This window comes from Diadema antillarum, unplaced genomic scaffold, assembly GCF_040938485.1.
Source record: "Diadema antillarum isolate AM-2024a unplaced genomic scaffold, OU_Dant_1.0 seq00000552_RagTag, whole genome shotgun sequence".
Classification (NCBI taxonomy): Eukaryota; Metazoa; Echinodermata; class Echinoidea; order Diadematoida; family Diadematidae; genus Diadema; species Diadema antillarum.
Window position 1 is genome coordinate 1062891 of NW_027271496.1, and position 71397 is coordinate 1134287.

The 71397-nt window shown below is 40.3% G+C and overlaps 3 protein-coding genes across 3 annotated transcripts in view; 2 read left to right on the forward strand and 1 right to left on the reverse strand.

The window, feature by feature from the left end:
- Positions 1-12542, forward strand: part of LOC139734945 (thiopurine S-methyltransferase-like) — a 13654-nt gene extending 1112 nt beyond the window's left edge. Inside the window, exons 2-6 of the mRNA XM_071645722.1 lie at positions 2543-2635; positions 3467-3599; positions 9636-9763; positions 10630-10760; positions 12427-12542. Coding sequence (XP_071501823.1) covers positions 2543-2635; positions 3467-3599; positions 9636-9763; positions 10630-10760; positions 12427-12542 — 601 coding nt within the window. The remainder of the gene's footprint in view (positions 1-2542; positions 2636-3466; positions 3600-9635; positions 9764-10629; positions 10761-12426) is intronic.
- Positions 12543-22652: 10110 nt separating this feature from the next.
- On the reverse strand, positions 22653-47358 carry LOC139734931 (protein phosphatase 1 regulatory subunit 42-like). Its single transcript, XM_071645710.1, has 8 exons — positions 47230-47358; positions 43554-44036; positions 39461-39627; positions 34418-34556; positions 33722-33956; positions 32361-32504; positions 25205-25460; positions 22653-23282 (listed from the first exon to the last, which is right to left on the reverse strand). The coding sequence occupies exons 2-8, from the start codon at positions 43683-43685 to the stop codon at positions 23144-23146; spliced, it is 1212 nt and encodes a 403-aa protein (XP_071501811.1). The 5' UTR covers positions 43686-44036; positions 47230-47358; the 3' UTR covers positions 22653-23143.
- Positions 47359-56020: 8662 nt separating this feature from the next.
- On the forward strand, positions 56021-59994 carry LOC139734947 (uncharacterized; the record flags this gene model as incomplete). Its single annotated transcript, XM_071645723.1, has 3 exons — positions 56021-56213; positions 58837-59096; positions 59388-59994. Coding segments are annotated over exons 1-3 (1060 nt in total), but the record flags the coding sequence as incomplete, so codon positions are not given.
- Positions 59995-71397: the final 11403 nt, after the last annotated feature.

A 71397-nucleotide genomic window follows, 5' to 3' on the forward strand; every position in this document is an offset into this window, starting at 1 on the left:
CGTGAGTTCGGGCCAATGTGTCTTATTCTAACGAATTAGCCAATAACCACATCGTTCAAGAATGAGAAAAGCGTAGAGTCATCCATGGTCATGGCTGGTACATACAAACTTATATACAGTTGAAACAACTTTGGAAGAAAGGTTTTATGACATGTTTCGTATATATACTTTCATCAAAGAAGAACAAAATTATGTTTTAACGTCGGTATTGTTTTCGTACGTTATCCTGTCGTTTTTGCATGATAGATAAAGAACACATCAAAAGGCCTTATCCCATTTCAGGACAGTAAAAAAAAAAAAAAACAAACATAAACTATTCTGCTTTCAAGCACTTCAAATACATATCTTTCATGGAATTAGTCTGTCCAAAATTAAAGCTAAAAGATGTCTTTATCACATATCTAGAAGAATGAGGATTGTATTTCCCGTCATAATTATGGTTGATATTGTACCAAGTAGAAAGAGGAATACAGAATATTTTCATGAAATGAGATTAAGTCTTTTAATTATATTTTTCTTCCACTTCGTTGTCATTTTTATTACACCACGGCAATTGTTCTTTGATTCTTTTTCTTTACATTAACTATCTTTATTCAAATCATTTTGGACTTAATAATAACTATGGCCTCTTATTTCGTGTTTACATGAATGGGGTAAAATGAAACATTGACTGAAGATTCATTACAATTTGATATAAAACAGGAAAGTTGTGACAGATATGAATGATCATGATGATAGAGGAATAGGACTGCAATATTATCCCCTATCTAGTCTGCATATATGGCCCTGATTGAACAGTGTCTTAAAATCAATTCAAGTCTAAAAAAAAGTTTTTAACGTTCACTTTCTTTAACTTTAATGTGTTTAATATGTCATTAAAGCTAACATGGAGTTGCCATTTGCTGTTACAAGCAGAAATATTTTGTTTGATTATTTAGACGAATGGCAGGAATATCCTACTTCTTATTTAAAAAAAAGGGGGGATGTGTGTCAGGATCCAATGGAGTCACGTGACAACATACATGGTCGACGCAGTAGCTGTCTATTGCTATCCTTCTAGTTCCATAGAAACCTTGAGTGCATGAAGGCTTAAACTGACTTTGGACGTTCCCGGGCTTGATTTGATATGACGCTGTCAATCAGCATACCACTAAAAGCATGCAATGTGATTAGTAATAATTGATATGATTGCATAATGTAGGTGGACAGTTGCCTTTTGTGTTGTTCTGTATTGTGTTGATTTTTCTTTTCTGAACCTCTCCAACTTTATACATAGATGCGTATAAAACGTGGTATATACGAATATAATCTTTTGCTTGTTCGTATATCTGATTTTACTTTGCATTGGATTAGTGCTGAAATGTGATAAGTTACAATGTAAATCACGTATTCAAAATATGAACATTGTGCGTATGTTATTGATTATGTTGAGATGGAGAAAAATTAAATATATTTTAACTTGGACTCGAAGTTTGAACATCGTTCAAACTGATAAGTGGGCAAAATTTCATTGCGTAAAGCCCCAGTCACATATAAACACGGATCCTTCAGGATCTACACAGCAATCCCCGGATCATGCCGGTGATGATCCGGGGAGTTCCGGGATAGTTTTGTCCCGGATGGAACATCAACGAGTGTTGATGACTGTACACACTGTATCAACACGGCAGCTACACGGATAAGGCAAGAACAACACGGCATTTACACGGCGCTTACACGGACCATGCCGGACCCACCCGGCAACTACACGGTCCATGCCGGAAGAGCACGGCGTCAATACGGACCATCAGGTCGTCTACACGGAACAACACGGCAGCTACACGGACCAACACATCAGCTACACGTTTCACGCCGACAGACGATAAATCTACCACAAAAAAAAGCAAGCAGATTTTGGATTTTCATCAATTTTCCTCTCGTTCTCGTCACGTAGGGACCGTGTAGATTCGTGTTCATCCCTGTAATACCGTGTTTGAATGTGATGGTCCGTGTAGTTGTATGTGGCTGCCGTGTAGGTCCGTGCAGCTGCTTTGATGATCCGTGACTGCCCTTGGACTGCCAAGGATACTTACAGCGCCTACTAGACGATCGTTCCAGGCATCCACACGGACATTCACGGCAACTTCACGGCAGCCACACGACCCATCCCGGATTGCTCTGCCACACAGCAGTCCCCGGATGATGCGGATGTTTTTGACCTCCAAAAGTTGCCGTGTTGGCCTCCCGGATGTCCCGGGACCTACACTCACCCACCCACACGGACCTCCAATGATGCCCAAGGTGTCAACGCGGATCTCTCCCCGATCACCCCGGATCAGATCCGGGGTAATCCGGCATGTTTATGTGACTCGGGCTTAACTTTCAAGTGTCCTGTTCTACTTCGACTGTTGGCTTTATCTGATTAGCAGAGTCGACGTGCCGCAAATAACATTGCTGCATTCGTGCAGTGACTTGCGTGTATTTCAAGCACTCTACATAATGTATTTTTCATGGCTGCTGTGCTAACATGTGTTTTATCTTTGTTTTCATTTATGGTCGGTAGAATGCTGGTGAAACACATACACAGACTAGTGGAAGGCAGATCTAAGCCATCTTTCTTCGTGCCCTGCTGTGGAAAGACGTTAGACCTGAAATGGTAATCTAGACGAGTTTATTATATCTCTATTACTCCTACTTTGATAATATAAATATGATAATTCCTAATTGTATCATTATCATCATTATTATTATTAACATCATTATCATTTCCATCATCATCATAATTATCATGCATTATCATTGTTGTTATCATTGTTATTATTATCATCATTGTTATTAGTGATATTAGTAGGCCTGCAGGTTGTAGTATCATTATGATTGTTTGACCAATGTCACGTATCTGCCAACAGAAGCTTTTATTGAGCCACTTAATTATGCAAAGCAAGCGCCAGGTACAAAATTATGTCAATTTCTCCTTAATGATAATTTGAGTCTAGAAGGGATTATTATCAAACAGAAATGACAACAATTGTTAGGATCTGGGCCCATTCTAATCAATGACGGGGACGAATGTATCGAACTAAGCCTTTATAGACATGTAAATAAGGGCTGCTTTCATGCTATGCGCAGAATTATGATGTCATGATTATGTGCAATGATAATGGTGATGCATATATCTTTCATTTTGATATTTCATATTTTGATATAACCTAGTATAGGAGCTATAACCATTATCATAATAATTAATTACTATGAGTATCATCATCACTATTACCGCCAATATCTTTCTGATTTTCGTGACTGTAGCAGTAGGACCCTATTGATTAGAAGCAGGTCTGTGATAATTGAGGGAGGTTGATAAAAACTGCTTAGTTGCACTGTCATCATATTTATCTAATTATTATTTATATAGTTGTTATCACAGTGATTAGTCCAACTGTGGCTGTTTCTATAACTATTAATTATCGTCACTGCTGTTCTGATCCAGGTTGGCTGATAAAGGTTATAGCGTCACGGGAGTGGAGATCGCAGAGACGGCGTGCAGGCAGTTCTTCGAAGAGCACGACTTGCAGTTCACGGTCGAGGACGTCGACGATCACGTCGGTGGAAGTCTGTTCAAGGTGAAGTAATGTTCACTGGACATAACTACTCGCTAAGATTATGCAGTATACATGTACATTGTATTTTTTCACTTGATCACGGCGTTATACAAATATTCTGGCAAAGAAATAGAATTAAATGAATATGTTACAGACACAACAACGTCCCAAATTATACAAATTTTACGAGACATGAATTCATACTGTGCCCAAGACAAGACGTGTAGTAGGTGACCAGTCAGAGCAAAACGCCATTAATGCGAGAGTATAAGGCCATAATCCCAGCGTAGGCGTGCGTATTTACGTAAAAAATGATGTTATTGTGCTTTATACATAGCACTAAGCGCCCTAATTGCACCTCATGGGACTATATTTAAAGTCATTCTGCTTTGTAAATACTCAGTATTCAAGCTCCTTGAGCTATCTACAGAGTGGATTTGGGGGAATATAAGTTACGTGTATTGATATTGTCATTTTTTACTGTAGGCCTATGACATTTCGTTCCTGTTTGTACGTCTTTTTAAGTCTCACATTGCTAAACATTTTAGTCTTGTTCATGATTTTCTATGACGTGTACTGTACATCAAGTCTACCATGAATAAAAAAAAAAATCATAATCCTGAAACTAATAAGGCTACCCGAAATAGAAACTTAATACATATACTAACGTGGGATTCATGACTCCATTGTTGTTGGGTGTGTTTGTTTTGTTTTGTTTTGTTTTTTTGTTCTGGATATCAGCCATTTTTTTTTTTTTTTTTTTTTTTTTTTTTTGGTCGTGATTGACTGGTGGTGTGATTATCTCATCAATAATGATGCCACGCGTACCCTTGAACTGTCGAGTATCGTCAGGTTATTCATGTCTAAAAATTACAATGTGCACATTAATTCATTACTGGAATTGGGGTGTAGACAACCTCGTCTTGATGGTGCAGACAACACGCACAGAATGACTAACGGACTCCTAACCGCATTCTGCCACTAACCAACACACAACGTGGTGCTAGAAGGACGCAGTGACAGTTAATAGGGCATTAAAGACTTCTCGTGGCTCGCTGTGCGGCTTGTCATACTCGTACATTATGTTTTCATATCGTTTATCACGAATATAAGGATATATATATATATATATATATATATATATATATATATATACAGATAATATATGTTTGTGGATTTTTCAGATGATAAGAATCATTTTACATCGTAGGTTGCTTGTCAAACTGTTGCCAAAAACTACAACTACCACTAGTAGTGATATTAATTATATCAATAAAATATGCTATGGATTGTGCTATGCAATTATAATTTTGTATTATAATCATTGATATCATGAACACTGTTAATAATAGGCCTCATTATAAGTATGATTAGTTCTAAATGTTGTTTTGGCTGTAGTTGATATCTAGGTAATCATTTTATACATCTGTAAGGATTTAATAGGCCTACATCTGTAAGGAGTAGTAGTAGTGGTGTTGTGGGGTTGGTGCGTCGAGCAATATGCGATGAATGCTATAGATATCATGGAAGAACGCGATAGTCCTGCTGTCGGTATAGGTATAGCAATAATCAGTCAAAATTACTCGCACAAACGAACCGTGTCCATATCTCTCGTGAGCTTCGATGATTATTAAGAACTGCTGTACATCGGTTGTCTCCTGATGCAATAGCAGATGCATTATCTTATTATGATATATTATGTGAACGTTGATGCGTCATTCTGGCAGTACCGGAGCTTACGATCGGACTCTTTTTCGCTACCATTCGGTCAATATTCGGTCAGTTATTGAATGGTACTTTTACTGAGCCATCGAACCATAGCTGTGGTCAATAGTCGTTCAGTATTTTTGGTCTCTAGTCGATATACAATTTTGGTCAGTGGTCAGTCAGCGGTCGGCCAGCAGATTTCACTTCCGTCAGTCATTTCTGGACTCGAGATCCTAAGTGCTTGTTAATTGATGAGATGTGGTTCCCGTGGTCTAGTGGAGCAAGCTTCTAACGATTAGACCAAAAGGCCATGGGTCTAATCCTACAGAATGCGTGCATCGTTGGACACGATGTTTTATTCACAGTGTCCCTCTTGGCCCAGGCCGGGATTCTTGAATAGAGTGGTGGGGTTCTCAAGAAGAACAGAGCTCAGGTGACGAGACCTACCCTGGATAGATTTTGTTATGATGATGACGACGACGATGACGATGACGATGATGATGATGATGATAATGATTGTTATTTTTATTGTTATTATTGTTGTCATTATTAATATTATTGTTATCATCATCACTATACCACCACCACCACCACCACCTTCATCATCATCGTCATCGTCATCATCATCATCATCATAACAATTGTCAGTGTCACTATAAGTATCGGTAGCAGTTGTAAAGGTATTAGTAGTGGTAGCAAACAGAAAAAGGTCTTCTGTAATGATAGTTGTCCAAAATGACCCAGTTATGGAGGAAAATGATGTAAGAGGGCCGTCCAAAAATATTGAAAGGTATGATGGGGAATTTAATGTTCACCGACAATAGTTTACTGCCCATTGCTATATATGATGTTGTTATTATATTCTTCGATAGTAGTGTTTATACTGAATTGAACTTAAAAATCAAGACAATAGTACATTTCAGAGGAGCATTTAAAGAAATACGCGAGTCAAAGTGGGAAAACTGTCCGCATGTCCCGTTATTGTCATCTATTCGCGCTAATAAAACGCCGTTATTTTTCCCCATTCAATTTCCTTCCGTACATGATCACTTGCTTAATAGTCCGCGCTGAGTCATCAGCGCCTCAAAAATAAGATTAACCAGCAGGAAAAATTAATTACGTCTATAGCTCCTGCCGATATTGTGCCCGAAATATGATACTTGTGCCCGATTGACACCGAGCCACTGTGGAGGGGCATGGGCCTTATTGTTTCATCTCGTTCTCGTTGAGGAGGGTTAGAGGGAAAATTGCGCTGCCTAACTTCTTTTTTAGATGAAAATCCTACAAAATGAAATTCTCCCGTCATGAATGCTAAAAAAAGTGGTAATACATCATCGTCATTCTGCCGTTGACACATGCGAAATCGGCTTTGCAGCATTGTAAGAAATTAAATGAACTTGATCAAGAGTATCACTTTATATCTGTATTAAAGTAGCGTCCTCTCTTTCACATAATCGCAAAAAAAAGGAGAAATATTCAAAAGCGCCAATACTTACAAGACAAATCACTATTGAGTGACCCTTTTAAAGGGGAATTAATTACATGTATTCTCTCACCAACTTATTGATGGACTCGCATTACGACGAAACATTAATTCATATTGCAGATTTTTAACCCCCCCCCCCCCGTTTTGTCTATCGGCCTGTTTTCAATTTTTGCTTCTTTCAGGCAATGACGAAATAGTTAGTTGATTTGTCTGTGTTTATTGAAGCAAAATGTATCTGTTTGTGGGTAGACGTTATCCCTTGATAATATCGACCGATTCGGTTTTATAAGAGAGTGTTCCAAGAGCATTTTAAAGGGCGCCAAGTCGATGAAGTACGTTGTCTTATCCGAGGTAGTACCGACATCATGTAAAGCAAAGTCTCTTGTAGTTATCCCAATGCTAAATTATCTATGCCCTTAGATAAAGCGAAATGAGTGTCGTATATTACTCAAGAAATGTGAAGAGATATTATGATTTTGATAAGCAGATCAAAGCTCTTTCATTTTCTCGGATAAAGTAGGTAGCACACGAAAGGTTTTCCAAACACTCTGACATCTAAAAAGTTATCTCTCTGTATTATTATAATGGTAATCATTTCAATCAGTGCGAGCTTAATTACAATGATGAAAATTATTATGACCATGATGATGACAGTGATAGTAATGTTGGTAATAGTAATGATAATAGTAACAATAACAACAATAATAATGACAATAATAGTTTATATTCTTTGTAGTGCCTTTTCCACTGTATATAATGCGCTATGAGAATAATGTCATCCCTGGTCGTCATAAGATGAAATATATACAAATTACCAGACAGTGACAGTACGAGTCCGGAGCATACATAAGGCTTGCAGAATAAGTAGGTCTTAAAATTTTGTTTGAAGTGGTCCAGTGTTGGTTATGATTTCAAAATAGGAGGGTAATGGTAATGATGATAAGCAATAATGTAATGATGACAATAGTATTATCATTATTATTATTATTATTACTATTATTATTATTATTATTACTATTATTATTATTATTATTATTATTATTATTATTATTATTATTATTATCATTATTATTAATATTATTATTATTATCGTTATCATCATTATTTTTATACTATTACTGTTTATAATGATAATGATAATGGTAATAATGACTTTAACACTAGAATCATAATCTTTATCATCATCATTACTTTCAACACAATCAATTACTGTTGCTATCAATACTGCATTATGCTGCTTCGAAAAGGACATAATTCTGTTGTCAATTGCACAAGTGTCTCTATATTTCATGTTTCATCTGGGTGGGATAAAAGGAAGAGATGTAGCGTAGACGCGCTAAATGCAGTTTGGATACTCGTGTGCAGGTAGTTTAACGGACCAAGGAATGAAGCGTTCGGCCATTTTGTCGTGGACGTAGATTCCCCTGGTGTTACTTGGATACTGTGTACAGATAGTATTTTTATCCCTACAATATTGGACACGAGGATATAGCTGTCAATTTGCGGTGTTGATTTACTGATGATCAAACAGTGACACATATTCACGAGGGATCATCCAGCCTGTGGTAGCCTTGATTTCATGGCTGAACGTTTCCATTCTCGTCTTTCGCTGGTCCGCATTTCGGCGCCTTGGTTTGGTATCAATAGGCCTTTATAGTGGCAGTCATCATGATAACAAAGATATTAATGAAAGAACGTCTTGAAACCAGAATAGGCGCTGATAAAATCAAAGCCAAGCACTGGAGGGTGACACCAATGGGAAAAGTCAATAAAAAAAGAAAAATGATCTTGGCCTTGATTTACCATCACTGTTTAAAAGTTGTCACCACGGCTTTATTCAGACTGCATTGACGTAATCAGATGGAATTCATTGTGCGTATTGATCTTTACGAGAGTTGTCAAATTCGAAAGTTGAACGATTGCTTAGCGGTAAGCCAACTTTGTGTATACTTTCGGTTGGAATCTGAGGTGTCAAAAAACAAACAAAGAATCAAGAAGACACGCAAAACAGAGAAGTATAGTAAATACACGAAATGAAAAAAAAAATCGTGCTACAGAAGATACTAATAGTAACGGCAATAGCAGCCCTACAGTTATGAAAGCACGTCATCCATAGCTGGAAAACGACGTTGAAAGCTGGCGTTGGAAGCGCAGTGCTTTCAAGATTAACTCTCTTCAACTGTAATACACGTCTATGGCGTGTATTACCCGCAGAACTCTTACACGCCACAACAGTTAACTGTAAAACTTTGATCAAATGATGGCGCCGTTCTACTTAATACACATTCTTGCATTGTTCAGTGTCGAAATGAAATACGAGGAAACTAGCTTCTTTGATAAGGCTTACTAGCCTATTCGTCAAAGACTCCAAAATCAAAATCATTCACAACTTGACATGATTCAACACTGTTCATTTTTTTCCTTAATCGCACATGATGGTAAAAATCACTATCTTTTCCATTTTCTTCTGCAATATTTCCTTCTATACAACAACATGTCGGCACAAGGACAATGTGCGACGAATCAATTTATCGTTAACAGCGTGTTAGAAATTAACACTAACTTGCCGACAACAGATTAACAGCAGGTCAAACAGCGGTAAAGTTTTGTGTACTCTTTTTCTTTCTCTTTTATTATGTTATACAGAATAATGGTAATCAAAAGTATAGACTCAAATTACTCGTGCTCCAATCTCTGGAAATACAGGAAATTTGGGCTGTAGCCAGAATCAAATCATTTGCACTTACCATACACTAGAGACATAATGTTTGAGGGCTTGAACATTACTAATATGCACACCATGTTACCCCGAACGCGAGTCAATATCATTGAAATATCGTCTGTATCTTTCTCTTGACTTCCAGGCGGTGGACTGCGACATCAGGATTTATTGCTGTGATTTCTTCAAAGTAACGAGCGACCTCATCGGCCAGTTTGACTGCATCTGGGATCGAGGTTCGTACGCGGCGATGAACCCGACCGATCGACCAAGGTAAAGACAGCTTTCTGTTCTCTTTTCATTGTTAAAATTTATGTTCTTTTTCCTAGAATATATCAAATTTACAGACAGTACATCGTGTCAATTTATTTCAGGAGTAGATTTAGCTTGTTGTCAAACCTTAATATCAAAGTATTTTCATATCATAAAGATGAACCATGCACTAACTAAAAGGATAAGATTTGGCTAATAAGAATAAAGGTAAACAGTGCAATATTCTTAGTGCGAGTGATATATTCTGCTTTAGAAACAGCATGCAGCCTTATCATAGACATACAAGATTCGCTTCCCTTTCAAACTACCTGAGAATAGGCCACTAGGAGGTTGAGATCATTTTACCATCCTCTTTGGAAAAAACAAAAACAAAACAAAAACAACAACACAACACAAAACAAAACAAAACAAAACAAAACAATGCAAACAATCTAACAAACAACCAGAGACAAAGTTACTTATCAATGACAGACTTCAAGTTTTCAAGGTAATTGAATGCTTCTGTGGTCGTTTGTTGTTGTTGTTTTTTTTTTCTGGGCAAACAACTGCGCAAGCGAAACCATTATAGTGTGACCAAGACATTAAAAAAAAGACAGCCATTTTGAGACACAGATGATTCACAAGTTATTCAAACCGTTGCTAGTTTCTTCTTACTCGACCAACTTCGGTCGAATTTTTGCTGATCTTTTTGCTAGGACAAAGAGAATCAAGAGTCTATAAGCGACAACATTTCAGACAGCTTTGGAGACGGTGTACTTTGGGGCTGCTTGTCTGTGAAGTTTATAAAAAGCAAGAGCCCGTGACTGTGGAAACTTAACTATGTGTTCGCGCACAGAAAAACCTAACCCAATCTTCTCACCTTCCAGGTATTGTGACGTCATCTGCAAGTTACTCCACCAAAAAGGGTGTTACCTACTCGACTGCTTCGAACTGGAGCATTCTGTTTTCGCTGGTCCCCCGCACAACGCCCCTCCTGGAGAGGTTGAAAGACTCTTTGGTAAGTAGCAACCATCTTCTTCCCATATATCTCTACCCTCTATTTATCAGCTAATACTATTATTATGCATTTGTGGTGGATGATCATTTGCACATTTGTCTGTCTACACTATACAGAACGATTAATTTGTATAATACACATTGATTGAAATAACTTTTTTATCTGTTTGTTTATCAATTTACGTATGCTGATCCATCAACAACATTGTCCGTTTATTACTTTTTAGGTATTAGTATAGGTTTTCCCGACCAATTTCGCACTTTTGTCAGTCCATTTGATAGAAGGTTCATTCAATATTTAGCAAAAATCCTCGTCACTGCACATTCTTTCATTCAGAATTGCAAGTTGTTCGTTCAATTTAGCATTTCGATCAATGAAATTTGCACATGTGCCTTTCGAATTCGTAAAACGGGCATTCAAATTGGCACGTGCTCTTCAGTCATTCAAATTCGCCAGCACTGGCCGAAAAGGGTATTTCATTCATTCAATTTCGCGTATGGGCAGTCAAATTCCAAACATGTTAATTCAAATTTGAATAGGTGAGAACATTTAAACGCATATTTCTATGTGACGTTTTGTTTCATCTATGCACTGTTAGGCAGTAAAAGTATCATATTTTTGACCCTATATAACTCGAGTTTGTTGTTCTGTAACGCCCCTTTTCTTTCATACATGTCATTTTAGGCCTACATTTACCAATACTAAAGATTAACTTCATCTTCTTACAGTCATGACAGCACAAGTTAGATACACACGTATTTCTTAAGAAGACAGAAAAAGAATTAAGGAACATTGATGATCATATACCTTGACTTCCTAGAACTGGCCGACACACTCGGAATACAGCGCTCAACGGCCAGATAAGTTGTGGCCACATGCACCATCTTCGGACTGGAAGACTCAATAAGCACATTGAAAAAAAAAAAAAACTATTGCCAAAATCTCTAAAATAAATACGGAAAACATGAAATGTAATGACGCTTGCAAAACAATAACTATGAGAAAAAATAAAGAAAGAACCAAAGCATAAACATGCGTGCTAAATTGACTGCAAAAGATGTTACATTGGATGCCCAGAAATGAATTCGAATGAACGAGTGCAGCATGTCCGTGAACAAGTGACTATATCATTCTAAATTGAATGAACGAATAACGAAATGGTGCCTGTTTTACGAATTTCAATTGAAAAAGTGTTAATTAGAATGAGGCTAAAAGTAATTTGAATGCTCCAAAATGAATTTGAATGAAGAGATCAAGAAATTAAAATACCGCACATGTTATCTACGCTAAATTTTGCAAAATTGAATGCAGCAATTATAGGAATTGGACTGACAAAAGTGCGAAATTGGCCGGGAAAACCTATATCACCATCTCTTCACTCATGCGTTTGTACCTGTATGTATGTATGTATGTACAAATCCAAACAAAATTAATCATCATCTTCTTCTAAATACTTCTCAACGTTCCATCTGGAACCAAGCGAGGAGGTAACATAATAATTTCATCATAGGAATAGATATTTATCAGGGGACATCATGTACACGGTACTTACTTGTGTATAAGGACGTGCTGACATAGTTTTGTTCATTATATGTGATCGATGTGTGTGCTTATAAGCAAAACATGTTATAATAGTTATGTTATTCTGTTCTTCTTTTCTTTTCAGACTCGTTTGACGTCGAACAAATCGAGCACGTGGATGCCATGACGGATTGGACACGGTCCTGGGGAGTCGAGTACTTCTTTGAAAACGATTTCATTATTAAGCACAAGAGTGAATAAAGATAGAAGGACATACACACACACAAACCACCACACTACCACTACTACCAATACCAAAACACCCTACAACACGGGTTCGACTACAGTATCTTTTATTTCCCGAACTGGTTCCCGTAATCACATTCAGCGACGGAGAGGGCGACACACACCGAAGGGGTGTAACAAAATAAATGTTAAAATATCAGAATCTATGCACTCTCTCTTGTTGCTGCTTTCTGATTGGGCCAGAGTTGATTTTCATTCGCAACCCCTGGCCAATCAGCAATATTTTCCGTAATCTCGTCTCGTAACCCGCGATGAAAACGGCGAGAAATTCACTGTACAATCATATTTATACTCACTGCATAATTGTTGCCAGGTCAAGTTATCACGCGCCGTGTGGTTCCAAGTTGTCGAATTGTTCGTGTATCATGTTATTATCCTATGTATGCGAGAGCAGGGTGTGCCATACACTAACTCGATAAGAATCTGCCATTTCCCAATAATAAGAATAATAATAGTGATTTTTTTTTTAAAAAAACCCAGGTCAATGCAGGGCATTGAAAAACGCCGCGCGGCAGTAGATTGTTGTTTCTACATAAATACATGTAGTTGACATAATAATTATTTCAGAATATCAATGAAGTTAAAATCGATAATTATGAAAAAAGCAGACAAATAATTCATATGCATTGTTGACTTTAAGATGGTGGTAGAGGTTTCTTATTTTTTTTTTTTTTTTTTTTGGGGGGGGGGCTTGCTTTTTCAGGGTTTTATTCTTTACCTTTTGATTGTGTGTGTGTGTGTGTGTGTGTGTGTGTGTGTGTGTGTGTGTGTGTGTGTGTGTGTGTGTGGAACGGGAAAGATTTATCCTATTTAATAATTCAGCTGTAAAGATCGCAGCTCATAACTTTTCTCGTAGGGAGATATTCAAAGTGTATTAAATCAACTTAATCATCGCAGCCGCAACGCTGTGATGCATCACACAGGATAAGAACGCTTGATTTCTTTCTCGCTTTCGTACTTGAATTTCTTTCAAATACTTCTTTCCCGGTGTTCGTGAACTTAATGCACACGATGTTTATTCAGTGATATATCATATCAGAACACTGCATCCAGCCTACTTTCTTTGCTCTTGTGTTCTTGTGTGGAATAATAAAAAAAAGAAACAAAACACAGCAAAACAAAATTCGAACAGCGATCCCATTTCATACTGCCGACTGGCGGCATGTGTGCGATTTTCTTCTCCCGACACTGAATGTTATTAAACTGCGTGGAAATTCAGAAAGCGAAATATAAAACAATTATCATCAAGATTCTAGGCATGATCTACATCCGTGAAGCTCTCTTTTATTCTTGCTAATAAGTTCAGATCAGTCTGTTGTTCCGTAAACCCTTCATCTTTAATGACAAACTTGAATGGCAATGCAGAAAAACACTTACACACTCAAAGAACAAAGATTATAGCAGTAATACAGTGTAAAATATTCAATGGGTTTGTGGTGTCACCCCCTATTGGACAATGTGATAACATTTTTCATGAGATATTACTACACTGCATCAGTTATTCACTTTTGCTATTTCATTGAACTCAAAGCTTTTGTCGTTGTTTTGTATGATATAGAATGTCACTGTGACGTCATAGCTGGCAGAGCCAGTGTCGTAGTTATGAGCGGAAACTGTTTTTTTTTTCTTCTTTTTAATTTCAAAGGATTATGTATCTCGGACAGAAAGGAAGACAAGAGAAAATTAATGTACAAAGTTAGATTCTGACTGTGGAAGTTAGTATAATGTTTGTGAGGGCCTGTGAATATTTGCTATAATAGGCCTTCCAGCGATATTATAGTGTTGTGGTCTGTTCAGATGAATGTAAATAAAGTCTTGTAGATGCCACTATCATATGAGTGGACACGTGTAGATTTACTAAATTATACGATGTATTGATCGACTGCCATGTTACATTAATGTCACAGGTATTTATAACTACGAGGTTTCCTTTTTCTATTATTCTTCCTTAAATTATCATCAATCGAAATCTGCTCGCAAGTTATTAGATATTTCATCGTAGCATTCATCGTTGTGGAATCGTTTGTTGTCTGTTATCGCCCCGTCTAGGTGATGTATATCTACCACTGGTAATGCTTGCGATGGTCTAAAGTACCGTAGCCATGGTAACGAAACGTAATGAGGCCTGAAGTGAATGAACAACGCAAGTATCTTATTGCGTAGGCACATATTCTCTGTGACCGCGTGTATAGATCATTACAATGGATTTATCGTTTATCAATATTGATGTCTAGCGTAATTTAGCTTTCATTTAGGGTTCATGATGAAGGGGAAAAGTATATCTTTATTATTCGAGGAATTATCCAGAAATATTATGACGTGTTTACATGCGTTGGAACATGCGGTTTAATTATTCATGGACGTCATCTCTAACAATGTTGCTACGCAGTGTTAGCATCATTATGTGTTCTTTCACTGTCATATAGATATACACGGTATACACCGCTCTGCCTTATATACAATAAATAAATACTTCGCCTTGATTCTAACTCGTATATATTACATGATAATTGATACTCCATGGTTCGCCTATACTGCCTGAACGACTTCCATTTTTCCTTACACCACTCGTCATGAATCCAAGTGTCTACCTAGAAATGCTGAACTATTCCAGGGTTTGTACTCGCACAGATTACTATGATTAGAGCAGTTACGGTATGTATTTTGTATTCATCATCTAGAATCCACAACTGGCCTTTTAGGAATTAAAGAATGTATACGATCATGAAAAAGAGTAAAATATCTTGTATAATGTGTGTGAGTGTGTGTTTAATGTAACTTGAGACCTTTTCTACTTCTTCAAATATGACTCTCCCTTATTGTGAATTTCAAATACCTAAAGGACAAATAGACATCTACACATGGTACCAATACATTGATTTTCTAGCGCCCCCCCCCCCCCCCCACGTTGGTATTCAATCTCATGTCCAGTCGTCCCTCTATCTGTCTATCCATTCACCCATCCATCCATCAATCCATCCATCCATCAAAAATCGATTGATCGATCAATCGATTAAATCAACCAATCAATCAATCAATCAATCAATCAATCAATCAATCAATCAATCAATCAATCAATCAATCTGTCAATCTGTTCATTAATTCATCAATCCAGCCATGAATATCGTTATTAACCACCATCATCATAAAATCTGTTTCCTTTACAAAAGACACTACATAAATCACAATGTGCCATGCAAAGCACTCAATAATTGCAAACGACATTTTTCAATAATATTGTTTTTAATAATGTAACTCAACTCGAGAAGAGTAAACACTACACAATCTGTACCAGACTAATGCGTCGCATGCGACGTTCAAAATGCGAGTACAGCTCACTCCACACCCACAAATATATCACAATGATAATTTTTTTTCCTCCAGTCATCTTGAAATATCAATCACAAACGAATATTGCAAATAAAATTGGATCAAATCTCAACAGATTTGTCAAAATCAAGACGTGAAATCAACCTCTCTCAAATCTTGCCACCAAATCTGTCACATATCAATTAAAACAAAAATCTGTTGTGTCCTCCACAACTTTGTGTAGCTATGATGGAAGACTTGCACGCTGACAGTGTAGTGCAATTAGTGAAATATAGTGATGAACTGTTGCACACATGATAACATAATGCAATATAATATGCTTCAAAGATTGACACCTTGGGGGTGTTTCATGAAGCTGTTCGTAAAGTTACGAACAATTTACGAGCGACTGGTAATCAGTTGTGATGTGCTATATACTTATCAGAATTTCAATAATTCAGCACAAGAACTGATCACCAGTCGTTTGTAAGTCGTTTGCAACTTTAAGAACAGCTTTATGAAACACCCACCTTGACAAGCAACACAGATTTATGCTAAACAGCCAATGAATAGAAGTATGAAATGAAATGCACTGCAGCAGAAAAATTATTTTATCTAACAGTTTTTATCTAAAGATTTTTATCTAAAGATTTGCGGCTTGATGCCAAGTACAAATACGTGTACAGGAGAACAGGGGCTGAATGTAAAACACTCCAAAATACATGTAGTTGTGTCATCAATAACACTGTTTGATTTTGAGCATTAATTTTTTGATTCTTAACCATGCTGGTGCAGAGTAGCAGGGACACACTTCCCACATCTATTCTGTTCTTTCAAGATTACAAAGAGCAGTGCCAGTATACAAGGTAAACTAAACAAGTTCTTTAAGTAAATTTAGAGTCCAGCACAACTGAATAACGGCAACAACAGCACTCGATGATGTTGAATTATGAGTGGAACAAAAAAATAATAAAATCAAACTGTTGTTCAATTCACAATCTGGGTTGTTAGCAATTCACAATATTTCACACACTTTTTGCAAAGGATTTAAGAGGAGTACTGCTCATTACCACAATGCCCTCATTAGTTAACTGACACTTTGGTTTCAAAGAATTCTAGCCAATGCTGGATGAATAGCAAAATATGTTGAGGAAGTAGAATAGAATGAATATATGCACATGATAATCATATACATGTACATATTCATTAAAATGCATTGGTAATCATAAACAATCACCCAGTGCTACGCCAAATCATATAATTTCTGTTCATGAATATATACAAGAATCAACAGCAGAACCATCTGCCTTTTTATTAAAAAACAAACAAACAAACAAACAAACAAACATACTAACAAACAAAAATACTAACTAACAAAGTAACTACCAATAACAATGCAGCACAGAAACAAACACACATTGTACACACAATGACCAAATACATAAACATTGCAGCGGATTCAGAATAAGAATCTGTACATTTCCATCTTCAACGTGGCTGACGTGCAGGTACTACTAGCAAACATGCACATATTTTTCTAAATTGGATCTCTGGGAATTTTTGCTGAACATTCACAGTTGCCAAATTTATCAGACTTGACTGCAAGGATGACAGTATATATAAAGGGAAAGTCAACAGAAGAAATTTCAGAGATTGTGCATGAAAACTATAATATACAGATTGCATAACAAATATGTACATACATGTAGTGCACATGGTTACAGAAAACATGTAGAAACATTCATTCAAATTTCTATGGCAAATGACATAATATGGCTGGACGGATTTGTCTTTAATAGAAAACCCTCTTCCCTCCTCCCCCCCCCCCATCCCAACCCCGTTTTCTATTCAGTGTCTCTATTCAAGATGCTATTAAATGCCACAAATGGCACATTCCACCACATCTCGCAGCCTTACAAACAGTTTGTTTGTTTGCTTTTTTTTTTTTTAGTTTCTTGATTTATTTGTAAATTTACAATAGACAAGTTAGCTTTTGTTCAAAGTATTGATGCCACTGAAGATAGAAACTACACTACTTTTCTGGCTGGAGCAACATAAATATCGTACATTGTGCAAATTACTAGTATGCCCACTGTACATTTCAATTTGTGAGTAGGCAAACCCACAAGCAAGACGGAAATTTTCATGAGGTTCCATGCAACGTTTCGTGACTTTAATTGTGAAAACTCCAAACAAACTATCATCAGGTACGTGCATGCAAACTGACACGTGGGTCATCTTCAGACTCAACTGTGGAATTTGACCAAACAAACTTAAATAACTTATCCACATATTCAGTCCTACATGCCTTAATGCCCAACCTTTTTCTCTTTATTCATTCTCATTTTTCGCTTAACACACCTTCTTTGCAAGCGTTGACAACAAAGAAGACACTTATTCTTGGAAGGTACCCATAACTGTAATAATGCAGATTTCAGTTAACAGGCCTCTTCAGTTTCCATGTACAATGGTACATGTGTATCAGTCACTTGTGATTTGTAGTGGAGATGATAGGAGAACTGGTTTTAAGCTTGGGATAATTCGCTCTTCAATTGTTAGTCTTCTTTTTTCTTCAATCTCTCTCTCTCCCCCCTGCTTTTTTATAAATTGGTACTACATTAAAAAAAAAAAATCACACACAAGAAAATCTTCAAGAGAAGGTGACATATCAGTTTGGTGAATCCCCTCCCCCCCCCCCCCCCCAAAAAAAAGGCAAATGAACAATGTCAGCTATCCCTGTCACATGACAACTAGGGCAGCCTCACAGATCTCTACGTGTACAGGGAAATCCCCTTGTAACGAGGTTGCCAGGTGTCCGCTAATTTCACCTCATTATAACCGGTATACCTTCTTGTGAATACACTGTAACGGAGACCAGTTATAGTACATGTAAATACAGAAATGGAAAATCCAAACCACCAGTAGCCCGTTGCATAAAACTTACCATTGAATTTTAATGGTAACTACCATCAAAATTAGGCGTCACAGCCAATCAGCATCAAGGATTATAAAATTTACCGCTAATTTAAAGACTTACCACTTGAAAGGAGCAGTAAGGGTTTTATGCAACAGGGTCCAGATTTACCTTGTTAAGGCCGTGTCGCACCAGCCTTGCGTGCGACTTGCTAAGAACAATTTTGACTATCCGGAGGTCCCCGTAGATGATCCGCACATGACAGTACCTAGCATGTATCTCAAAAGTAGTCGCCCGGAGGTGCACACGCATATTTTTTCACCCGCAACCGTGTTTAGGCCCTGTCACACCTTTCCGGGCAAGCTACTCGGGCTTGTTACGTGTAGGGATTTTCTAGCATACCGGACATTCCTGAAGTCGGAAAAGGATTTGTGCGAGTCAGCGCATGTGTCTTTAATACTTGCTGGACGCGTTATACTTGCGAGTATACTGTGTGACCTTTGTACCAGTCGCGTGGGGGCTGACATATCAGTGAAGGAATTCCTCTAAATGGAATGGCTGAAATCTCACAGAATTTCATTATCTTGGCTGCATACGGGACTGCGAAGTACCTGCGTGGGAATTGCCTGGGAAGTACTGCCGCTAAGGGTCTCCTACTGGCGTTCTGCGTGGACCTCTACGGGCATTCCCGCGACTCACTCGGAAAAAGTTTTGGTCATGCTCAAAACTTGGCTGCGGTTAAATCGGACTTGCGTGAGCACCTCCGGGCAACTACGCGCTAGATACTGTCAGGTGCGGACCAACTGCGGAGAGCTCCGGGGAGTAAATTTGTTTCCCCACAAGTCAAGCCGCAGAAGTTCCTCCGTACGGTATGACAAGGCATAAATGAAAATTGCAAACATTCTTGTTCGCCCGCTGAAAATCTTCTACGTGCTGGAAACTACATGTATCTCCTCACCACAAGCCCGCGTAGCTTGCCCAGAATGGTGTGACACGGTCTTTAGAAGCAGCACCTTGCTGTAAGCAAGCTCGTTGCAACGGGGTTTTTCCTTTTTCAACAAACCATATTTAACAAACCGAAGTGAAAACCATAAACACTTTTACATTGCATGTATACAGAAATTGCTTTCCATTGTCTATTCTGATAAGTACAGCTATACAGTCACAAAATGTAATGTCTACAATACATATCATATTGCATGACGCACTACAGAAAGCTTTAAGCAGAAAAGCAGTGAAATAGGTTCCATTCGTGGAGCGAAATGCGACAAGTAAATCTATAAAAGATAACAGAGGTAATTAGGTGAAGATGGTGTATAATATGTGACCTTATATCGCAATACAAACAAAAAGTCGCACACCCTGATTTTACCCGAGGACTCAAGATACGTAAAACCGGTCAAAATAGTCATCCTTGACCTTTTTCATAGTTTCTGAAAGAGCACTTCCTTTTCTCCACTATTCTACAGTTTGCGATCATAACACATATTTCAAATTGTGTTTTTAGAAGCTTTTCCGGAACACTTCTCTTGGAACTGTGTGATTAGGTATGTTTTAGGGGCCCCTTTTCATTTCTTTAAAAAATCCTTTGCACACTCTTCATTTTAAACTGTAATAACTTTTGAAAGGATGATACTGCTGCTTTGAAAATTGGTTTTAGTCATGGAGAGAAGGTATTAATAGAGAGTGGTGAATTTCAGCTAAATCTGATAATCCCTTCATTGTATAGTGTTCTAAATCCTGGTAAGATTACCAAGGTAAGCACTATAGAGTTGCATACAATGTACTTCAGAGCTGCTTTTCTCAGTAATCACTTTCCCAAAGTGTGTGCTTTCTTTCTGATATTTAGATTAGGTTAGGAGAGCCTATTTGAATTGAGTTATCATTTTTAAGTTTCCTGTCTGCTCTTTCAGAATCTGTTTTTAACTAAGAATTCATGTCTGGCGACTTTTTGTTAGTTTTGTGATGCACGGTCACATAGGTTCTTTAAGAGCAGATACATGTAATGACAGGGCGCAATGTCCACTGACAGTTAACTTGTATTAAAGGGGACCTCCGGATGATTTTCAGACTTTTACATTTGAACAACTATTAATTAATTAAACTTTATACAGAGTTTAAGAGTTTATAGTGATCGGGATGAGGAATGAGAATGTTTTCAAAATCTATAACAAATTGCAATGAACAAGGATGATGACATGGCAGCCTCACCATAAGAATGCGTGAGTTGGGGCTCAAGGAAGCAGAACAAAAGAAGAAGGCATGCATACATTTTTCACAGGTGAACTTGTCGAGCAAGCGGTATTGTAATGGAATTACAATGCTGCATTTCTGAAATATATGAGGCTCTGATGTCATCAACACTGTTCAGTGTAATTTGTTTAAGATTTTCAATTTATTGGTTTCTCTGCTCAAGGACCACAGTAAATTCCACAAATCTGTACATGGAGCTGTCAATTTATGTACTACATGATGTGAAATTATGAAAATCTTCCGGAATGCCCCTTTAAGTTCTGAGTTTGAGTCTCATGTAACTCATATTTCTCCTGCTGTGTTTCTGGCATTACTTCTATTCAAAATTAATCTCTTGCTGATGAAACAAACAAACTTCCGAACAAACTTACATCAAAGCGTAGAAAACATCAACATAAATAACAAATAAATGAGCTAAACGTGTTGTTGCCAAATGTTAGACAGCAAGGAGAGGAGAACCTGCGATTGAAAAGTTACCTCAGTATACAGTCGTGTCATTTAAATTGAAATCTGAAGCACCGGTCAGACTGCACTGAACTATGCATGGTTTCACTTCCAAATCTTTTGCTTTACATACAATATCATGTAGTTTGGACAGTCTGACTGCAAACTTCCCTTAAAAACTTACATTACCAGTGAAATTTCCTTCAAATCTTCCTGCTTGTACTTAATAGTTTTGTGAAACATGTCCACACACGGCTGAAACTTCACAAACTTTGTCCTGTGATTAGATCCATACTGATATGATATATTAGATCCATAATTATCCATGTTGTTGCGTGTGTCCTTTTTTGACATTCACTGAGGGCATGTGGTTTGTGCCTGTATGGAGCATGTGTGTTAGAGACTGAAACTACGGATAGTTTTGCAACACTCAAAACTACGCGTAGTTTTGTCAGTAGCGTGATCGCTTCCTCAAGCTACGGAAAATTATCAGAAAGTAAACTATGCGTAGTTATATGTAGTCATGATGGGGCTATTGTCAAAGTCATTGCCTTTCAGAGTCAAATGAGTTCACATGCACTATTAAATGACAAGCGTGTATTTGAGACGTTCTACTAACATTGCAATATACGTATTTAGTGTTGAAGAATGAGGTAAAAGAAAAAATTATTTACAAGCGAATGCCTACAGAGGAGGAAATAGAAATGAAAAGATTTCTGACAGAAAAACTTTTGCAAAAGTTTATGGAAGGAATGTGTGAGAACACATATTCTGTGCCAAAATTTGCCCTTGTCGATGTCTAAGAGACATCAGCCTAGTTGAACAGTGCGCGTAGCTGAATAACAGTGAGTGCTGCATGCTACTATCCCGTGGTAGTTTGTGACATGCTGACCACCCCTGCAACAAAGTGGATTCATCAAATGCTGCAAGAAGAGACAGCCCATCCAGAAGATTCCATTTTTTAGCAGATGGGGGGGGGGGGGGGGGGGGAGGGGGAGGGGTGGGAAGCAAGTCAACTGTATCACATACATTGTATCACCACAAAATGGCTATGATAGCCACAAGATCCGCTAGGATAACTTGAAGCTGATTATGGCCATTGCCATTTCGCTGCTGTTATAGGCAAAATTCAAAGTCACATCACAAGAGTGGACATGGATACACGCATGGACATGTATACATGCATTGCAAGGCTCTAACTATCAACCGGACCATGACCACAAACATCTAAGAGGCAAAAAAAGGGGGAAATGGTTTGATGTGCATCAATTTGTTCTTAGTCAGCCGAGGTGGATCATTCACTGTTGCTGTTGTTGCTGTGGTTTTGTTGCTGCACATGCCAACATTACCCCCTCATTAAAATGGACAAATCCCACAAACACACGCTTGAAGTGGGGACTGGACTATTCCAATAGAGCTCTCCAGGGGGTTGATGCAGCAACATGTGCATTAATTTATTTTTAATCAACTGAGGTGAAGTTTTCATTGTTGCTGTTGGAGTTTCACATACCAATACTACCCCCTCATTAAAATGGACCAATCCCACAAACACACACTTGAATTGGGGACTGGACTATTCCACTGGAGCACTGCAGGGGGTGATCATGTACCAACGGATGCCCCTTTGGAGCCTCTCTCATGAGATGGATATGACATGGCCCGTAAGATTCAGGTCTGGGTCCCCGTTTGTTAGCCCTAGTCCATGATCGGAGTTTGGGAGTCCGAGTCCGATGTCATCTGGAAAGGTGGTGTGCCTGGGAACTATGGGGAATTGCCTGCATTTAGAATAACGCAAAAAAGAAAAATAAATAAATACAAAGCTCATATACAGCATTTATTCATCATTGTTTTGTAAGCTTCAATAATATGACATAAAACAGACCCTCCCCCCCCCAAAAAAAAAAGAAAAAGAAAAAAGAAAATCCCAAAGTTCCTCACTACCTTTTTGTTTCTTTGTCTTACAGTGGGTAAACTGTGAGTAATAAAAAGTAAACGAACATTACAGTAGGCTGTGTATTCTAAGCCTAAGCTGTCTACGGAGAACTCATATCTGAAGTAATATGCTGCCATTCCTGAGGCCTTCCTACCCTATAAACAATGTAAGAAATATTAAAAGAACAAGAAAAGAAAACAAAGTAAAACAATATACAGTCTCAAGTAACACCTGGAATGACAAAACAAACACATTGTAAATACTCTGTTTGCTCAGTAAGATTGTGTTTCCATCTGGTTCCCCAGGACACATTGTAACAAATACTATGTTACAAGCTACTGGTACCAGTGACCTGGAACATAAAAAAACATTGCACTATTTTAAAGCTCAAGGTAACGGTGAGTCGCATGAATGGTTGAATTTATAGAACATTTGGGAGAGGTTCGGACTTGAATCCGATAAGCGTCATGCAATACGCATTGACTCCCCTTTCAGGTATTCCAAACAAACATTTGTTGAAGTTGTGCTCAACCCTAAAAAGACTAGGGGATGGGGGGGGGGGGGGGAACTTTTGGGGCCAAGATTAGGTGTGGCTTCGTGCATATGTAGTTTAACTCTTTAACTCTTTATGTGACACATGTGCACGCCGGACTCGGTCAACGGCATGCCAAGTTCACATATTTTGCTCAAACGCACAAACCTGCCCAAACCAATACATGAATTGTCAAATGCCATAGTACAGCGAAAGCGTTTCTTGTGATTTCATTCCTGTCACATCTAGCTTGCACTTTATGGAGTGACCGACTATCAAGCCTCAAAGTAAAGGCATACATTTCCCTTGTCAGCCCCCACCTGGAGTACTGCTCAACTGTCTGGAACCCCCATCATACAACTACACTGTACCATCAATCAGGCGGAAGCTATCCAGAGGAGAGCTGCCAGGTTTGGGCAGAATGTATACCAGTGCAGAGAGAGCATAACAGCTATGCTGCAGAAAATGCATTGAGCCACACTACAATCCAGGAGGTATCAAGGCAATGATGTACAAAATCACTATTAAATAATCTCATAGCCATCAACAAAGACACCTATCTGCAGATTGCAGAAGTACAATCCTTCCAAATACCAACCCTGACAACTCACTCCACTATTAGATGCATGTACACACTGTAGGTACACTGTACTGTACTCCTTCATGCCAACAACAGTAAGGCTATGGAATGCACTCCTTGCAGACGCCCTCACCGCCACATCACCGGGCGTCTTCAGGACTCCCATCTCTGCATGCTATCCCCGCACTGGAGTTTTTTACTCGCACCATGTGAATATTTGCACGACCGTCCACCGGCATCACATACTCAAGTTTCATCCTTAGCATCATATCCAGAATTGGACTTTGCTGAGTACCGACGTAGACGTAGCCGTGCGGTTCCCTATTGGATCTGGGAGTAAATTCTAAGTTCCTGTTACAGTTTCGTGTGGAAAAGTCATGCCTCTACGGTACAATTATGTAGCTATTGGTCATTTTAAAAAAACCCCACAAAAACCATCATAGATTTGTATTAATTCACATTAAAGCAAAGCTTGGCATTTTCTCTACAATTTTGTTCATAACATGTCGAGGGCCGGTAACAAATATCCATAAAGACTACATTACCTAAAACACAGACTATTTTCCCAAAGCATGAATATGTTGCTCTCTCAGAATAATGTGGCACACAGGAGGTTTACACGATGGCACATGAAGAGTTAAAGCAGGCCTACCTCTGGGCTCTTATCTCCATATCTGTTAGGCTCTTCTTTCCCAGGGAGAATGGATCCACAGCCCCAGCCCCGGTCCTGGACCTGCTGCCCTGTGGCGCCGATGCGGGCATGTGCGACTTGGCCAGGACCGCATCAAACTTCTTCTTCCCGCCGATCATGCCGGGCATCATGTAGACCCTGCCCGGACTGGGGCCCGTTGTCCGGTTCCACCGGGACCCATTGCCTGGTGGTAAGACAGGTGGAAGCTCGCGATCCACTGTGTGGAAACAAAAACAGACAACATGATGAACAGAAATATGGCTAGATAATGATGATTATCGCATGCTATTAGTCTTAACATAATAGCCTTAACCCTAACTTACCTGGGGGGGGGGGGCATAATGCCCCCCCCCCCTCGATGAATTCCGCGACCATTCCGCCGCGCAAAATTTTTTGACCGCGCCGCTCGCTGACTTTTTACTTTCAAGTCTCGCGCAACTTTTGAGACCAAATTTGTCGCGCCCGGGCATACCGTTCCGAAGCCATGCCCCTTCAAAAAATTTTTGACAACCCCAAAATTGCTCCAAAACGTGATTTTGTGTACAAAGTCAATACAAATTGTGTTTTTTCAATTAATTCATATAAAGATTCATATTTTTAATTTTAATGGCTGAAATAAATTTATTTTAGTATAATTATGCTTCTAAAGATGTGTATGACAAATTCTGCTGAAAAAAACAACAAAAACAAAAGATTGAAAAAACAGGAAAATACATTAAAAAATTATAAAACAATAAAAAACATAAGAAATTAATTTTGATACTGAATTTTTTTTTATGCACAAAAGTTCGGAATGTCACTAGGAATATTTACACCTAAAATCAGCATTCCATAAGCTTTTATAAGCCAATTACAGAATATCATGAAAATGAGGTTTTTTGCATATATTTGCATAATTAATTAATTTAAAGAATAAAATGCAATTTTTTTGAAAATTAAACATAACAGTCTTGTAGATTACATCCGGCTTTATGTTCATGCAAAATTTTGCGGCGATCGCGCGATCAACGGCCGAGATCTGAAGGGGGGGCCATAATGGTCCCCCCCCCCCCAGGAATTCAAGCTTGCTACATAGCCCAGGTAAGTTAGGGTTAAACTGTGATACCTAGAAATGTCGCTATGGCGACTGGTATGCCTCCGCCATAATGCATGGTTCTCCAAATAGGTCTATTATACTAATGATGCACAGGATAGAGTGTGTTAGTGTAGGCGTATAGTGCACTCGAGGGTATTTACAATTGTGAAACATGCACGAGGCGAAGCCGAGTGCATGTTGCACTACATTGTAAATACCCGAGAGTGAGCTACGCCTCCACTAACGCCACGAAATAATCCTTTAAACGTCTTTAAAATGTGTGATGACAGTTTCACATACAACTGGCAAAATATTAAAATGACAGGTTTGTCACAAATGCATTGACTGTTCACTTTTCTTGAACTAGGTTTTATTTCGATGAATGACTATACTGTCTATTAAAGAGTGCAGGTATTTAGGGATTTGAGCATCTGTACCTAACTTTTGACCCTTTTATAAGTTTAAAGAAGAAGTGAAATTTAGCATGTTCACTTGACCTTTGACCTTTTTACCTTTGGGCAAGAAACTTCCAAGAGAATCTGTATTGGGTAATACATGCATACACTAAGTTTCAAGAAAAAATTTTGCAGGCATTGCATAAGATAGGAGGGAAATAATGGTACTTTGATGAGTTGACCTTCACCTTTGACCCCTGACCTTTGGCCCATGACCCTTAAATTCCCTACATGATCACTACCAGTCAGTACATGCATACATTAAGTTCCATGACGATACCTTCAAATATTTGTGAGAAATGGAGAAAAAAGTGAAATTTCAACATTTTCACTTGACCTTCAACCCTTGACCTGTGACCTTGTGACCCATAACTCTCTCTGGAGAATCTTTATTTGGTAATTATTGTATACACCAAGATTCAAAAGAAAATACCTCCATGCATTGCATAGATATAGGGGAAATAGTCAAATTTTGAGCATTTGGGCAGCAATTGAATAAATACCAAAAAGCTGAGTCTCTCAAGCATACAAAGGAATGCAAAATGTATTTAAACTTTAATTGCATAGTGTAGACCTGCTGACACAGCAAGGTTAACTCATTATAAGGGGCGTCTTCATCAGCCCGAAGTTTCAAAATAGCGCACTATTTGTGTAGTGAAAACGCAAATAGTGCGCTATTTGATGGGGAATATTTTCCCCCAAATCTTGGGCTAGTTCATGAACTATAGCGTACTAATTCATGTGCATCTCCATTAGCCCGAAAATTTCTTGATCCCACCATTCATTGCAGGGAAGCACTGGCTGGTGCATGTAAGCAAGAGATGTCACAAACTGTTCCCTTCATTTTGCTTCCCGGCGAAGGCCCTACTTATCACGGATACAGTGTCCCGTAAACTGTCAATAGTTGATTGCACACTAATGTGCCAACAGAAGGGTAGAAAGTAGACCTGAAAGCTCATTACATGTATTGTGTACACAATCGAAATCAATGCGACGAACGCGAGTCGATCGAGCTTGTTACTATATATTCTGATACCTACTGTACCTAAACATGTGTCCGTACCAGACTGTTGTGTATTGTACATACAGTGATACAGGAGATTTGCACAGGGAAATCCACTTTCGAACTAAAGAGTGATGCAAAAGTACACATAATATGTCAAATTTCGGGCCAATTTTCCCAAGCGGGCTGTTTCGAGCTGATGAAGATGCACATTCGCAATATCAGGCTATTTTCCCAGACCGCAAAACATTCTGCTAGTTCGAACTTCCCGCTGATGAAGACACACCTAGGCTATGGCATGTACCACACCAAAATCTTCACAGTTTCAAGACGGACTATGCATCGGAGACCAAATCAGGGTCACAGTGTTTCATACAGACTTTTTTGGGTTTTTTTTAAAACTAGTAACAGATGAAATGTTTGCAGCTTATATAGCAGCACAAATGCTCTAAAAGGGAATGGCTTGTTGCCAAGTACAGTATGTAGATGTAGTTGTTGCTATCATAAACAGGACAAGAATGAAAATTGTAAGCTTCATAAAACTTAACCCTAACTAGGCCGGGGGGGGGGGGGGAGGGGGGGCCTCCGAGGCCCCCCCTCGACGTTCCGCGCGATGTATCGCAATCGCAAAAAGCTATTGCCGCGACGTTTCATGACTTTTTTCTTTCGAGTCTCACGCATCTTTTGACACCAAATTTGCGACGCCCGGGCGCGCGGTTCCAAAGTTACGCATAAATACGTACATGCATGTCAGACCAAAAATTGCTCAAAAACGTTAATTCGTGTACAATTTCAATGCAAACTGTGCTTACTGGCAAATTTCATAAAAGCATGATTATTTTGGTGTTTTATTGATTAAAATCAGAGATGAATAACATATTTTCTTGTTCCAAGCGATGTCGCAGACAAATTTCATCGAAAAAAACAATGGAAAACATAAAGTCGAAAAAACAAAGAAATACATAAGAAATTCAAAAAAACAATAAAATACTGAGGAATTTTTTCTGATATCACAATTTCTTTAAATTACATTTGCTGAGGACACTAAAAAAAATATTTACACAAAAAATGTGCCTGTTTTGAGCTTTTTTGTGTGATTTATACCAAATAGTCAATTAGCATAATTTAGCATAAATGATGATAAAAAAAAAATTAACTTCATGGTATTTTAGATTACATCATAGGCATTGTGTGTGCCAATTTTCGTCGCAATCGCGCGGTCGACGGCCAATCTGGAGGGGGGGGGGGGGGGGGGGGCCTGTCATGATTTCAATGAGAAATGCCCTCCTCTGAAACTGCTATGACTACATACAGACATTTTTGAGTTTTCATGCATGGAAAACACAAATAGATTGTACATTTTGGGGAGGTATTTGTAGACATCCATGGCTGCAAGTCATACCGGAAGCTAAATCTTACAGAGCGAAACCTGTTGAACATATATTACACAGTAGCTTCTCACTGTCAATGATTGGTACCCCCATAAATTCACAAGTTGAAATTCAAGCAAACAAATGATAAATAATAATAGAGGTGGGCTATAGAGGGTCAATTTTAGGTCATGTTTTCAGAACATGCTCATCACACCTTAGTTTGATGACTTTTCGCCTACTGACACCATTTTTGAAAAAAAGAACGAAAAAAATGCAAAATCCGGGGTGCCCCGGCCGAAATCGTAAAAAATCCAAGATGGCCGCCGTTTCGGCTTTAAAAAGACATTTTTGGCCATAACTCGGCTATTTTTTGGTCTATTGTGATGATTTTGGTGTCTAACCCCATGTTTGAGGGGTCAAGGAAATGGATTATCATGATAATTTTAGTGTAAAACCCAAGCTTCTACATGAAACTAACCTTTTTCCCATATTTAGGGTTCGAATTTCCTTCTCCTTTACCCCTACCACAACCGCCATTTTTTGGCCTTTTTTCCCGCATTTTTTTCAAGTCATGTTAACTACCATACTTTTGATAACAAGTTCTAGCGATCTGGTTTTTTTTTTCTACCGACAATACAGCAAGAAATAATATACAAATAACTTACGGTATACATGTATGTATCATGCCAATACTGGTATGCGGCTGGTGCATTCAGAATGCACGGTAACTGTGGAACCAGTATTAAATATTGTATAATCTGCTTTATAGTGTCCATTAACATTTTGGTCATAAGACCTTTAACAATATAAATAAATAAACATAATATTAAATAATAACAAATAACTTGTGGTTTACATGTGTCATGCACATATTGGTATAGTGTGGCTTGTGCATTCAGGATGTATGGTACATTGTACAGTGTAACAGAAGCCAGTGCTTATACTGTATCTGCTTTGTAGTGCTGATAAACATTTGGTATTCAGACCTGTAGTGCATGACACATATGTAAACCATGTATAATGTAAGTTATTTGTATATTTCTTGCTGTATTGTTGCAAGAAAACACCACATTGATAGCTAGAACTTGTTATTAATTAGAGTATGGTAGTTAATAATAATATGACTTGAAAAAATACGGAAAAAAGTGCAAAAAATAGCGGTTGGGGTAGGGGTAAAGGAGAAGGAATATTTATTATCATATCTATTCATTTACATTGTTAAGGTCTTAGGACCAAAATGTTAATGGACACTATAAAGCAGATACAGTACAATACTGGTTCAACAGTTACCATGCATTCTGAATGCACCAGCCACATGACCAGTATTGGCATGACACATACATGTATACCGTTAGTTATTTTGTATATTTCTTGCAGTATTGTCGGTAGTAAAGAAAAAAACCAGATTGCTAGAACTTGTTATTTAGAGTATGGTAGTTAACATGACTTGAAAAAAATACAGAAAAAAGTGCAAAAAATGGCGGTTGGGGTAGGGGTAAAGGAGAAGGAAATTTTAACCCTAAATATGGGGAAAAGGTTAGTTTCATGTAGAAGCTTAGGTTTTACACTAAAATTATCATGACAATCCATTTCCTTGACCCCTAAAACATGGGGTTAGACACCAAAATCATCACAATAGACCAAAAAATAGCAGAGTTATGGCTAAAAATGTCTTTTTAAAGCCGAACGGCGGCCATCTTGGATTTTTTACGATTTCGGCCGGGGCACCCCGGATTTTGCATTTTTTTCGTTCTTTTTTTCAAAAATGGGGTCAGTAGGCAAAAAGTCATCAAACTAAGGTGTGATGAGCATGTTCTGAAAATGTCACCCTCTATAGCCCACCTCTAATAATAAAAACGGACAATACGACACGCTGCACGAACCACGTCCGACACTTTAAAGCTGCAGGCAACATCGACATTGTCCTCAATCATGCGCAGAACAAAAATGCTGCAATCTCCCATGTGTGCCCAAGCTCATCACACAAACACCAACATGGGAGACCTTGAAATCAGTGATACAATATACTCATTGCACAACAAATAACACTTTAACTGGCTGAGGGAATGATGTCATCTCTGTAGATATCTTCCATTATATCCCACAAAAGTATGTTTGACCAATGGGATTGCTTAATTTGGAACATGTGACCGAGAGATGTTTTTCTCCTAACATCCATACCATGAGACTATCACATATGTGATAGTTTTTTTCGTTAGCATGTTTTACATGCCCACCAATGGAATCGTTAAAGGTATCACTCTCATGCATCAGCCATGAGGGAAGCAAGCAAGTTCAAGTGGCACACATCTTTGCACATCGTCTTCAATCATCTTCCATTTGTCGGGCGATGGATACAATCTAACATCGCCTCGGTGATACTTGAGGTGTCTATCAGCACTCGCCTTCGGCTCAGCCTGATAGACACCTTGCGGATCACCTCGGCAATTTAGATTGTAGAATGTCCCATTGTAATCGCAGTCAATGATTATTTGCTTACCCTCCTGTTCATGAATCTTCACTTAATATTTCTATTGACCATTAATCAATATAGAAGAATAGAACTTATCCTTTGCATCTTATTATTGTGGTCTTTTTAGCATTGTAGGTAAAATATGATGCCGTTTTTTTTTTTTTTGGGGGGGGGAGGGGAGGGGAGAAGATGCCAGTGATATGTCATCCAGCAAAAACATGACTTTAATCATATTTTTGTGTACAAAAACGATAGGTGCACTCTGCATTTTATTAACATCATTGCCGCTTTCAATTTGCATGTTTTCATGAAAATGAGTTAAATTTTGATCAAATGATAAAGCTTTATTTCTATACGTCTGAAACTTTGACGAAACTTCAATCTCCTAATTTTATTCTATGCAAACCCACTGGCAGATCCAGAGAAGGGCGCACCAGGCGCATGCCCCCTTCTTATTCTTTGTTTAAACAGGAAAAAAAAAAATAATGAAAAAATGGGGGGGGGGGGGGCACGTGCGACCACTTTAATTTTGTAAAGGCACCTCCTCTTTCACGGAATTCCTGGATCCGCCCCTGCATACAAAGTACCTGTTAACTTGAACATGATTTGGCTACCTCTGCTTATTTTTTCTACCCTGATGTCAATACAAAATGAGCTCTCACCATTTGCAGAATACAAAGTGTACACTGTGTGAGAGATGAGAATGATGGAAATGACAGACAAGAATGTCTGGCTTACTTGGCAGCATGACGTTTTCCTGGCTGCTCTCGGCTATCCGGTGGGCTTCCTCTATCCTCTGCCGTTTCTTCGCCTCCTTGGCCTCTTTCCAGCTGACGAGGAAGTTCTTCTCCGTCTCGCTGATCTCTCTTCCGTCGAGAACGGCTGCATACAGCGGAATCGGAAGAAAAAGGCATCCCTCCCTCAAATAAGAGTATGCAAGCCATAGAGGGGAAGTAATTTTGTTCATGGCCACTTGGTCTACTATCAGATGGTGGACCTCAAAATTTGTCTATACACCACTACAGCTAAGCTCACTAGGTCTACTCTCAATTTTGTCTAATTCACGTCTGGTCCAATTCTCACTTGGTCTGAAGCCCAGTTTGGTAATTTTCATTTCATCTAATGTCCAGATGGTCTTATCGCAATTTTGTCTACATGGACTTTTTCCCATTTTGTCTAATAATCTGCGGGTATTGCAAACGAAATGGGCATAGCCCATCTGGAATTAGACCAACTGGTAATGAGGCTACGCAAGTGGCAGTTGGACTAAATGGTCATTAGACAAACTGGTTGTAGACGAAATGAGATTAAGACCATGTGGGTTGAGACTATAAATGGCTACCGGTATTAGACAAAGTGGGAGTAGACCAAGTGATAGATCACCAGAAATTTCACTTCTTTCAGAATGTATGAAATGCTGAGTTTGGCAGAAACTATTAAAGAACAAGCCTTATGGTCTGTAGAAATCAAAGATCTGTGACTGCTCAGTCCACAAAATGTACCCAAACATCGCCACATTCTTCACAGAGACTTTCTTCTTGGCCAGTACACTCCACTAATAAGATGGCATGCTTGATCTATACTATCATGAACAGCATGTCAAAAAGAGGGAACTAATTATCACACACCTAGCTCATGTACTGTGTACTGCAGTACATTCTTAACCTTTTGTATATAGGATGGTCTGATTTCCCTACAACACGCATTTCCCGTAGACCCCTGCCCAAGTTTATTCGGGACTCATCTTCAATGGGTTAAACTCGCGAGGAGCACCCACCTCCTGAAATTCATGAAAGTAAAAACCTCAGAAAATACTGTATACCCTGAATATTTCGTGAGTTTTTATTTTTACGAACATTTTGTGTGTCAGCTACTATTCACAAAATTAAAGACATGCGAAAAGATTGACTCTAATGCTGATATGACTGGACGTACATTTTGTACATGTACGCGTCTGCATTTCTCCATTTAGTACAGGACTCGCGAATTTAACCACTCGTGAAATTGTTGGGAAGTCCCAATTCACGAAAATTTAGACTCGCAAAATATATAGCGTATACAGTATATGCTGTAGACTGTACTTGCTTCTCCTGTCTCACCTAGTTTGCTGTTCATGACGATGACCCGGTCCCTGTACTTAGCCTTGTTACAGAGTGGGTTGCCAACCAGCTCCAGCCGCCAGATCTTCGGCCAGCTTCCAACGAGGGCGGCAAGCGCCTTCATGTCGCGCAGCTTGTTGTCGGAGGCGATGAACTGCATGATGTTGCGCAGGATGGCCAGCTCCGCGATGTCGTCCAGGCCGTTGCCACTCACATTGAGAACTTGCAGGCCATTCTGGGATATCATTTGATAGTCATTACAACAATAGTGTAGCGATACTCATTTCTATCATTTCATATGCATTAGTTGTACATGTACCTCAATGGAGGCATAACTACTTCACATAAAAATTGCACATTGTGGAATACAGCGAGGAGAAGAATCTCCTCTGTAGGAGATGAAAATGTGAAAAAAATTTGTGTACGATCACACACTGCACAATGGATGGACAACACATGGCGCTCGCCGGATGGCAAAAGATCGCAACAGCTCAGGGGTCCGTTTCATAAAACTTGTTATCAGTGACAAGTTGTTATTGTTGTTATAAGCTAATGAAATCCTTGCATCTAATTGGCTGAGAGCAAATTTGTCATAGATATGTGACAGTTGTCACTGATAACAAGTTTTATGAAACAGGGCCCAGGTGAGCCAAAATACATAAAAAGGCTTCTTGGCCATGATGGCCTGTAACTTACCGAGAGTGCTACCAGCGTCCTGGGCTCAAAGAGCAGCCGTTCACCCATGGGGAGTTTCTGGTGTTCTATGTGGAGCTCCTTTAGCTCCAACAGCTTCTCCAGTCCTTCCAGAACCGCTATCTTGTTGCCCCCAAGATACCTACATGTACATCCAATGGAGAAAAGTGTAGTGCTAGAACAGTCATGTGACCGGTAACCATGGCAACCTGTCTAACAGTCATCATGCATTATATTCCTAACTCATAATTATGACAATTTTTATATTTGTACCACTTAATTCACAAGACAAACCAGAGCACTCTCAAAGGGGTTCTGTTTGAGCATGATGGCCTACGTTTGTATCCCCCGAACAGGTCCCCTTATACCCTATGTGGATGACTTTTTAGGCCAAAATGTAGTGTACATGTAATGTGGCAATTCTGCCGCAGGATGCAATGAAGCTGGTGTAGCACATACACGGAATATGACATGTCATCCTATAAAAGTCTGAACAATGAGGGCACTGTCAAGGAAAACATTTGTCACCAACTGGTAGAATAACTTCCCATGCACCTCAAGAGCAAGACTGAATAAAATCCAACAAGAAATGTGGCTGATTTCCAAATCCCTTTTGCCAAATGTAGTGATTACAGTATATTATGCTATAACCCATGCAAACAAAATCTGTTCTTTCTCACTTACTGCATGAAAGAAAATGATTCTCAGTACCGCATTATTGGTATACAGATGTAGCATGAGTTAATTTTTAGAGATCGAGTTCTCCATTCCCCAGTGTGCAGAAAATTTTAGTGGCCTCAGCATGATCTCAGGTAAAATACATTGTAGTATGTACATACAACATGTAAGTACTGTGAATCTATGAGTAGCCATAAACTTAGAATAAAACTGAAGACACAGGTGTGTACACTGTTCAGCAGACAGTGAAACAGAATTTCAGCAGCCTCATTGAAACAAATTTTGTACTAGAATCAATCAAGCATTTGCACTGCAGAGAGTTCAGCCTAATACATTCTGCCATGTCACACACTTTTTGATACTGCACATTATATGCACAACACTCCCTCACATCTTTTTTCCGCTATATTTTATTGCAATTAAAAAAAAAAAAAAAAAAAAAACTTTTGAGGGGGGTAAAGCTGAGCTTAATTCCCAGTGAGGACATCAGCCCAGCTAGTCAAGCCATAAATATGCTGACAGTCTCCTGCTTCCTTGTTGAATCAAATGCACTGTTTTTTTTTGTTATATATTGGTTTGCAACCATATATTTGTAAATTATGTTTTTGTTATAGGCCTACTGTAGCATAGACTGCACCTCTGTATCGCTTCTTAAGTTGTCATTTGATTATGTTTTGTTTACATTTTTTTACAACAATGTACAAGTAATCTATTTTTATCTGATTTGAGAAGCAGAACAAATCAAGAACAAACAGGCAAAAAAATGTGCTCTTAGAGTAAAATAAAGAGCTTTATTAGGAAGATTTTCTGATACGTTTCATTTCAGCACGGCTGTCAGTGTAAGAATTCTAATAATGAAAGAATGTTTCAAGTGCCCTTTGTAGCATCTGGGGAGTTGAAAACAATGTCTGTATGAATAGTGCCAATACAACCGGGCAAGAAAGCATGCCCTACTGTACATTTAATATGAACAGACCAATATTGCACACTGTGTGTGTACACACTTGTACACATGTATTGTACATTTAATAATGTACTTACGTACAAGACACACATGTTGCCTGTTACAGGTAGAGCGGATGTGAGTCAGAGACTCCAACTCTCCCGTTCTCGACGGGAGATCTCCCGCCGAAAGCCCATTTTTGCAAAATCTCCCGTTCTCCCGCTTGAGATTTCATTTCTCCCGCCCTGGCTCTGTGTCTCCCGGTGGAAAGGATTTCTTACTTATTGCTATCGTATGTTGAAGAAATAAGCCTTAGATAGCACCAGAGAACATCTAGAACCCTAGGAACTTTGCGCTTCGCACACATCAACTTGGAGTCTCCCGTTTGCTAGGGGTTTCGGGCGGGAGAATCTCCAGATCAGAAGGTGCTTAGGGTTGGAGTCTCTGGTGAGTTTACATTTGTATGTCAGGCAAACATTTGTAACACTTGTGAAGTCATGTACGTACATCACAGAAGAGTTCTTTATTCAGAGATCCCTTGTTTTTACATTTTTTTTTATTTTTTTTTTTATGGCTATCTAGTCTTTGATTATAAGGGCTTTTTACACTTGTGTTTCTTAACCCCGGACTTTCTCTGACCCAGGACTATCGTTAGTCCCGTACCAATTTTTTCAGCTTTTTACACTTGCCAATTAGTCCCGTACTATCTCTTGTCCGGGACTAAGGAGAAAACTGACCTTTTTACACTCGTATTTCTTAGCCCCGGACTTTCCAAACCACATGAATATTCATAATTACACTGTGTTCTGTACACGTACACGCACGCACTGGCAGCACTTGATTACCTCGTTTCTGATTGGTCAGTGAGGGTCGGACTTCGTCTCCGTCGCTTAGCCCAGGATTATTTTTTCGTTCTGTTTACACTCACTTGCTTGGCACCGCAATTGCGGTGCTAACCCCTGCTATTTTGCAGGGCCAGATAGTACCGTACTATCGGTGGGGCTAGCCCACTTTGGCAAAAATGAGTGTAAACAGAAAGTGGGCTAAGGATAGTCCCGTACCAACGGTGGGGCTAAGGCCCCCCCCCCCCCCCCCTTAGCCCAGAGACTCCAACTCTCCCGTTTTCGACGGGAGATCTCCCGCCGAAAACCCATTTTTGCAAAATCTCCCGTTCTCCCGTTTGAGATTTAATTTCTCCCGCCCTGGCTCTTTGTCTCCCGTTGGAAGGGATTTCTTACTTATTTCTATCGTATGTTGAAAAAATAAGCCTCAGATAGCACAAGAGAGCATCTAGAACCCTAGGAACTTCGAGCTTCGCACACATCAAGTTGGAGTCTCCCGTTTGCTAGGGGTTTCAGGCAGGAGAATCTCCAGATCAGAAGGTGCTTTGGGTTGGAGTCTCTGTTAGCCCCACCGTTGGTCCGGGGCTAAGCAAAAATTTACAAGTGTAAAAAGCCCTATATATTATTAAAGCAAACACTGTCTTTGCTGCTTTTGATATCACTCGCGCGGTCAATGTACGTTGTACATGATTTGAAGGGCTTGTATACTGTATACTTGTAAATGTACAGCAAAATCCATTGTAATGTAGCAGGGAATAGTTTTCCAACTCAAGTTAGATTTCCAGCTGATGAACAATATTTCACATGGTATCCTGTACACTTCCAGGTCTCGAATTAACCGACGGCCACCGACGGCCATGGCCGTCGGTGTCCCTCTCGTTGGCCGCAATGCCTTTTTTTCTTGATCAAAGTTACGGCCAAAAAAAAATGTGCCCTTTTTCTTGTGGCAGTGGTGCCCTTTCAGAATGAAAGTTATTATTTATGATGTATATAGTATGCCCTTTCTCAAAGTCTACTCAAATATCATACCTTCAGTTCACTCGCCTCCAAATATATCTGATTCAAACTCAAAGTATCTTTCCGAGATGTACGAGACGACGTGTACGTACATGTGTCTACACCCGACCGGCTTTTACCGTCCCGACTGCCTAGCCTCCGCAGCGCAGCGGCCATAGAGTTACTACATTTGTAGCTAGGCAGCGGCGGGCCGCGTTTTTTTTTAAGACGGCACAGATTGGGGCATGGCGCGTGTTAAACCTATGGGAAAAACGTTGGGTTAGGGTTTTTGGTTATGGTTATGGTTAGGGTTAGGGTTAGGGTTAGGGTTAGGGTTGGGGTTAGGGATAGGGTTAGGGTTTGATGGTTAGGGTTAGGATTAGGATTAGGGTTAGGTTTAGGGATAGGGTCCCCGATAGATTTTTAGTTTCCCCAATCTGTGCCGTCTAAAAAAAACACGCCGGCGGGCCGGAGCAAGTGGTCGCAAGCCATGCTAAAAAATGCCAGGCCTGTCAGACGGCTGCGAGCATTGCCATCTCTCTCGCTCTGCATTCATGCCTGGCTCCGCCCGACACGACCCGCGCGCGCCAACGCCGCACGCTCAAAGCAAAATGGCGCCGGAGGTGCTCCAAAGCGAGCGCGGCGTGTGCATTGAGAACATACTGTATTGCAGAACCTACATCGTATTGCGCATGGCCTACTGCCTAACATCGTCTGCTGCGGAGAGATCTTATGCGTGCGTGCGCTGCTGGAGCGTAGCAGCATGGTCGATAGCATACAGCTCTATGGGGCATTCACATCAAGTATAAACACCCACATGCCCTTTCGAATGTGGCCTTTGTGCCCCTCTGACTGACCTAAGTGCCCTGGCCCCTTGGAAAAAGTGCCCTTTTCTAAATGGCCTTGCCCCTCCAAAATCCTATTTCGAGACCTGCACTTCTATGGAATAAAAACTGCTACATGAAGGATAGCTTGTGTAGTCAGTGGTATGAAGAATGCATAGCAAACTGTGATGGGATACCAGAAAAATTATTCCCTGATGTACAGTTGTAGTCTTTTCTGCTCTTTTTTTTTCAGGAGATTGAATACAGGCATCTATTATTAACAAGTTTGCCACAAAGTCTATATCTGTGACCTGGGAAATATGTACCATGATTGCCATGTATGCAATTTCCATGAAATTTACATAATAGAAGTTAAAATCTATGCTAGAATTAAGAAAAATAAAAATGTCTATGCACATAGCTTTCAAAAATAATCCATATTCTTACAACCTATAAAAACATTGATTTTTTTTTTAAAATACTTTACAGTACAGTGTATATATTGTGGATCTTAAAAGATGAATTTAGATATTTAAAAAATGCTGGAACTTAATCTCTTCTCAGTCCACCTTCTCTAGCACGAATTCATGATAATCAGGTTTAAAAAAGGAACATACACGTAAAAAACAGTTAATTAGACCATTACATCAGAGTGCATGGTGCATCATTCCAAATTATTTATCATCTAGAAAATCAAAGGGGAGTTCTAAACATATTGTACATGTATCTCCACGAAGACATACAAAATTTGAGGAGTACTTACAGCTTGGATAGTTTGTGTAATGGGGTCAGATTCTCCAGGCGGCTGATCTGGTTGTTCTGGAGATACAGGTGCGTCAGATTGGCCGCAAATCCGAGGTTCTTGATCTGCGAGATGTTGTTGTCGTAGAGATAGAGGACGGAGAGGCTGCGACACTGCGACAAGTCGTCCTGGTTGAACACACAGGGCACAGAACAAAAACATACAGTCAAACTTGCCATGGTTATACTAGTAATTTCAATTTGGGTATCAAGTAAAATGACATACCGACCGGTACTTCATTGGACGCATGCTAATATCCCATCATTTCTTTCAAGTAGGGTATGAATGCTCAATGTCAAACATTATGTAAGTTTTATTTTTGACTGAATACATCCTACAGTACAAATCTTCCCATGTCATATGTTTCACTATGAAGAGGAGCTGATTATACATGTATTATTATTATTATTTTTTTTTTTTTTAGGATGAGCGTACAAGGGTGTACATGTACAACTGTACATACGTACATTTGTACCTGCTATTCAAATGTTTTGCTATTTACATGTAAATAGCAGTTCACCAGAAATTAACCAAACACACAATAATAGCAGTTCACCTTTTTCTCCTGTTCATTTAAACACTGAGATTTTGAAAACTGGCATTACATACGTCATCTTGCATGCTTTGGTAGTGCGAGATAAAACTAGAGTGCCTGCCAAATAACTGTATACGCCATATGCTGTATTTTATAGCGAGTCTACATTTTCACATCACATTACGGGAGCGGATCTTTTGCGAATTTTTTTATCATTTTGCGAATCAGGACTTCCCAACAATTTCGCAAGTAGTTAAATTCACGATTGTGGAGTTAGTACACTACTGAACAGAGGAATGTGTACGGTGCATGTCATATTCCTATCAGGATCAGAGTCAATATTTTCGCATGTCTTTAAATTTGCGAATAATACGTGTACCGGTACCTGACTCGCAAAATTCACAAAAATAAAAATGTTGCAAAATATTTGCCGCATAACAGTACTACGCTTTGTTGCAATTCACCTACAATTGTAGACTCTACAAGCAAAATGCATGTGTTAACTTTTTGACTAGAAAACCATTTGGAAAGCACAAACCTCTACCAGGCAGCTCATTTTCACCTATTCGTGCTGAAAATTACTGTACCCAAATTGAAAGATCTTATGCCTTGTGCTTTAACCTAGTCAGCTTCCTGCTGCGCTGCACTTTGAGCAGGGCATAAAAATTCCTGGATCACTACCAAAAATTGTATCCCTTTTTTTGTGTGTCATACGGCAATATGAATTTGAATTGAATGTACATGTAAGTTTCATCCGAATCCACTTACAACTTATTGAGTAATTTTGCAAACAGACAAACAAACAAACAAGGAAACCAATGTTGGCAAAAACATTTGAATCTCCTTGGCAGAGGTAATCATTTCCTTTTCAATTCATCAATTACTCCAACAAATATTTTTGTCAGAGTAATTCCCCTTATTTGCATACATGTACCTTTTGCCCTGCATACAACCGTGTAATTAGTGTCTCTAGTAAAACTGTTGCTAGGCAGCATGTCAGAGGAACAAACACTGGCCATCCCAGACTCAAAATCTTCCTTGGGATTGTTTGAACTTGTAAAGCCCAACTTTAGTTTAAAGTTTGGTTTTAAGCCAGATTCATTACACAGAAACGGCTTGGGTACCTTCACATCTTTACAAAGCCTCGAGTACTCGCTTCATTGAGAGCTCTGCAGATTACAATGATGGAGTATCACTTGAGAATCAATGGAGCCACACTAAGGGGTACAATGTTTATTTAGTCTGCCCACCCCTCCTCAGTCATGCATACGGTGAGCAAGCTACATTGTACATTGAACGCTCCACATGGCTATTCACAAAACACCACCATTCCATGTAGAATTGATACAAAGGAGATCCATTTCACGCTGAAATCTATGATTACGTATTTGAATGGTGACAGCAATATTCTGAAGCTAATACAGTATTTTGTCACACCTCAGACAAACTGAGGAAAAACATGGGCAGAAAGACAATTTAAGCAACAGTTCAAATTATGGATTCCAAAAGCTCTGCAATGAATCAATTACAGTTTGTTGCACTCTAGTAAGATTAGAACTAGTCTTGTATCTCACATGTTAAAATCTTCTAAAGTGCAGGGCAAGTTGAAGTGTGGCAAAGTCCTCTTAGCCACACTTCTTGCAAATGTCGGGAGTCTCAGTCTTATGGGGCTTTTTACAGGACTGCAGGGTCTCCTGACAAAATTTCAATAAATTTAATCTAGAAAGTGAATAGATTGACAATTTTGTCAAAAGGCATAATTTACCATTTGCAGATGAAACAAAACCCAGCATTAGTGCTTCAAAATAGTTCTAAAATGGGAGTATTAAAGGGAAGAAACAGCCAATGTAAAAATTTGAACCTGTATAATCATTATCAAGAATTGAAAATGTGAACAATAGTTATAATAAAAAATGTTTCCAGACTAAACCATCTACAGTTATGGTTTTAATGAGAAAAATAGTGATATTTCCTACTACATCTTAGGCTTTATAGCAAAATTTTTATATGGTAGGATGTTTTGTGATACTTGACTGACCTACACATACAAAACCTTTTGTATGCATCAAAAGTGATAACTTGAATATGTAGTTGATCACAGCTCCAAAAGGTTAACGGGACCTTAAACTATAAGCCCTACTGATTAAATCATCGATCAAGACACTGTATGGGGCAACATCAGTTAAACAGCTTCAAGTCTAAGCTCACAGGTCAATGATCACTGGAAACAGAAACTAGATTGCATAAACTGACCACCCTGTGGATATATCACCTACATTGTAGAACTCCTCAGGCTCAGGATAATTGAATCCTTTGAATGGCCCTCTACAAGTTGTCAACTTACTGGGCATCATCATGTGGGTACAATTGTAATTCAGGTAATAAAATCACTGTTGCTTGAAAGATTTAAAGATACAATATGTAATATGTTGTACCATGAACCAAACTGAACTGAACTTTTTACTGGATGCACATTGCCTCACTGAAGATACATTGTAGCCACTGTAAATTGTTATCGTGCACTTTACTATCGCATTCGCGCACTTACTTTGTAAGCTACAAATGTTGTAGCCATGCATCAGTAAATTTGTCCAGTACTAGCACAGCATGCCCTCCAGTACAAGTAAAAAGAAAATTCGTCCCCCATTTGATAAACAGATGATGCACATACTGTACATTGTAAGTTTTTGTGGGTTTTTTTTTTTTTTGTGTGTGTGTATGTGTGTGTTTTTTTAATTCTTGGTCAGTACACTCGGCTTTGCCTCATGGGTTTAACATTCTGCAGTCACAACATGCACACAATTCCTAGTGACACACTCAGACCTGTGCATCATTTGTGTAGTGCATGCTTGCTTGCTTGCTTTTTGTGCATACAAGTAGTCCATTTTTGTTTAATAGTTGAATAATTGCATTTTTACAGGTTCATTCTACGGTTACCCAACATTTAAGAATCCCTGAAAAATAAGAGTGTGATTAAAAAAAATATATATTGATGGCTGGGGGAAGAAATATGAAAGATAATTAAAATGGAAGAGAAAAAGGAAGAAAGAGATAAATAGAAAGGGGAAAAAAATCATGCTTCATTCACTGAGGAGAAACATATAAAGCGTCTGGTATTGACATGATTATAATCATTTGAAGAATTAAGACTCACTGTCTGAATAAAGCATGAGCTACAATGAAGTGTTTAACCCGTCGAAGAAGAGTCCCGAGTATACTCAGACAGGTGTCTATGCGAAATGCTTGTTGTACCTAGCAATATCAGTCCGTCCTCAATGGGTTTTGATAGAGAATATCATCATCAATGTAACAGTAAAATACCACGTGGCAAAAAAAAAAAAGATGACAAAAAGAACCTTCTATCCTGCAATAAACACTTTATATTGTCCTAAATAAACCACAGCATGAACCCGTTGAGGACGGACTGATTTTGCTATACACGCATTTCCCATAGACAATTGCCAGAGTATTCTCAGGACTCGTCTTCAATGGGTTAAAGAGCAGAAGACTTGTACTCACGATTTCATCAATGTGTTTCTCTGAGAAGTAGAGATGCGTCAATTTCTTCAAATACTGTGAGAGCCCCTCGTCTTTCTTCTTCCGCGTAGTGGCCGACGACCTGGCTATGAGGTCAATGGTGAGCTTCACCATGCTGGCAAGAAATATGAGTTTACAGTTTTGATATAATGTTCTTTGCTTAGAACTTTTTTTTTCCCCCTCCTTCAGTGAAATGCAGGGCGCTATGGTGATATCTCCACAGTCTGTAAGCTACATGTTGGAGAGGTTGCAGAGGAGCTTGGTTTTTCAAGAGATGGTAAAGTCTGCGTACAGCCTCGTGGGTGAAATGACTGGTGCAAAACCGGTTCACGCTTTTCCATCATTGAGAGAGGAGATTAGATTACCCAGATACTGTAGCCGGCAGCGGCAAGAACATACATGGGATTTCATGGATGTGAGCTGTGGCAGTCAAACCCGCATGGGTGCCATATGTAGTAGCCTGTGCTGTATGTCAAAGAGAAACAATGTCCGAATCAAACGTATAGAAATTAGCTGGTTCTATCAAAAAAAAAAAAAAAATGCATGAAAAAGAAAAACAGGCAATGTGATTGCATTTGTAAATGCGATGATGCACAGTAGTACAGTACTACGGAAGCAGTATGAGAGAGTGAATCAAAGTCGCACTGTAGACTGAAATTTCCTCTAAATTCAGACGGTACATGTACAATGTACAACTGACAAGCTAGTCTACACACAAGTTTGCTTTGCCATGATTTACCAAGCAAGCATTCAACATTCACTGCTTCTCTAAGACTCTACATAAAGCAAGCTGCCCATGATTCCACCATAACGCCGTCCAAAATTCGACCACCTGCTACTGTACATGTATTAAACCTGTGCGTTGAATTTTGGCATGGGGAGGTCGAACCTTGGCATTTTTGCTTTACAGTACCACATAATACTACTAGCTCCTTGCTTTGCTGTAAAATACATAATAGATAGAACCATCTAACTTTGTTACTTCTTCTTTTAATACTTAAATGCCTAACAATGTTACACTGTACATGATCAATCTTGCATGAACATACAAGTAGGTTACACGTAGACATAGCGATACCCTCCTGAGCCTGAGGTTCTGCACAAATGTCATTTATAAATAGATGAGGAAGATGGAGGAGGAGGAGGAATGGAGAGGAGGAGGAGGAGGAGGAGGAGGTGGTGGTGGTGATGCTATTCTACACTACTACGATAATCTGTGACTGTGACTACTTACAGTCCTGGCTCCGTAAACACCACCTCTATCTATCACTCCCTGACTCAGTCTCAGTATCACTATCACTCAGATCATGGAAATTCCTAGCGTGTCGGTACCGCACGGTCTGCATCATCACGAACAGCCGGGACCCACGTACCCGGGTATTCGAACAGCCAACTGCAATTCATTTAGATCTAGGCGTTTTCACATCAGCCCGATGTTTCGAATTCTGACTTGGGAAATAGGAAAATATCTCGAGCTTGGATTTTTATCGGGCTGATGTGAAAACGCCTATTCTCACTGTTGCATCTGCAATTAGACTACGTTGAATTAGATTCTAAAGGGCTTTTTACACTTGTAAATTTTTGCTTAGCCCCGGACTATCGGTGGGGCTAAGGGGGGGCCTTAGCCCCACCGTTGGTACGGGACTATCCTTAGCCCACTTTCTGTTTACACTCGTTTTTGTCAAAGTGGGCTAGCCCCACCGATAGTACGGTACTATCTGGCCCTGCAAAATAGCAGGGGTTAGCACCGCAATTGCGGTGCTAGCACTGCAATTGCGGTGCCAAGCAAGTGAGAGTAAGTGCACTAGTTCGCGGCCATGCACCAGTTCGCGGCCGGGCCAGCGGTCTCCAGTTGATAAAATCTGGCCAATGGGCTGGCAGCCCGGTAACTTGTCACCATTCAACGGAGAATATCCTGCACAACATCAACATACCTGGGACTAACAGCAGTGCGAGGTCTAGTCGCTGTAAAATCTCTTGGAAACCAAGGTGTTCACCGCAAGAGCTTGAATTATAGGTATTATTAACACGTAAGTCAACTATTCTGGACGTAGCTAGACGGCTGTCATGTCCTTATATGTCGTTTTCTTGTTGAAATATTGATCGTAGAGGAGGGTTAGAATGTGATGACTACTCACCACGGACGATACATTGAAAATGACGAATCGCGAAGGAAACGGGGGGAGGTCGCGAACCGGAACACCATAGAGGGCGCTTGCTCTATATCGCGTCCGGGGGTAAAACGCCAGCCAAAATAAGCGTACAGAAATATAGAAAAGCATTTGAAATAGAACAAAAATATATTTTTTATTAATAAAACAAGTAAATTGAAAAATAAGATCACGCATCCATATACTTTGATGACTTGTAAGGGCGTGCCTCATAGCTGTCCCTGATCTTCAGTTCTGCTGTCCCTCATATTCCTTGAAGTCCTCTTCCTCTTCCAATTTGTCAATGGCTCATATTCAGTAATTTGGGGAAAATTTTGAGGAAATAGTTTTATTAATCAAAACTAATATTTATAGATTGGGAAAATAGCATTTACAGTTTGATATGTTTCATTCTTGATGGAAAAAAACAAGTCACTTTGCGCTGGACAAAACCCAAAAGCGCGAGGCGGCCGCGAACCAGAACACCCCGGCCGCAAACCGGAACGCGCTGTACCGGATCGCGGCCGCGGTCTTTTTTGACCAACGGGATGGACATTGGTCTTGCAATGGTGACAATATGGTGTATTGGTAAGTGGTCAATCTCTATGATATAACCTGGATTAGAGCAATCTGCACGTTTGCATTTCAGAGTGGAAAAACCCTTAAGCGGCCGCAAACCGGTGCACTTACTCGAGTGTAAACAGAACGAAAAAATAATCCTGGGCTAAGCGACGGAGACGAAGTCCGACCCTCACTGACCAATCAGAAACGAGGCAATCAAGTGCTGCCGGTGCGTGCGTGTACGTGTACAGTACACAGCGTAATTATGAATATTCATGTGGTTTGGAAAGTCCGGGGCTAAGAAATACGAGTGTAAAAAGGTCAGTTTTCTCCTTAGCCCCGGACAAGAGATAGTACGGGACTAATTGGCGAGTGTAAAAAGCTGAAAAAATTGGTACGGGACTAACGATAGTCCTGGGTCAGAGAAAGTCCGGGGTTAAGAAACACAAGTGTAAAAAGCCCTTAATATATCAAATTTCAAGAATAGTTCACCATTAAATTTAGATCTATGCATTATTAGTTGTAGTGCTGCAGACATTCGGTACATTACAAGCTGGTGAGAATAATGCAATTCCTGCGTTTTTGCATTGGTTTTTTGAAGAGAACTACGAAGGTACGAATATGTATCCACGGACTCGCTTGTTTTGGATTTGGTTTAGACTGCTACACTGGCCTAGTGCTATGGCCTATACTACACTGTACTAGTAATAGTATGCATGCTCGGAGCTCTCGCACACACACGACGTAACGACCTGCCTACACTATTCGGTCGATCGTAGAAGCGCGATGTACAGTCACCTCGCCGTCCTGTCCGCAGTACGTTAGGGCAGGCGGAGAGAGCAGCCGCTGCTCAGCAAACAACTCCGACTTTGACGTGCATCAACGAACAACCGGCTAAATAAATGACGGTAAAAATCACATCGGAGATGAAATACACATTAACTCACATGTTGGGAGGGTGACGCATTTCCTTGAGAATGGCTCTACTAGAGAATGTTCACTGACAACAAATCTGAAGTACGTCTTTGGGACGATTTCCATCAACTTGTGTCAGTGGTTTGATAGGGAATCGCGTCCGTGATAACCATGGCAAATTTATGACCTTTGACCTGCAATGAGACATGCGTGGTGGATGCTGACAGAGCTTGTGACGATCCCTATACAAAAACGATGTCTTTCTTGAAGCAGCGAATTAGGAAGGCCTTTTATTGTTGTTGTGGTTGTTGTTTGATAGTCTAAGAAATAGGACAAGGGGTAGAGTGAAGGAATGACGAGGGATGTAAAGTGTGTGTAGGATATTTATTACGTTCACAATATCCGTAACATCCCCTGATTAATAGGACCACAAAGATGGGACGAAAACCACGATATAACAATTGTCTGTATACCTATAAGCCCATATTACTTTTCGGGGATTTTTTTTTCTCTGTGGAACAAAATTTTACTAATGAATTCCATAATTATGAAGTGTGGACGAGATCGTTGAATACAAGAATTCGAAAAAAAGAACTCACTTCAGAGGAGTGGGAGACCCGCCCCACCCCTCCTTATACTAGGTGTTTCAAAAAACATTTCCCACTTTTGATCATTAATAGTGCAAAACCTATTCATCCGATAAAACTGTCATTAATATGAGTAATAGCTGAATAGTGTACAATTTTGTTGAAGGTGATTTGAATGTGAAAGCATAAATCAGTTTCATTAAATCTAAGATTGATTTTGAAGTACGGTTTCAGATTTTGGTCAAATTTTAACCCTCTGTACAAAAATTGAACTTTGCACAAGAACCAATGATGTGTATGTGAGTGTGTGCTGACAATGGCCATGAACAATGGACATGCCTGAACCACCTGTTGCCTAGGCGTCAGTCTCGCGCTCCCTGGCACATGAATGCTTAATCAATAATTCATGTGGATTGCCCTGGGCACTGCTAGTCTGAATTCATGCACGGTAAAGGGTAAAATGTATGCACATGGAAAAAGTAAGCACATGTTTCCATGTGCTTGCAAACACCACATTTCATTCCAGCTGGCAATCATTTTCAAATTTTGCTTCACATATCACTAAATTTGGGATATAAATAAGCATAAATGATCTAAAGTTCCTCATTTTAATACAATTGTCTTCTAATTAGATAGTTGACAAATTTTTCGCTTTTTTGATAAAAAGATATTATTTTTGGTAAAGAGTTCAGCAGCATTTATCATTGGGGCGATTTGTTTCACAGTAGATTTATTTAAGGCTCCATATACACAAGTGTATAGTCCAATGGATTTCTTTGCTTCGTGTCACCATGTTTACGATAGAACAGAAGGTATTCATTGTAATTTCGTTTTTCAGAAGTAGGGAGAACACTGTCGCGACTCAACGACAGTATTGGCAGGCGTTTGACTTTACACAGATACTGCCAGAGGCTGAATAAAGACTAGTTGTGATAGGGGCAAACATTGGAGGGGGCTCAAGATTAGACCATGCATATGTTACACAATATACACATACACACACACGCACACACATCTATTATTTATATATATATGTATATATATATATGTAAAGTGGCGTATACGGTGGGTCGAAACATGGGGGAACCATAAAGTAATTTTGACGGTCTGTATGCTTGTGCGTGTGTGCGTGAGCAATAATGGGACTACAATACATTACGGAATGTGATACATTCAACAACGCAGTCATTGAGGAACATTGTAAGTTTTCCTTACATGGATTATGGAATGACGGTGTGAAGCGATCGACAAATTATATACTGTCAGCAACATAAGGTGAATGGCATAACAATAAAATGCGAGCGAGCGAAGCGAGCGAGCTTGAAAATTTTGATATTCTACAGTTCCAAAACTGGAGTTTTAATTGTAGCTACATTATTTCGCTTTGAAATAAATGGGGGCGCGTCGGGCGCAACTGCTGGCAATATATTGGCAGCAACATTAGGAGAATGGCATAACGATTCAATGCGAGCGAGCAAAGCGAGCGAGCTTGAGAATTTTGACATTTTACAGTCCCAAAACTCCCGTTTGTAGCTATATCTTTCGCTTTGGAAATTAAGGGGTGGGGGCATCGGGCGCAACTACTGGCAATTACTGTCAGCAAGGAGAATGGCATAACGATTCAATGCGAGTGAGCGAAGCGAGCGAGCTTGAAAATTTTGACATTCTAGAGTCCAACAACTGCCGTCGTAACTATGTTTTTCGCTTTAGAAATTAAGGGGGAGGCGCACCGGGCTCAACTGCTGGATGCGAGCGAGCGAAGCGAGCGAGCTTGAAAATTTTGACATTTTACAGTCCAAAAGCTGCCGTTTGTAGCCATATTTTTTCCCTTTTATTCATATAATATACATATTTATTTTACTTTCTTTGTTTATTCATTTATTTTTATTATAATTATTATTATTATTTTTATTATTTTTTTTTGGGGGGGGGGGCTTTTTTTTTGGGGGGGGGGCAAAAATGCGTTTTGCCCCCCCACTTTTTGGATTGGGGGGGGGGCGGCCGCCCCCCCCCCCCCCCCCCCCCCCCCCCCCCCCCCCCCCCCCCACTTCCGGCGCCTATGCACCCATTTACCCCTGTGCAAAGTGAAATTTTGTACAGAGGGTTGAAAATAGAGCAAAATCTGGAACCTAACTGTGAAATTAATCATGAATTTCATGATACTGATTTATGCTTTCATATTTAAACCACCTCCAACCAAATTGTACACTATTCAGCTATCACTCATATCAATGACAGTGTTATCTGATAAATAGTTATTGAATTATTAAGAATCAAAAGTGGGAAATGTTTTTTGAAACACCTAGTACATGTACATGCACGCCTAATATATAGGCCTACACTTGAACCTTCACCATTATTATCTGATCGATCCATCGCATAAATTTTAAAGGGATGGTATAGTTTTGGCTGAGATGGAGATTCATTTTTAACTTTTTTGCGTGAAGATCGATAAGCCACTAATATGAAATATGATAGAGCACACGATTCTAGGAGGAAATCAAAGTTCATTTAACGAAAATCGGTTTTGAAATGGATGAGATGTCAAAAACAAAGTTAACAGGACTATGTCCTAATAAAAGGTGGATCTTACATTTCATTACATAGGACCACTTTTTTTTTTTTTTTGGGGGGGGGGGGGGGAGATAACTTACCACCCCCAGGCTCCCCAACCCCCCACCCCCCATCCCACCCCATCAAACCCCGGGCTCCAGGATTATCACGATTAGCTATACGTTTGTCGTGACAGAGTGCGGCCAATTAGATGCCCTTTTTTACAACTTTAAGTTTTCAGCTGATTTCTCATATGGTAAGTTTTATTAGTAGTATTATTCATTGTGTATTGTAATCTATCTTTGAATGTCTGTCTTCAACTCTGCTGGACAAGATACATATATTTCTGTATGGTTTTGGTGTATTTACAGTATAAGATTGATTTTAAGTGTATTAGCTGCGGTATATAATTAGTACAGACAGGTATCGGATACAGCCGTTTTGTGTTTTCTATAGACTTTACAGTAAGCCTACTTGATTCTGTGTGGCTTTCTATACTCTTACACTGAAGTATGATTGCATTCTTTTGTGATTTGTTGCCCTCCTCAGGTGCGTTATGCTGTAAGAGCACTTCACTCATGCAGCTATCACAAACTATATTGTTGGGTGTGTGCTAGCCTATCTGCATGGACCGTCCCATTTTATGACCCTAATTATATAGCTGCATGGCTTTATACAACCTAAGTCCCCACCGTATAGGCCTATATATTACTGCGATACTATGATCGAGTAAGATTGCGTCACAAATTACGTAGGGACATTAATCAAAATTCACGTCCTTCTAGAGGTTGTGTCTGATTCAATAATTTTTGCAGTAATACAAGGTATTGTAGGATTTAATATTATGAAGAGTTTGCAACCAAAAGGCGCTAAATCCATTTTAAAAAATGATGGATTTAGTTCATGGGAGCAAGCTCCTTACTTCTTCCCTCAAATTGTGGCAATAAATCCGAAAAATGGCGTGAGGACAACATGAAAGAATGGAGGAGGATTCTGTCCCTAAATATGGGTGTAAGTGAAAAACACATCGAGGGAAAGGAGGAGGTTATGATAAATACCGTGACCATGTATACAATCAATGCACGCTCCCTTTGTAATAATCAAGTCAACAATATTTCAACATCACTGCTACTTTAGTGGTAACAGAGAAATGTGGATCGTTGTGCTGCATGTCATGAGTCCAGTTCTTCCAAATTTAGCACTTTGATGATTTTGGAACACACTGGACAGAACATGGAGGGAAGGGATTCCTGACATGCTCTGCAAAAAAAAAGAAGGTAGTCCTAATTTCTCTTTTACCACTGAAGCAAATCGAATGGGGTTTTCTGTAAAATGTGGGTTTTACGATACAGGCAACAATTCAGCGACTTCATCGATGGCTACGTCGACGCCGCTCGTTGGTGACGTCACCCACATACTTATCATGATCATGGTCATATTTTCGACGTCATCATCTTGGTTGAGGTCTCCGATAGACAGCTATTTATTATCAGTGGGCTCCCAAGCATTTCCAATACCATTCTGCCGTAACCTGCTTGTTTCGTACGTTTTGAGAGTCCTGTGAGAGGAATAACGCACCCTTATCTGGTAACACAAAGAGCATCAACAAGCCCGATTTCACCAACGATATGTCTGCCAGCACAAAGAAAGGTCTGTTTTAAAATTGTCCTTCACCGAGAAGAACCTTCTTTGGACAAAGAAACACTATCGCCCTGCATGCAATCATCCTTTCATTTTTCAAGATTTTAGAGAGAGTCGTGTTCTCGAGACTCTCAAACTATATTTGCTGGAACATAATGATCTATTTAACCTTCGGGCGGATAAACCATAATATTGATGACTGTTTCTAGTTGTATTGCTGATTCCGATCAAATAGCAATGTTTTTTTTTTTTTTTCAGATCTGTTTTCAACCTTTGACACTGTATAGATCGCAAAATACGCGCCAACTAAAGGAAAACCAAAACCAAAAGAGAAATGTGGATTGAGTGAAAGCAGCAACATTAGTACAACACATCAGTGAAAGTTTGAGGAAAATCGGACATCTGGATGCAAAACTTATGATTTATTTAAGTGTTGGTGTTGGAACTGCTGGATGAGGAGACCGTTCGTGGTTATGATGTCATGTGTGGACAACGATATAAAGGAAATGTAAAGGTAATTCCACAAAAATTCATTTTTCCTGAAAATTCTATATTCCATCAACTTGATACTGATAAGGGTAGCAATTATTCCGCCTGCTTTATGAAAGCGGTGAGTCAAGTGCTTCTTCATTATGCTAGAAAAGTGATTATTTTGTCGAATTCCCTTTTATTGTTCTCGGCCACGTAGTATTATGACGTCATAACCTGCGGGTCTCGTCATCCAACGGTTCCAACACCAAAACTTTTGCAACGATTGTCCGATTTTCCTCAAACTTTCACTCATGTGTTTTACTACTGTTGCTGCTTTCACCCAATCGACATTTCTCTTTGTTTGTTTGTTTTTGTTTTTTTTTTGGGGGGGTGGGGGGAGGAGGGGTTTCCTTTAATATACCTTCCAACAAGTCATGATATTCAGAGTCACAGGCTCTAAACGTTTTAAATCATAACTATCATATCGATTCTATAGGACAATATTACCTCCTGGTCAATCTCCTCAGACTCTTCCCCTGGACCTTAGTGCTGCGTTTAAACACCAAGTTCCTGGTGGCCACGGCAATCACTTTTCAGACCACCGTTTGCAAAACGCCATGAACGTAAGACAACACGATGGGATGCCTTGGATGCCTTGTCAGGTATTTAAACTGTCAAAAAATTGCCACGCCCCTCCCGATGCTAATTAGAAACCTTGTAAGCCGTAATGAAAAGGGTTGAACGCAACTAAAAGTGTTAGCAGGTTAGAACGTAATAAGGCCGTAACGAAACTTTGGAGGACGTCCGTAGTGCGACGCGACGGAAAATATTGCATCGTCTAGCCTGACCCATAATGTGAACGAGGACTGGAAATAAGAGGCGAGATGGGGGGGGGGGGGGGGGGGGAGATCCCATTTACCAAGGAGGTGTCACCTCTTTGCATCTACCCACGACGCACTGTACGCTTCGGGCAAACGGGTGGGAGGGGGGGGGGGGGGCTGCCATGGCCGCCGGGAATATGGTGCAAACCTAGCATAACACTAATCGTAAGCGTGGACCTAATCCTAACCCAAGTAAAACTCTTACCCTGCACCTAACCCTAACCCTGATTTTACCTTTACCCTATCACTTTTATGATCAGTATTTAACCAGAGGGTAATTGTCCTAATACTATCACATCATTCACAGTTTGATTGTTCGTTTATTTTCAATGCAATGGTCTCACATACCCCAGAACCCCGAAGAAGATTCATGACGCGCTTACGAAGAATAGGTGCCACCATTAAAAGTTATTGGACGCTGATAAAACAATACAACTTCTTTTCAATTTAAAGTATAATATACATATTGAACGTGAGCGTATTGACGTTTGTCATTGTGTTCGTGCCATCATGTAGCTAAAGCTGCGTTCACATAGAAGTATTCGCTATTCGCTATTCGCTATTCGCTATTCGCTATTCGGGCACCGAGTACACCATCAACCGCACCGTCAACTCACCATCCCATGCAGTGAGGATTTCTTCCTCCTACATCCCAGCAAATCTTATTAACAATTTTTAAACTGCATCAGAATGTCAGTCTACATGCTTATGTTTGCTAAAGGGCAAATCCAGACCAAAAGTGTCATTATTTCATAAACGAGAGACGGTATACGCTGCAAAAAAAAAATCGAACAAGTTCGATTCCCACTTTGCTATACGTTTCGCAGCTATTCGTACTTTCGAATAGTGCCTCCTATGTGAACCGGTGTGAGGAAATCATATCGTTCGATTCAAGCTATTCGCGTGCCCTCAAAAAACGAGCCCGAATACCCGAATAGTATACTTCTATGTGAACGCAGCCTAATTGGGTGCCATCACAAAGAAGTAGGTCCCTATTCTATTCGGGTATTCGGGGCTCGTTTTCGAGGGCACGCGAATAGCTTGAATCGAACGATAGGATTTCCTCACATCGGTTCACATAATAGAGGGCACTTCCTACTCGAAAGTACCGAATAGACGGTATACGCTGTAAGAACAAAAAAAAAATGACAATTTTGGTCTGGATTTGCCCTTTAGCAAAAACAAGCATGTAGACTGACATTCTGATGCAGTTTAGAAATTGTTAATAAGATTTACTGGAATGTAGGAGGAAGAAATCCTCACTGCATGGGATGGTGAGTTGACGGTGTGGGTGATGGTGTCCTGCGTGCCCAAATAGCGAATAACGAATAGCGAATAGCGAATAGCAAATACCGTATACTTCTATGTGAACGCAGCCTTATGTGAACCGGTGTTAGGAAATCCTATCGTTCGATTCAAGCTATGCGCGTGCCCTCGAAAACGAGCACCGAATACCCGAATAGCAGGGTCGGCGCAGTGTTTTCAAAAGTGGGGGCCCACTTCCGGGTTTCATGAGCTAACAAGAAAAAAAAAAGGTCCTCAGCTCATCTCTCCCCGTCCACTTCCGGGTTTCTTCAGCTAACAAGCAAAACAAACAAACAAACAAACAAAAAAAAGGTCCTCGGCTCATTCTCTCCTCTCCCATTTTAGTGCCACTTACGTACTTCCGGGTTGAAAAAAGTGTGGGGGCCCAAAGTGATGACACCTTATGTATTCCTTTGTATGGTGCACAAAAAGTGCGGGGGCCCGAGCCCTCACGGCCCCCACGGCTCCGCCGCCCCTGAATAGTATACACTGTACTTCTATGTGAACGCAGCCTAAGGCTGCGTTCACATAGAAGTATTCGCTATTCGGGTATTCGCTATTCGCTATTCGGGCACCGAGTACACCATCACCCGCACCGTCAACTCACCATCCCACTGGCATGCAGTGAGGATTTCTTCCTCCTACATCCCAGCAATTTCTAAACTGCATCAGAATGTCAGTCTACATGATTATTTTTGCTAAAGGGCAAATCCAGACCAAAATTGTCATTATTTCATTAACGAGAGACGGTATACGCTGCAAGAAAATCGAACAAGCTCGATTCCAACTTTGCTATACTATTCGCAGCTATTCGGTACTTTCGAATAGTGCCCTCTTATGTGAACCGATGTGAGGAAATCCTATCGTTCGATTCAAGCTATTCGCGTGCCCTCGAAAACGAGCCCCGAATACCCGATTAGTATACTTCTATGTGAACACAGCCTTAGACGACAACGACATATTGGCTCGATGATTGTCTCGAGGCATTCGCATAATTTATGGGATTTCTTTTAATACCTGTAAATTTCGTGGCCCGTGACGAAATGTAAACACGGAGTAATGTTGGTCACAGCCCTTGCCGTTACAGAATGCGGGCAGCCACATGACAACAATGTTTAGTAGGCCCTACCTTGGCCTAATTTTTGGTATCGTGTTTATTGAAGAGGGGCTGAATGATATCTAGTCTGGTTGTGTGTGAGCTCGGAAGGGAGAGGAGGGGAGAGGAACGATCCTGCACAATGTCATTATCATCAACTCGCCGATTCTGTACTTCATTATCTATTCATGCGAATCTTGTTTTCTATACCCAAGATCAACGTCGGTATATTAAAGTCGGCAAACTCGCCGCACAGACTCGTGCCCATAACCGCGAAGAAACAGCAAAGATGGCCGAAGCCCCCGTCAGCTATTCGTCCATCACTCCCATAGTCGCGCTCATTTTCATGAGAAGCGGAAACCAAGTCGGCATCGTGAAGGCTCTTGGGGTGCTGATGCCGGACATTTCGGAGACTTTCGGAACAAATCCGACAGATGTCGGCGTCGCCTTCGGCGTGCTCGCCTCCACGTCGTTCTGTGCAGGTAAGAACGAGAATAAATTAGATATAGAAATAGATCTAGACCTTTCTCGTTTACCTATCAAGCATAAATATCCGACAGATTTGGTAGCACTTATACGCTCGCGCCAGTCCAAAGCCGTGCCCAAGAATCTTCAAGCTTTTTTCGCTTATACAAATTATGTTACTCTTACTTGAATTGAATTGAATTCTGTCTTGTTCTACGACAACAACCTATTACAAAATACATCACTGCACGAACAAACAATATCAAAATATCAGAGTAAAGTGTGATTCAAAGAAACTACTTTCAAAAGTAAATGCAGTTTAGTATGAGCGAATAGATTACACAAGGCTATTTTGAAACAAATGACGGAGCCAAAAGCTTAGGTGTATAACGATTAGGAATGTGAAATGTGACAAAACCAACAAAAAGCAATGATAGGTCCTATAGTCGCTTCTTTCAGGTGAACGTGTAAATAGAATAATATAAAAGAGAACAACATTATAGCCATGAGCTGCATGTGAGGATAAGGACACTCCGTTTTTGCTAATATTGATAATGAACAATAAAAAGGAAGAAAGAGAAAAAGATAGGATAAAGTGCCACCTTAACTTCATTGTAATTGATACCTCTTTGAACTCAAGGTTAACGAAATACCCAAAATTAATGCCGAACTGAACCTCAATCTGCCTAACGCCGAAGGATGGAGAAACAGTGTTGTTATAAATTGTATCATGTTACAGCCTAATCAAAACTCAAGGTAAAGTCCTTTATAAATTTCTGTGGGTCTTTATGTAATCACGACTTCCTTTGACAATGCTGGTGTACCATCATCAATGATCGATTTTGTCAGACACATTTTCTCTATAGTTTTTAGTCCTGCGAAGGATCTTGAACATTACATTTTTATCGTTTATCGTCGCAATAATGCCGACAACATGGAAGCTGCTATATTGCCATGTAGTCCGCATAGAACCGTCGATATTCTTTTACAAGTGAGCCTGAAAGGGGTGTTCCATTTCGGTTAAGATTGGGCCTCAGGTTTCCAACATTTTTTAATGATGATTTCTTGAGATAATGAGAAGACGTCTTATGAAATATTAAAGAGGATAATTCTAAGAGGAATTCAAAGTCTATTTGATGAAAATCAGTTTTGAAATGGCTAAGATATCCAAAACAAAGTAATCGGAATAAAAGGTGGTACCCACTTTTTATTAGGTGGTCTATGGTTTGTTGAGATAAATACTGATATCTCTTCTTTCTTTTTTTTAGCTTCATGGCAAATATCGTATATTATCGGATGTTTTTTTTTTTATACGAAACACCTAAACATAATACTATCACATGCAATAACTCGAACATTTTTTAAATCACTGCCCTCAATGGTGAACAATAATTGTTAAAAAAACTGACAAAGTTAACTTTTGTCGCTCTATTTCAATCCCTTTTTCCTTTCTCTCTTCATCACAGTTCCTCTCGTAGGGATGATTTATAAAAGTCTTCACCCATCGTATGGGCGATGGTTGTTAGTCTGTGGAGCCTCTCTGTCTTCTCTCGGTATCATTTCAGCGAGCTGGGCGAGAGACCACACGGAGTTTGTAGTCTCGTTGGCAGCAGGAGGTCTGTATCCATATCATTTTCATATCTTTCAATCAAAACTTTCGCTCTCAAATTCACACCAAACACCAAGAAGCAGGTGGATACAGAGAAAAGTAGAACCTGTCTTACAGCGACCACCTCTCTAAGGCGGCCCCTCCATATACAACCACTAAAAACTATTGCCTCTATGAAGAAAAAAAACATGCATAAAGAACCTGTCTATTGCGACCACCTGTATATAACGGTCACTTTTTGCGTCTCCCTTGAGTGGCCGCTATAGACAGGTTTGACAGTCGTATTGTTATCAGACGGGGGTTCATATCAAAGAGACGATTCAAGGCGGACACCAGGATGACAATATTATTTGTAATCGATTGATTAACATTAACAAGACGCTTTGGCAATGCGCAATTTTACAAATCATTTTTTTTTTCTTCTTATTTCTTATCTGTTTCAATTGTTACAATCAGATCTCTTCTTCTTTTCTCTGATACAGTATTTATAGCATACGTTATCTCCTCGGTATACTCTCAATGATGTTCAAATGTATGCCCTACAATGCCGCAGTTCAATTCCATTCCTTTGTCACTGTTTGTGCTAATATATGTATTTGAGGCAAGAACAAAAACCACCTCCAAAAAAACAAACAAACAAACAAAACAACTGCTTATTAAATTCTGGCTAGCTATAGTGGAGTAAATGAAAGTAAAAAAAACGGCTTTCTACATTCTGATGCAACATAAAACTATAATATTACATTTGGTCCATTGAAATAGACCTGTACTTTTCCTTATAGAGTTGGTTAGCCCAACACAGCCCTAAAGTTGCATGGTAATCATGCGGGTGATAGATTTGTTAAAATCTCAGTTGTGAAAGTTCCTTTCATTGCAGGAATTAAGGGAGCTACTGATCGATTTTGATAGGCCTACTTTATATATATATATATATATATATATATATATATAGATATATATCTTTATAATTCTATGAAGTTTATAGAAGCTTTAAGAAATCAACATCTCTTTTCTGTAATTTCTCGTTATAGGTCTAGGCACAAGTGCAGTAACGATCATAGCTATCCTGGAATTGACCCATAAGGCAGAGGGTCGTTTCGGCTTCTTACTCGGATTGGGACTGTGTGGTTACCCTTTCGGCATGATCGCCGCGCCCATGCTTGCAGGCTATCTACAGGAGATATACGGATGGCGTGGCGCTCTGTTGATCTTGGGCGGCGCGATGTCTCATATCATTCCAAACTCATTACTTGTTATTCCGCAAAAAGCATCGCAGCCAGACTATCTTCCAGTTACCACAGAAGAAGAAGAGGAGGAAGAAAAGGAGGGAGAGCTGGAGGAAGAGGAGGAGGAGGAGGAGGAGAAAAAGGTATTGGTTGATGGCGAAGTCAAAGGGTCTGTTGTCGATGGAAAAACCGGGAGAGAAAGATTCAGAAGAGCGTCCAAGCCCACGAGTTGCATGGATAGATATTCCACAGCACAAACTCTTCAAAGCAACCTGAAAGGCCAGGACAGAGGTACGTGTAACGACCAAAAGGGAGATTGTGTGAATCGAGTCTCTGGTACTCCCCACGTCGACCAGCGAGAATGCCGCCAACATAGGCAAGGGAAGCGGGGAGGAGTGATGAGCCACAGTAAGGACTGCGCTGCAGATTCTGCCGAGGAGGTTGCAACCGGAAAGTCAACAGCCACGGGGAGTCCTCAGCGGCCAACGGCAATGTTGCTGTCCACGCTTCACACATATTCCCATCTGATCGTCTTCATGATAGCGGTGATCCCGTATGGGATGATCCACGGCGGATGGCATTCGTTTCTGGTCCCTAGGGCTATGGAAACTGTTACCTCCGTGTTCCACGCGGCGTCTCTAAGCATCATCGCTGCCGTATTCAACCTTGCTGGTCGGATGTCCGTGGCCGTTATGTCGCGCCGGTCGAGCAGTGAAGGACTCGTAGATGTGTTCATCATCGTAACGATTCTGAACGTCATCGCTCTCGTAGTCGACGTGATGGTCTTTAAGTACAGTGTAATGACGATGACGACTATGTTAGAGTCGCTCTCCGTTTCAGCTCGCGCCGTCTTGGCATCTGTGATCATCCAGCAACAATGTCCTTCCGAGATTTACCCCATGGCTTCCAGCGTAGAGGTCTTTACTGTGGGTCTTGGTTCTTTGGTCGGTACACTGCTTTCGGGTAGGTGCAACAGGTGCAACAGATGTAGGTTTTCCCGCCCAATTTCGCACTTGGTGCATGTGCAATGATATGAATGGGTCATAGAACAGTTTGCACACACCCGAAGCACACACACGGGTGCTATTTTCCTCGTTTTGGGACCATCCGATCGATAAGATTCTTATTCGGCCACTTATTAGTCAGTAAATAAAACGGATGAGTCCTTGAAAAGAAAATCAAATCATTACCAGACTAATTAGGTAGAAAAAAAAAAGAATCACGAGAAAGATATACGCATACAATGATTATATGGAGTACACCAATTTATGTCTGCTAAAACTGAATGCACAAATTGAACAATTAAAGGGATTAAGTAGTTTTTGTGAGAATCGTATGCTCTTTAACATTTCATATGAGTTGTTCCTAATTATCTCGTAAAAAAAGTTAAAACCGGAATCCCCATCTCAACCAAAACTATAATAGGGCCTACCAACCCTTTAAATGAAATATTGCGACGATGATTCTGTTGTTGTTGCTAGAATCAAGTGAATACATTAACCTAGCTCAAGGGAGCTTCAAGAGCCCAGTTGGTAGTACCAGGGAGGTGCTGGAGAAGGAGAGACAACTAATGCTCTCCTTTGAAGTCATGCGCGGCACCGCCGAGAAGTTATGCGTTCAACTACAGGTGTTACCCATGTGCTTTGACAAAAGGAAGCATCAATAATCGGGACTAGCGCTCTCACATCTAGAAATGCTTGCCCCTACTGCAATTCGCTCACTCTTTCAATGTGATGGCAGCAATGAATTTGTGTACGTTGAATAATTGGAGCAGCGAATCAAAATGCAGTGTAAATCTGACAATTTTAACAGCAAATAGTTTAAAAGCACGCTGGAACACGCTTTAGCGGAGTACTTTATTTGAAAGATCAAAATATCCCAGATTAAAAGATAGAAAACTAATATGCGGAAATGTGCGCATTCTAGAAAAATATAAGGTTTTTGAGAGGGCCTAATTTTCATTTCATTTCGATTTGCGCATTACGAAGAAACTAGAAGTACATGTTTTTGATACTGAATTCTTTCCTAAACTATTCTAAATCAATTCGAGTATTTCATTTAAAATTTTGCGGTGAAATAAAGCTTGTAATTCAACAAAAGGTGAAATGCGTTTAACGTCTCCGAACTTCATCTTGCAACTAGAGCGGTGCCGAGCATGACTTAAAAGCGTCGTGGAATGCTAGACATCCCATTTTAATGCCTTGAGTGGCCAAACATGTGTTTGCATGAATTACGAAGAGTTGCCACTCCATCTCTTTAACACCTCCCTGGTGTATCGATCCATGTTTGATGCCGCCAATAAGAAATATTTGAAGTATGTGCTGAACTGGAGCTGCCTCGCAGGATAGGAAGACAATTGATTCATGTGGCATCGCATCATGACTGTCACTCTCAATGGAAGAGTTGTCTTTATGATGGTAATTACTTTTCGCTGTCCCTTCTTATGAAACATGAGCGGTACATAAAGGTACAGACACAGGGATGTGCGAATAAAGATTTTTAAAAAATGAAGAAATAAGAATTGAAATTACTCGACTTTACATTTATTACACTAATCATAATCAATAGGCGTTTTCACATCAGCCCGATAAAAATCCAAGCTCGAGATATTTTTAATGTCCCAAGTCAGAAAAATATCGCGCTATTTCGAAACATCGGGCTAATGTGAAAACGCCTATTGAATAAAGAGCTACACTTGAAGATTGTACCATATCAGTTTCATAATGTCGGAAGTGATCAGAAAGATGATAAAATCGACTTTCCAGTAAGAATGCAGTTCAAATATTTTCACAACGTACAGCTTAGATTTACACTTTTTGACATAATCCTGGACAGGAGTTACTTTCTCTTTCATATGCGTTATCATTAGCTGAAATTTAATTTCCTTTGATACAAAAACAAACAAAACATAGCCTACATTATGTTAGCGTTCCAAAATTACTAGTACGTTTTCGCAAGCACGACGCGGGCGGGAGTTGAGCGTGCCGTGTGCGAAATTTGCTTCTGCGCATGATTAAATCCGAGAAACGTCCCGTCCTTGGGAAAACCAGTAAAGGCCAAAATAGCGTTCGGTCCCGAATCTGGGGCAGGAGTGGGCCAGCCAGCCAGTCAGCCAGCCAGCCAATCAGCGATCTTTTCCCCACGCCTCCGTCCTGTACAGGAAAGCGAAACTGCCTAAATATGGGGACAGGAGTTCGAGTACGGGGACTGTCACAGGTGATGGCTTCCGTGTATTCTCGGTCTTCCCGTCGTGTATGGAAAATTCATATCACTTTGCTCGGAAAGACGGCGGCATCGAACCCCGATCCTCAAAGTCACAAATGCACAGCTGTTTGAATATTTACAGCCAGTTGGAACTCCATTTCTCAAACCTCCTTGGTTGTGCTATGTACCGATTCAAACGCCAATTAGCGACTTTAGTTGCCCCATAGCGAATTTGAATTCCGAATGGCGATCTTAGCTGCATGCATGAATACCTATTGGCGATTTTAGCTGCCTTATGGATAATTAGAATGACGATAGGTAATTTTGGCTGCCCTCCCCACAAAACTGGCTGACAAATTTGTACTCTTCGATACACTGTCATGGCCATCGAAAAACTGAATGACCAATCAAGCATACTTTTGCGTGCACTGAGGTGCGATATTGACTGGAAAACCTAGACTATCATCCTCTGAGTAAAAATCCCGTACAAGCCAGTTCACGGTCCGGTTTTTAAATTCATTTATTTATTTATTTATTTATTTATTTATTTTTTACGCTTTGCTCACAAAACGTTTCCATTTGCTGGAGGCTAGGACTAGCAATAACTAAGTGAATTCTTGCCTGTGGAAGTCCGGGGGAGCAAGTGACTAATTCCGTGTCACACCATTCCGGGCAAGCTACGCGGGCTTGTGGCGAGGAGGTAGTTTCCAGCACGCGGGAGATTTTCCGCGGGAGAACAAGAATGTTTGCAAGTTTTGCATTTGTTTCTTACCTACTAGACGCGTGTTACTTAGCTTCTACTTGCGTGCATTCCGTGTGACCTGCGTGAGAGCTTAGAAACCTATATGTTTTCTGTTACGAGCGACTTACGAGTACTAAAGGCCGTGTCACACCATTCCGGGCAAGCTACGCGGGCTTGTGGCGAGGAGGTAGTTTCTAGCACGTAGAAGATTTTCAGCGGGCGAACAAGAATGTTTGCAATTTTCATTCATGCCTTGTCATACCGTACGGGGGAACTTCTGCGGCTTGACTTGCGGGGAAACAAATTTACTCTCCGAAGCTCTCCGCAGTTGGTCCGCACCTGACAGTATCTAGCGCGTAGTTGCCCGGAGGTGCTCACGCAAGTCCGATTTAACCGCAGCCAAGTTTTGAGCATGACCAAATTTTTTCCGGGTGAGTCGCGGGAATGCCCGTAGAGGTCCACGCAGAACGCCAGTAGGAGACCCTAATTAGCGGTAGTACTTCCCAGGCAATTCCCACGCAGGTACTTCGCAGTCCCGTATGCAGCCAAGATAATGAAATTCTGTGAGATTTCAGCCTTTCCATTAGAGGAATTCCTTCAATGAGTTGTCAGCCCCCACGCGATTGGTACAAAGGTCACACAGTATACCCGCAAGTTGTATTTAAGCAGAGGGCGTCGAGCAAGTAAGACACATGCACTGACTCGCCCAAATCCTTGTCTGCCCTCAGAAATTGTCCGGTATGCTGGAAAATTCCTACACGCAACATGCTCTCGTAGCTTGCCCGGAAAGGTGTGACAGGGCCTTAACACGGTTGCGGGTAAAAAAATATGCGTGCGCACCTCCAGGCGACTACTTTTGAGATACATGCTAGGTACTGTCATGTGCGGATCATCTACGGGGACCTCCGGGTAGTCAAAATTGTTCTTTGCAAGTCGCACGCAAGGCTGGTGTGACATGGCCTTAAGAAGTACCTGCGTTGGAGTTTCCGGCGAGGTGCTGCTGGTAAGGGTCTCCTACTGGTGTTCTGCGTGTACCTCTGCGAACGAACCCCCACGACTCACTCGGAACAAGTTTTGAGCATGCTCAAGGCCTTGACATGCCGTATCTGGGGAAGTTTTGCGGCTTGACTTGCGGGAAACAAATTTGCTACCCGGAGCTCTCCGCAGTTGGTCCGCACCTGACAGTACCTAGCGCGTATCTCGCCTGTAGTTGCCCGGAGGTGAGCACGCAAGTCCGATTTAACCGCAGCCAAGTTTTGAGCATGACCAAGTAGGACCAGTAGGAGGCCCTTAGCGGCAGCACCTCGCAGGCAACTCCCACGCAGGTACTTCGCAGTCCCCGTTTGCAGCCAAGATAATGACATTACGTGGGACTTTTGCCATTCCTTCAGAGGAATTCCTTCACTGAGTTGTCAGCCCCTACGCGACTGGTACAAAGGTCACACAGTATACCCGCAAGTTGTATTTAAGCAGAGGGCGTCGAGCAAGTAAGACACATGCACTGACTCGCCCAAATCCTTGTCTGCCCTCAGAAATTGTCCGGTATGCTGGAAAATTCCTACACGCAACATGCCCTCGTAGCTTTCCCAGAAAGGTGTGACAAGGCCTAAACATGGCTGTGGGTAAAAAGATTTGCGTGCGCACCTCCAAGCGACTCCGGGTGGAATACATGCTAGGTAACTGTCATGTGCGGCTCATCTACGGGGACCTCCGGGAAGTAAAAATTGTTCTTTGCAAGGCGCACGCAAGGCTTGCCCGGAAAGGTGTGACACGGCCTTAAAAAATCATCGTTTCTCAGCCGCGTTTCTAGGCTGTATGAAGAGAAACAGCCATAAATCGTAATACAATACATAAACTTTTATAAAGAACCCTCCACACTAGAGAATATCGAGCTAACGAATGCCCAACCATTATGGACTTACTATACATGGACCATGGACCTACAAGACCTTTCCGGGCAAACTACTCGGAGGTCCCCGCAGATGACCCGCACATGACAGTACCTAGCACGTGTCTCACCCGTAGTTACCCGGATTTGCGCACGCAAGTCCTATTCACCCGCAGCCGAGTTTAGGCCCTATCACACCTTTTCGGGCATGTCGGGCAAGCTAGGCGGGCTTGTTGCGTGTGAGGATTTTCCAGCACGCAGGACAATTTTTTTTTTTTTCAGGCGGACAAGGATTTGGGCGAGTTTCGCATGCGTCTTACTGCTGGACCCGTGCTACTTACGTTTTACTTTAATACGTGCATTCCGTGTGACCTGCGTGTCAGGCGCATGGGTGGCCAGTGAGGGCTGACAACTCGATGAAGGAATCCCTCTGAAGAAATTCGATATGACATAAGTTGTACAGAATGTCCCTAAAGTGGCCGCAACCGACTCTCAACTAACCAGCACAAAGGCAGGAACTGACTCTCAGCATGCACGCAATTTGCTCGTATAGCTCGCTCCAGATCTGAATAGCTACGCGGATATTGGCTGTTTCGACACCGTTCTTTGCCAGTAAAACACCCGTATTATGCTCGTAGAATGCCCGCAGATAACACGCGCTTCCGGTGCATAAGCATGCATCCACGGGCAACTTACGTATTTCAAGTGGGTCAACTGCATGTGACTTGCGGAAGCTACGGGACTCCTACTGGTGTTCTGCGTGTACCTCTGCGGACAAGCCCCCCGACTCACCAGGAAAAAAAAAAGTTTTGGTCATGCTTAATAGTGCCGGTAAATCGGACTTGCCTGCGCACCTCTACGCAACTACGGGCGAGATACGCGCTAGTTACTGTCAAGTGCGGGCCAACTGCTGGGAGGTCCAGGTAGCATTTTTTTTTTTTTTTTTTACCCACAAGTCAACCCACAAAGTTTCTCCAGACACGGTGTGACAAGGCCTTGAGCATGCTCAAAACTCGTTCCGAGTGAGGCGATTATTGATAGGGGTGAAATACAACTGTAGTTCGACAATAATGAGGTATATGAGAAAGAAGTTTGTGGTTGCTGAATTGCGTGCTAAACACGCATTTTCTGCGATACAGGGGCGTCACCAGCTTTCTTCAAGGGGGGGGGGGGTGCGTTTATATTTCTGCAGTTCCACTTCCAGGTTTCATCAGCTAACAAGCAAAAAAATGAAAATGAATAAATGAATAAGAAAGGCCTTCAGCGTAACTTTATGATTCCACTTCGGGGTTTCTTGAGCTTACAAAAATAAATAAATAAAAGGCCTCTTAATTTTGCTTTTGTTTTTGTTGTTGCACCAACGCACCCCCCCCCCCCCCAACTATCTTTCGTGATGCCCAATTTTAATGGAACGTTCTTCTCTTTTGATTATAGATATTCACCGCCGAACGTGTTTAGACCTTCTTTTTTCCAAAAGTTAGTGAGCGCATTAAAATTCACCAATTCAAATATACTTGTGCATTGTATGTTCTATAAATCTGGCGAAATGGAGTAGTAAAATAGCAAAATTTTCAAATTTGTTGTTAAATTACAAAGTCACGCATCCACTGTAAAAATGTACCGGAAGAACTTACATGTAGAATTTCACCGAGGATTGTTAAAACGTTTTACCGGGCTCTTGTTGAGATAATGCATAATATGCAAGATTAAATGAATGGTATAGTTTTTGTTGAGATGGGGCTTCATGTTTCTAGCCTTTTTTTTTTGTGAAATAATGAGAAACTTCTTATGAAATATTTAAGTGGGACCTCATCATCTTGCAAAAAGTTAAAAACTGAATGCTCATCTTAAGCAAAACTATACCATCCCTTTAATTTCCACACGAATACGAATTTCCACACCCCATGCCTTGAATAGTCAGGAAAGTATTCTTTCCTGGCTAGCAGTCATCTGATTGTAAAGATTCTTAGACCTGTTTTATCTATTATCTGTTTCCATCACTTTTTTCACTCCAGGCGTACTTGCAGACAGATTCAAGACTTACAACGTATCTTTCATGCTGCTGGCGGTCATCGAGGGACCAATCTTAGTCTTGGTAGTCATGTCTAGACTGCTGATGAGATGGAAAGACAAAAAGTAAAAAAAAAAATGGGGATATTGGAGTGAGTAGTTTGAGTCAATTGCGTTTACACTTCATTTATCTGTATGACAGAACACTGGCATTAAAATTTGTAGTGGATATCAGACTTGGATGTGTGAACACAAGGTCATTATGGCGATGTGGTATCGCAAATGAATGGTTTCGCTATACCACCTGTATTAATCTGTCGAAACGTTTTCATCACGTTTAATTTATTGAAGGTAGAGCAACAGAAGACAGCTAAACCCTGATCAATTAACGGATCCTTTCGTACATACACCATCTTTCCGTAAAAGTAAAAGTAAAAGTAAATTGAAGTAAAGTAACGTACAGTCAGACCATTATGTTATGTTACTCCCGCACGCAGTGCGCACGGGGCTGCTTCGTGCGGTTTCGCACGGGTGCGTGCGGCTCCGTGCCATTTCGTACGGCCTCGTGCGGGTGCGTGCGCTTCTGTACGCCCCCGTGCGACCCCGTGCGACCTCGTGCGCCTTCGTGCGCCCTCGTGCGCCTCCGTGCGGCTGCGTGCCAGTCAGTGCGCCTCCGTGCAGCTGCGTGCCACCGTCGAGTGCGTGGCACGGTACCGTGCGAGGTGTTGGCACGGTACCGTGCGTGGTGTTGGCACGCTACCGTGCGAATCCGTGCGAATCCAGCATCCTGCTAGTCCCGATGCGGGACTCTTTTCTTTTTTCTCATTCTCTCATACGCCATCATTGGCGGTAGCGCGAGGTCTTCTCGATCGCGACAGTCCTCGCATCGCGCGAGTCCACTAAGGCCCCCCCCCCCCCCCCCCAAAAAAAGAGAGAGAGAGAGAGAGAGAGAGAGAGAGAGAGAGAGAGAGAAAAGTTGTATTGGCGTAACATGAGATTTTCAAATAGGGTCGGGCGGGCTGATTTTTTTTTTACGTGCATTTTACGTGTACAACTCGTGCTCAGTAAACAGTCACAACTGCCGCACCGAATGTGCTGCGTTCCTCTATTCTACAAATCATTTATGGGGCCGATTTTACTGGAATTATACCCCTTCACAGAATTAAAAGATGTTGAAATCCCTATCCTGAATGTTATCACTTCATATTTTACTATTTTGAATGAGATAAGATAGGTGCAAATTGACCTCATGTGTACGATCTTTTCATCGCACACGGCGATCTCTATACAGTCCCACATATAGAGATGCGCGTAAGTTCTCCACAGAAGAACCTATGGCGAAACGCTGCACAATACTAGTACATTGCAGTCTGAATGCAAAGTATACACTGTATAAATCTTGATAGAACTAGCAGCACCCGTGGAAAACCACGGGTCTTAGGGGTTTTATTATTTTTTCCCCTCATAATAAGGATTATATACGATTTTGGACATTTCTATTGATGAAATAAAAGAAAAGTTTTCTCATCCTTTCGTTGGTAAAGTGTGCTCTCTTCTACCCATGACCACCACCCCCACACACACATTTCCACCCCCCCCCCGAACAAAATACAAAAACAAATATTCAGAGAAAAATAACCAAAACGACAAAAGCAAAACGGTATAGCTGAGCTGAGCAGGACCTCATATATAGACCCCTAGTGTTTTTGTTGCTATTGTACTGAGAGAAATAAAATATATTCGTCTTCATTTGCTCTCTTCTTTTTGTTTTTATCACCAAACCTTGGTTTAATAGATCATAGAACACCCCCCTTTTTTCCCCACGTCCGCACATGTCTTATGAATATGTATGTCTACATATTCTAACCCGTTTATCTCCTTCACCCTGTACATTATCATTACTGTAATTATTATTATTATTGTTACGATTTATATTATTATTATTGTTGTTATTATTATCATTATTGTTATTATTATTATTATTGTTATTATTATTATTATTATTATTATTATTATTATTATAGCAGCACCCGTGGAAATCCTCGGGTCTGAGTGGTTTTATTCTTTTTTCTCATGATACGATTTTGTACATTTTTATTGAAGAAATTGAAAAAGGAAAGTTTTCTCATTTCGTTAATTGTGACGCGCTGTCCTCTAAATGACCACCCTTCCCAAAAATTTAATATTACATTTGTAGTACGTGCCCTGCGATCCAGTCCATTGGTTGGGATCGTTCCCGCCATCATTATCATAGTTATCATTATTATTATTATTGTTCTTGTTATTGCTATTGTTATTTTGTGGGAGGGGAGATCATAGTCATTCGGTTTTATCATTTTATATTATTCATTGACATGGGGATGAATCAAGGGAATTAAGGAAAAAAGTTTATCGGTCAAGGATAGTGAATATCTTTTTTTCCGTCATGTCAAGGTTACTCTACGACTGATATACATTTCAAATAGCTTCATTATCATTGCAAATTCATTTTAAACATCAAAACAATCCTGTACCTGTTTGTGTCTCTTCCGCCCACTCTTAAGTTATAGATCATAGCATCCCCTCCCCATTCATTTGCATTGGCCTATTGTTTTATCATCATTATTTCAGTGTATTATTGTCATTGTTATTATCATTATTATTACTAAAATTATTAATATTATTTAGGGGAGAGGAGAGAGTAGACAGATGGTAGAGTCATAACATAGGAATGATCAACCAAAGGAGGCGGAAATGTTAATTTGTTAAGAATTGTAAAAATCTGTATCCCCCATTTTTCTGCTCTTGATAAAAAGCTTTTCTGAAGACAGTCCTGCGCAAACTGTCCAAAACTGCTCACTGCACTAACATACGTAATCTTGTGCTGAGGACTACTTCATATATAGACCCCTAGTGTTTTTGTTACTATTGTGCTGAGAGAAATGAAATATTTTCGTCTTCGTTTGCTCTCTTCTTTTTGTTTTTATCACCAAACCTTTGTTTGATGGATCATAGAACCACCCGCGTATCTGCTTCAGACTGTACATTTTTGTTATCATTATTATCATAATCATGAATGTCCTTCTTCTTCTGCTTCAGACTGTACATTATCATCATTATTATCATCATTATTGTTATTATTAGTATTATAACTATCACTATTATCATTTTTTTTATTATTATGATAATTATCATCATTATAATCATCATTGTTATATTTGAGGAGGGAGAGATCATTGTCATTGGAATCCGTGGGTCTCAGGGCCTCATATTTTTTCTTTAATATTTCTTTTCCCACGTTATGGGAGAAAGAAGAATATTTTTGTCGTCATTTGCTCCCTCTTTTTTATTTTTGTCACCAAAACTTGGTTTGATGCACCATAGAACCACACATTTGATGTCCACTTGTAACTTCAAAAATTGGCGGTCAGCAAAGCGAGGGTTTCCCCCGCGTCCGCTTGTCTCATGAATATTCATGTTTACAGCAGCCATGCATGCATGCAGTAAACGAAAGAACAGCGGCGCGTGTACTCTGATATGGAAGGGTACGATCGGCAAGGACAAAATTTAATTGGATATTTAGCCGTCCTGAACAGTCTGAGTACAATGATACCCGACTTGAGAGTGAACAAAATGACATACCTGAGCTGCATAGTATCCTGCAGTTGTGCAAAATACAATAAAATAACAGCGTTCGTTGTTTTCATTTGGGCACGCCAATAATGGCGAACGTCGCTGTACGTAAATGCCCTTGTACTTGTATGACCGCGCCGTGTATTATACCATAATGAGTGTACATATCACGCGCACCCAGATAGTGTTTCGTGTGACCATCGTCAATACATACACAGGCGCAGGCCACACACTGGCATACCGTACCCACCCGAGAGTACATTGTGTGCATGCCTGCGTGTCCGCCGGAAGATGTCAGAAATTTCGCTGCACCCATTATCTTTAGTATCCCACTGTCTCTGCAAGCTAAAAGATGCACTACTGTGTATCGAGAAAGTAGGAGTCCAGCGCAGGATTGGTGAATATTAAAACATTCGGCTCTTTCGTCACGCACAAAAATGCATTATGCATCTATCTGATTAATTTTTCTTTTCATCCTCGACGTCGACACGGAGGCTGAGAGGGGACGAAACCCGCGCCATTCGATGCAGGATACTCTCCTGCGGCCGACGGCACCGGTCGCAGCTGCCCGGAGCCGACGGCTCGGGAGGAGATAGACAAACCAGCAACGCCGGAATAAAACAGGAAATACAATGTACATAAGGTCGCGACAACAACAACAACTTCGCGTATTATATATATAGATACGCGTCCGTGTGGGAAACAGATGACATACTAGTACTTAGTACTGATCAAGCGAGGCTATGCGAGTCGAGTCGCAAGCTAGATCTCTTCCTCGTACATCCGATGTCCCCAGAGCCTTTTCCACTTCCGGGTTTTTGCGATCGTGATCGCAATCAACAAGATACTTGATATCGATAGCAAAAAAAAATAATAATAAAGAAAGTAGGGTCGGGTGTGTTACGCCAAT

Excerpts from the sequence above, each read along its gene's own strand:
- LOC139734931 (XM_071645710.1), bottom strand. The coding sequence starts at position 43,685 with ATGGTGAAGCTCACCATTGACCTCATAGCCAGGTCGTCGGCCACTACG. Across the intron at positions 32,505-33,721 it reads CGTCATGAACAGCAAACTAG|CCGTTCTCGACGGAAGAGAG; the intron begins GTGAGACAGGAG and ends CGCTGTATGCAG. Across the intron at positions 25,461-32,360 it reads GGAAAACGTCATGCTGCCAA|TGGATCGCGAGCTTCCACCT; the intron begins GTAAGCCAGACA and ends GTTTCCACACAG.